At 36.9% G+C, this 72,089-nt stretch overlaps 1 long non-coding RNA gene across 1 annotated transcript; it reads right to left on the bottom strand.

Moving 5' to 3' along the window:
• Positions 1-21,483: 21,483 nt before the first annotated feature.
• LOC140509119 (uncharacterized) lies at positions 21,484-51,426 on the bottom strand. The gene is made up of 3 exons (XR_011968582.1): positions 51,346-51,426; positions 50,622-50,667; positions 21,484-22,112 (listed from the first exon to the last, which is right to left on the bottom strand). It is a non-coding gene; the product is annotated as an uncharacterized lncRNA (long non-coding RNA).
• Between the last annotated feature and the right edge of the window lie 20,663 nt (positions 51,427-72,089).

Here is a 72,089-nt window from a genome sequence, read left to right as displayed (position 1 = left end):
TGGTCCCACCTGTACTCCAAGTAATATAGTAAATAGTTTGTTTTTTTTTTTAAGATAACCGTCTAATAAACAATTATATCAGTCAATCTCTCCATTGCCACCAACAATCTTTTAGACTTCAGAAGGATCTAAAGTCCTCTCCAAGACTGCCACCTAACTGCTGTATCTTCCAATTTCCTACAGTTTGAATTTACCTTCAAAGCAGTTGAGTAGCACAGCAGACAGACTAAGCTCTGAGTCTGGAAAGTAGTCTACACTCAGGAAGGTCCAGATTCAAATTCTGCCTCAAATTTCCAGCCATATGGCCCTAGGTTAATCATTTTATCCCTCTGTTGCTCAATTATCTCATATATAAAATGAGGGGGTTAGATTACTCAGGTACAGGTTAAATTTGATGATCTTTAAGGTCCTTTAAATATGTGTTTTCTTGCCCTGACCCTCTGGGTTTTTGGTTATCTCCCAAACCTCTCCAGTAGCTAACCTAGTTATGGTTATAATAATAATAATAATAATAACTAATGTTAATATAGCTTTATATATATATAAAATCTTGGTTGATAAAAAAACTTAAATTGACACGAATTGTATAATTTTTTTAAATTAGAAAAATCAAAACTGACTGAATTGAGGCAGAAAAACCACAAACAAAATCATTATGTCAATATTACCTACTAAAGCAGCAGTGGCATCTAGTGGCAACTATCTCAAACTGTAGTCACAAATCCTAGGATTGATGTCAAAATCTCACCAGAAAATGAGACTGCTATGTACAATATCTTGAGTCTGCTTCTACCCCTGGCTGGGATTGAGATCCTCAAAAAAGCCTCTCTAAGTGTTTTGGAACTTTTGCCAACTGAGGCTTTGCAGATTTTTTTCTCTAAACGTTTTGGAAATTCTTTTTTAAATTGTTGATGTTTTATTTTTGTGTTACAGATTAATCCCACTTCGTGAGAGATCTCAAAACAAAACAGTTAAGTAAAACTAATATTACAGTGACTCCATCAGAAAGTATATGAAATAAGTCACATCTATAGCAGCCCCACCTCTTTATTTTTTAATTAACAGAATTCTGTTTTCTCCCTCTCCTAATTTCACCCCATTGAAATAAAAAACAGAAAAAAAAACCAAATTTTTGTAACATATATGCATAATCACACCCTCCATGGGAAACACACATTTGTATGTATATATGAATGTACATGTATATATGTATATATTTTTCATTCTGAACAGCAAATTTATCACTTCTTTGTAATGGATAGCATGCTTCATCATTTATCTTCCGGAATCATCAGTGCTCGTTGTATTGATCATAATTCTTACAGCAACCAGTTTTTTGTTTTTACAGTGTTATTGTTACTATGGTCTCCTGGTTAGGTTCATGTCATTCTTCACAAGCTGACAAAAACTGACAAAAATGCTGATTTTTGTAATATTAATGTTACAGTATAAATTATCTTTCTAGTTCTGCTTATTTGAAATTTCAAACATTACTATTTTCAGTAAAAGTTTGGACACTAAATTGGTGACCTCCACCTTCAGAATTACATCTCACTCCACAGCACTACTAGATTTTTTTTTTAACCTTTATCATTTAACAAATGTTTTTTAATCCTCAGAACCCATCTAATTCAGACCATAACTGAACAGGGATCTTCACTACAATAGAGTTAATAAGTGACTCTCTAGACCAGGGCTTCTTAAACTTTATCCACTAAAGACCCCTTCTTAAACTGTGGGTTGTGACCCCATATGGGTTCTAGATTCTAAACCATATTTGAAGATCTCTGGTGAGGATTCCTAAGCAATCTACTCCGTTCCATTTTGGATAGTTCAAATTATTAAGATGAGCTTTGCTTTGTTTTTTTACATTGAGCCTAAATCTGTCCCCATGCAAGTTTTACCCATTGTTTCTAGTTCTGTTTTCTGGGCCCAAGCAGGTGAAATATAATCCTTCTTCCCCATGACAGTCCCACTTGAATGCAACTATCATGTTTCCCCCTGTCTTCCCTTCTCTAGCATAAATATCCACAGTTCCTTCAATTACACAAGCCTAGTCTTAAGATCTGTCATCATTCAGAACACCCTCCTCTGAAGGCTTCCAAGCCCATCACTGCCTTTCCTAAAATGTGCTGTCCATAAATAAACCCAACAACCCTACTCACAGCCCAGCAAGAGGATCATCTCTAGCATAACATGTTGCTACAAGGTGCTAGGAAGCAGCAGAAGCTGAGGGGCCGGGACAGTGCGTAGTTTTGGATAGAAGACAACTGTTTGAAAGATGCCTACCTGCCAAGTTCTAGGCAAAGCAGTAGAGTAACAAGGAAAAAACAACATCTTTAAAAACCCATAGCTACAAACTGAAAAGTAAATTTTCTGTAGGTAGAGTGAAAAGGAAGGAATTGTTGGTCATATATTGTTCTTTTCAGTGATACCTGCATGCATTGATCATAATTATTATTTGTAGAATCATCTTCTGAAAGGATCAGTGTTTACATACAGGAATTATTCTTCACTTGTAGTCATTCATTTATAGTATTAGAGGAGGGGAGGGAGAGACAAGTGGGAAACTAAATCTGTGATTTCACTGGTTTGTGGAGCTATGTATATGGACACTGGCTGTACTGATGCAAACCATCACCTCACCTGCAATTCATAGTTTTAGAGAATTGCCTGGGGCATTGGGAGAATAAATCATTTGTCTGTGATTCAGTATCTCTCTGAAGCAGGACTTGAAGTCAGCCTTCCTGACTTGAGAGACAATCCTTCATCTTATTGGTGTTGGTGATGGTCTGTCATTTTTTAGTCATTTCTAGCTCTTTGTGACTTCATTTTGGATTTTCTTGGCAAAGATACTAGAGTGATTTGTCATTTCTTTCTTCAGTTCATTTTATAGATGAGGAAACTGAGACAAACTGGATTAAGTGACTTGCCCAAGGTCACACAGCCAGTAAGTGTCTGAGGCTTGATTTGAAGTCAGAAAGAAGAGTCTTCAGGTTTTATGCACACACACACACACACACACACACACACATCCCCTTAAAGGAGATACTGTGAAGTTTGGATTCAGTCAATGAGTCACACTTGAGGAGCTAGAGGGCCACATGTAGCCTCGAGGCTGCAGTTTCCCCACCTTTGGCTTAGGATCTGCAAGTTCCTGTTTGTCTTATTGGCCAAAATCTAAAGCAAGTTTTTTCTTCAATATTTCTCAATAATTTCTCAGGAATCACAAGAACCAATTGAAAAGTTAAACAATTCATTCTGTTTCTCTGAAATTTTTTCTATAACAAATTTACCTTGATGGATTCTCTGTGTCTAATGATACTGACAAACCAAGATATTTCCATAGATCATATTTCCTCCCATTTTGTGAAGCCTTAATTTACAAGAAATCTATATCGAAAGCTTTTGAAATTATAATTATCTTATTAGCTAGAATGCACACCCATGTGATGTTTGCTTCCATTTCTCCTCATTCTTGCTTCCATTTAAAGTCTTTCTTCATGGCCCAATTTAGATGGAAACAAACGCTTATATTCAAACCATACTAAAAGCTGGCATTCAAAGTGGGAGAAATCTATTTGGTATAACCTATATAATTTATACATGATTGTAGATATTATACAAGTCTAAAAATTAGAAACTTTCCAAAGTAGGACTACTTACTAGGTTGCAGACAGAAATTTAGGTGCTCTTTGATTGTAGCTAGCATTACTTTGAAAAATGTTAATTTTTCATTTATCTCCTCATCTGGCCCAATTTGGGTATAAATATTATAATTTTTTCAGGATCCTTATCCTTTCCACTACATCCCCATCTCAATTATTTGCTGTGGTTTTCTTCTAAACTAGGTGTGGCCCAATCCAGTCCAAACCAACCAACTTTTGTACACAAAAGACTATAAAAAGTGCTAAGGATCCAAAACACAAAACAACACAAAACTAATCCTTGCCCTCAAGAAACTCTACTTGAGGAATACAATATATAAATATATTAGGATAATTTAAGGAGAGAGGAATGGGCACTAACAACTGAAGGGAACAAGAAAGACTTCCCATGGGAAACAAGTGAGCCAAACAAAATCTAAGGGGAAGCTAGTGACTCAAAGAGACAGCAGTGAGGAGAGAGTAAGTATATTCCAGGTACTAGGAGCAACTTGTACAAAGAAACTGAGGCAGGAGATGGAATGGATAGTTCAAGAAAGAACAAGTAGGGAACTTTGACTGGAAGTTAGAGTGTATGGAGGGGAGCAACATGCAGTAAGTAAGTTTGAACAGGCTGGCTCAAGCCAGAGCATGTAGGGCTTTAAATGCCAAGCTAAAAACAACAACAAAGAGTCCGTATATTGCCCAAAGGAAATGGGGAACCATAAATATCTCCTGGGCAAGGGAATGACATGGTCAGACTATGTTTTTACAAGATTACTTTAGCAATATAATGGGTTAGAGAAAAGAGAGTCTCCAAAGAGTGGAAGAAAGGAATCCAAATAAGAGCTATGTCAATATTGCAAGGAGAATTGATAAGGACCTAAAGTAGAATGGTAGCCATAATTATAAATAAAAGGGAATGGATGTGAGAGAAATTGTGGAAATAGGATCCACAAAACCTAGAATCTTATTAGATATGACAGGAGCTGGAGGGTAAAGAATAGGGAACAGGAAAAGGAAAGGAAAGGAAGAGGCAAAGAGATAAGAATGACTTTAAGGTTACAAACCTAGACGAATGGCAGAGTGGTGGTACTCTTCAAAAGAAATAGGGAAGTTTAGAAGAGAGGTGGATTTTAGGAGGAAACATGAAGAACTGTATTTTAGACATTTTGAGCTTGAGATGCCAATGAGACATACAGGTCAGCTAGGTGACACAGTGGACAGAGTGGTGTCAGAAAGACGTGAGTTCAAATTCTGCCTCAGACTAACTGTGTGATCCTGGGCAAGTCATTTAACCCTATTTGCCTCAGTTTCCTCATTTGTAAAATGAGCTAGAGAAGGAAATGGCAAACCACTCCAGTATTTTTGCCAAGAAAACCCCAAATGGGCTTACAAACAGGTGGACACAGACGAAAATGATTAAACAACAACAAAAAAAATGAGACATATGATTCTGAATGTCTAATAGGTATATGTTGGAAAAGAGAAATGAAGAAGCATTTATACAGCACCTACTGTGTGCCAAGCATTGTGGTAAGCACTGTTAACAAATATTTCATTTAAGCCCCACAACAACTCTGTGAGGGAGATCATATTATCTCCATTTCACATTTAAGTAAACTGAGGCAAACAGTGATTAAGTGACTTGCCCAGAGAACCATAGGTAGCAAGTGACTGAGGTCAGAATTCAACAAAGTCTTCCTGATTCCAAGTCAGTGCCCTATCCACTGCATCCTCTATTGCCTATGTGACAGTAGCTCAAAAACGAAACTCAGGCCAGATATAGAGATATGAAAGTTATCTACATAAAGATTATAATTAAATCCTTGAGAGTTTATGAGATCACCAATATAGTGGTCATAATCATCCAAGGCTCCCCAAACCTTCATATGTTTCATATGAGATCCTTGAAGAAAAGGCTAAGAATAAAATGTCACTATAAAAAATATTGGTTAAAGGTAATCATGAGGCCTAAAACAATACCAAAGAAATATGGATGTGCTAACTAGTAGCAATAAATTATTAAATTTTTTAGAAATATAAATTAAGTATTAAATTTTTTAGAAATATTACTGTAGCCCTTTGTTACTAACACTAGTTAATTCTGCCTACAGCTCTTAGTCAAATTGATGACCTTTGATTTACAAGATACATATCACTTCTTAGATGTCCTTTGGCATAGGCAACATAAGCAATCACACAGTGCCTCTGGCTTATTGGCATTTTTCGTTTAAAATACCTTCTTCCTTTCCATCAAGCAATATGTGACAGAGTGCAGCAAAATATAGCCCTAGGTCTGACTACTTGATCAGCAAACTGAACCCATAAGGGGTCCTATAAGCTATAGGACTATAAGCTATTAAGTAACTAAAAAGAGGACAAAGCAAATTTGGACAAAGTCTCTGGAGAGATAGAATTTGCCTGACTGCTTCCAGTCATTTCTCCAAGTAAAAAGTAGACATTCAAGGGGCCAATCATTTAACCAATTCAGCTTAAAGTTGTTGGGTTTCTTAATTAAATTAAATACTTGCTGCTTTGGAGATTCAATCCATTTGCATCTGTTTTTAATGCTCTCTTTTGGTTGCCTTGATAAGGAAGCACAGTGTTGAATAAGTTAATGAAGAATTATGGCAATACGCTTGTCTCTGATAGAAATGTGTGCATTTGTTAGATGGCCAAATGTTCTGGCAGCACTCACTGTACATCTGAACAAGTTAGTTCTAAGGAGTCAGCCTGAACCTTAACCCTCTCCTTTAATCCCCCACTTCCTCAGGGAAAACAAAATCATAGAGAGGAGTTAGTCACTTCAAAGAAGGAGGGCACCAGTTTGTCAAGGACATGAACATCCATCTCAGAAGTGTTTGTAAGGAAGTAAAGAGATCACTCTAGATCTGGGGCTGTTCAACTTGTAAAATCTCATAAGGAATTCTTCTGATCAGATATTCAGGTATTTCTCAGCTTATGGTATTTATCTCCATTCAGTGTAATTCAATTAAAGTCAAAACATTTATTACATGCCAATTATGTGCAAAGTATGGTGCTAAGTGAGAGAACGCAGATATAACAACAACAAAAATACAGGTCTCTTCTTTCAAGGAGTTTACATTCTTCTAGGGAAGATATGTCACATAAACAGGTAAGTAAATATGAATGAGACAGCAGAAATAAGGAAAAGTCCGATTGTCAGGAAGAACTTGAGATGAAACTTAACAAGAGCCAGGGAGGTACAGAAAGGAATACAAACGGAGCTATTTGCTATTACCTTGTTAAACTGATATGGATACAGATATATAGTTATAGATGCTACCTGACTGTAACAACTTCTGGCAAGGCAATGGCTGACCATGTAGACCATGGGATTTGTAGTCCTTCTTAGCTTGAGAAGAGAAGAAACTAATGGAGATCAGATTTTACATGGGAGGTTGGAGGTTTTTCATGTTGAGAATATAGACAGAAGTTTTTAAGAGAACAAGAAGACAGAAGAAATAGTGGTTGCACCATGGTAGCAGAATGATTATGGTGGCCTGGATCTGTGAGATTTGCAGTTTCCTTCAGAACCATGAGAAATGACTTCCAAGTGGATAAGAGGAAGGGGGGTGGCACTGGGTTTTTATCACTGGCTCTTCCTAGTCCATTAGTAGGAACACTGAGGGAAAATCAGACACATTGAATGGATGTCTCCAACCTTTTCCTGCTTTCTTTCTCTTAATTATGTTTGGATTTTTATGTTTTTAAAGAATACATTTGCCAGATTTTATTTCTCATACACCTATGGTCTATCTTGTCCCTATGTTACCTTGTCTCCCTCTGTCGGCAGAATAAACTTGTGGGGGTGTGCTAAGAACCCCCCAGAAGAGAGGGACCTTTCCCAGCACAAGACTAGGAAATCAACTTCCAGTCCAATGTTAGAAAATTAAGCTCTCTAATTGGGGTCATAGCATGAGCCATTTCAGAAGCACAAGCAGAATTACCATGAATATGAGGCATATTTTAAAATGTACTCCATAGACGTGAGGCTAATATATGCAACATAGATGATTGATAGCTAGATAATAGATAATCTTTCAAAAACTTCCTGTATATGGCAATTCATTTGCTTTATACTCTTCTTTGCCTGTTGTCCTCTGTATCATAAAATTGAATTCGCAATATAAGAGAGAGAGACAGAGACAGAGAGACAGAGAGACAGAGACAGAGACAGAGAGACAGAGGAGATAGAACTGGCAAGATGGGGAGGGGGAGGAGTACAGCTGACTAAGCAGGTGATTGGAAGGTTAGTGCCTCAGTTCCAAGATATCCTTCAGTTTCTTGACTACCATCTAGGACCAAAGATTCATCATCTACCTTCCACTGCCTGCATCACTCCCTTTCCACCTCTTGCTCAGGAATTATAATCAGTTGAACATCACTATTAGTATTGTTGCCTCATGGACAATCTTTTGTCTTATTGCTCCACTTGGAATTCCTGAGCAGAAGCTCCTCTCCCTAGACACAAAGCACACCACTTCAGTACTCTCCATCTCAGCCTCATCCTTCCTGTGTTCCAAAGGACTCTACTGTATTCTTCCATTGTTTCCTCTGACACGCCCTTTCTATTGTGAACAAACTGTCCTTCATAAAGACATGTGTCTTCCTCCTGGGAAATTATTTTGTAACTATTTGATTTTGATTTCCTACATACATGCTGTTTCCAGACAATAACTCTTCTTCGACATCAGGGACTATTCATTGTGTGTGTCCCCAGCACCCAGCAGAATTCCCAGCACATGGTCGATGCTTTGTATATATGCTTGTTGAAATTAACTGAACTGAACTGAAATGAAAAAACAGAAGTGAGGAGGGAAAGTACTCTGGGTATGAAAACAAAAGCGTAGAAGCTGAAAATGGAGAAGCTTATATAGGAATACCAGGTAAGCCATTTTTGTTGGCCTAACGAGTGTATGAGGTGGAGTAATGTGATGTCAAGCATAGGTTAGATCCAAATTGGAAAAGGCTTTAAATGCTATTGAAGTTGGTGAATGACTGAATGAGGAAATTTAGTCACTCCTTTTTTAAATTTGAAACCACTGAGTACCTTGCCCCTTTTGAAAGCAATATTTTTAGAGCAGAAATATTGTCATTAGTGCAAATTAAAATGAACTAGTCCAACTCCATTTTCAAGATGTGATGAGCTTGCCAGACCCTTGGGAGGGATTTTATTTTCCCCTTTGTACAGCATTCCCCAGTTAATTTGGCATGTTAGGAGTATTTTGCATCATGGAAGAATGGTAAGAACACTGACTTGAAGTCAGAATATATCAGTTCAAACCCCGGCGCTGCTACTTATATCCCTGCGACCTTGGGCAAATCAGTTAGCCTCTCTGGGCTTCAGTTTCTTTGTGGGTAAAATGAAAGGGTTAGGCTACATGACCTCTGAGGTCCCCTTCATTCTATAAATCTATGATATCCTGATCTTATGATCCCTCCAAAACATATAGGATTTTCCCAGTTGAAAAATGGTCAAAGGATATGAGCAGGCAGTTTTCAGAAGAAGAAATCCAAACTATCAATAGTCATATTTTTAAAATATGCAAATCATTAATCATTACAGGAATGCAAATTAAAGGAAAATATATTTTACTTCAGACCCATCAGATTGGCAAAGATAACAAAAATGAAAAAATGACAGATATTGGAGGTACATGGGAAAACAGGCAATTTACTATATTATTGGTGGATCTGTAAATTGATTTGACCATTCTGGAAAGAAATTTGGAACTATTCCCAAAAATTTACTAAGTAATACTACTATAAAGTCTATGCATACCCTGTATCACCCTCCCAAAGACATCAAAGAAAGAGAAAATGGGTCATTTTGTACAAAATTATTTGTAGCAGTTCTTTCTATGGTGGCAAGCAAATGTAAACTAAGGAGGTAGGGCAACAACTGGAGAGTGTATATGAATGCAATATAATACTGTTACTCTATAAGAAATGATGAAAATGACTTGAGAAGATTGGTGTGATTCAGAATGAAATTATCAGAACAATTTATACAGTAACAACAGTAGTGCTAAAACAAAAATAAAAAATCTTTGAAATACATAAGAACTCTGATCAAAACAATGACCAGTCATGATTCCGGAAGACCATAATGAAACATGCCACCCACTTCCTGTCAGAGAGAATCATCTCTCAGACTCAGAGTTCAGATGGAGAAATATACTTTTTAGGACATGGCTAATATAGGAATTCATTTTACTTAAATATGCATATTCATTACATGGATTTTTATAGGATAAAAGGTCAGAAGAGTGAGAAAATACCTATTTGCTATAAAAATTGAATTAAAAATAAGACACAGATTTTCAATGGTGCAAATAATAATAGCTGACATTTGTATAGCACTTTACAAACATTGTCTCCTTTGATTGTCACAACCACAAAACATGGCAAGTACTATAGGTATTATTATCCTTGTTTTACAGATAAGGAAACTGAGGCTCAGAGAAATCCAGTGGCTTGCCTGTGGTCATGCAACTAGTAAGCTTAGAGGTAAAATTTGAACTGGGGTCTCTTTGGGCTCCAGATCCAGCATCCCTTCTTAGTATCACTCTGTCACTTCATTCCTCAAATCCAGAATTTCCACGTCCACTGTCACAACTTCTAGTTCTGAAAAATAATTTCTACTTAAGGGGAATGTGTTGTGAAACACTTCACATTTTCCACTTCTCATCACCAGGTGAATACTGGATTACATTTAAGTCTGGGAATTCTTTGAATCCTGCCTGAAGGAGGTTATCAAAGTTGTAGGTCAATGGCCTAATGGAATGTGACAAATATATCTTAATAGCTATAGACTACCTGTAACTAAAGGTTAATCTTTCCTCAGATGCCTATAATTAATAGTTACCTAAAACAGGAAGACTATCAAAAACAAGAGATTAAAATATTTGGAGGAAATCACTACATTAATAACCATACAAGATTAAAAATCACTGTTAGGTTATGCCATATGAGATTATGTTATAAACATAATATATTTGAAATGTTATTCCGCAGAAAAAAATTCATAAAGCTTTAAAGATTGTTTCTGATGAATATCACAACTTCCTTATGAAGTAGCTACTATTAATCATTGTTCTTATTTACCGGGGAAACAGACCAGACAGTTCAGATTACTACTCTGCAGGCACAGTCTCTGGTGGGGCTATGTAGTTTTTCATAAGATGAGACAGTGAAAAATTTTAGTTCTTTGTGTATTTCGTCTCTTTTTTTTCTCTTCTCTGACTGACGTATAGACATTTCCAGGTACAAATCTAGAAGCACTATAAATGCCCCAGTTCAGCAACTCAACCCTCCTAGTCCTTGTATGTATTCATTTAAAGTTGTTCTGGAGCTGTGTGTGTGTGGTTTCATAATCTGTATTGCTATAAATCTTATTTATTGTTCTATCTAGAAACTGCTAACCATTTGAAAACAATGAAGAAGGGTTATATTTTTTTCTATAATTTTCTATGACCCCTCTCACAAAGCTCTGGTCCCAGTGGTGACTGAATTATTGTGAGTGCCTGAAATTTCATGGATTTAATGGATTTGGAACTTCTACTCATTTTTAAATGACTTTTATAATGGGATAAAGGGGAGAATGCCCAATTCACCCCATGTCATAAGAGCTGCCATTTTGACAATGGAGCTTTGATTAAGTTTGATTTTGGGGTCCAATCTATTTATTTACTTAGGACATAATTTCATATGCACATGCTTTGTCAATTATATATCTACAAGTCAATTCCTATTTATCTGAAGATAGCCTATTCATGTTTTGCTATATGTTTGCCTTGAGTAGCTAGAACCTCCACAGAATCCCCGTTCCAGTGCTCTACTGTGGCATGGAAGTAACCATGGGTTCTCTTATATTCCCCTGACACTCACCTTCTGATTACATCCCTTTGATAGAGATGTCCCTGGTGGCTGGATCTCAAAGTGTGACAGACTTCTCCTACTCTGGGCAATTCATATTCACCACAAAAGTCTCTTTCCCAAGTAACTTTTGGGGAACAGAACTGGCTCCAATTAGATGTTAGACTAGTTCCCTGAGGCTTAGCAGAGTCCCACATAGCCACTGTCCTACTGCAGTTTCCTCTGTTCAGGTTTTGGACTGAGCTCTTTTGTGTTACAGAGTTCAACTGAGATCCTCTCCCAACTAAGACAATCGCACATTGTGGGAAAGGGGAAATAAGGAAGGGAGAAAATATAGTTGAGCAAAAACCCCTGAGTCATCATCTATTGCCCCACTTTCCCATCTATATTTGGGGAGGAAGGGGGAAGGATTGCTGAGTATGTTTGTAAGTGGTTAAGGATTAGCCTTCTCTGATGTTAGTTTGAGTTATGACCTCAATGGGGCTCTTAGTGTCCTACACAATCAGCTGAAATTGTTTATCTCTTGTGTATATTTCCTATTGCTGAGAGATTTAAGAGAGTACAAAGATTAGAAAAAATATCTAGTCCTTCATCTTTTTTATCATGCGACCCTGATGGTAGATTCTTAAAGACTTTGCCAGTGAAATACAAATACTGGAAGGTTCTACCATGCTGAAGAAAACAAACGGACCACTCAGGCCAGAGAGATCCCAGATGGAAAGTTCTTAACTATGGAATTGATGTAACAAACAAAAAGTACAAAATAGGCTTCATTTTTATGTGGCTTTTTCTGCATTGGCAGTAATGCATCCAGAAGGGTGTCAATGTGTTCAGCACAAACTCTCTTTGCTAATGATCCCTCTAGCTGCCTTCCCTAACAAGGTTTAACTGAGATAAAGCAATTACCACAAGAGGGAGAACAAAATAGCCCAGAAAGTATTTTGGTCAGCAAACATCGACCTCCTTGCCAAGCAAAGAGGCATGGTAACCAACGAACATACCAGTTAACAACAGAAATGTATTTGCTAAACAATATAGAAGAAGAATATTAGAAAATTACAATTGGCATTGCCATATGCACACAAAACAGTGAAACAGTAAAAGGGAAAATCAGTCTACAGAAAGCTTGACATGACACTCAACTAAAGTAAATCATACCAAATGTATTTATAGATGAAATGAAAGGAGAGCAATAAACCTGAGAGTGAAACAAATCAGTCAGCATTGCTACAGAAAGGTTTTTTCATCATCACTAGAAACAGAACCAACACATTTGGAATAACTTCAATCCTCAATGTGCTACATGAGAAAAATAAAAATGGCAGTGAAGAAGATGGAATGAGCAACAGAATCAGACTAAGTATACACCGAAGAAGTATTGACAACAATGCACTTACTCATACTGAGTTTTTGATTTTCAAAGTAACTGGAGTACCAAATAATTAGGGGAAAAATATACAGTAGTATAACAGAAAAAAGAGTCAACTGAGAAGACCTCAATTAACTACTACCTGCCCACATGATTACTTTCTCATCTTTATGAAAAAAATTAAGAATGACCTTCAAATATTATGAAATATATACTTGATGAAATTTGAGAAGGGAATGGTCTTTCACAAATGACATTCTGCATGCAAAGTGTTACATGAACCTGGAATAGCATTCCCCATGAATTGTGAGGTCTTCTACATATTTCTCTGTGCATGACATGGAGTTAATTTCATAAGACCCCAGAATACAACAGAACTTGCTCAAGAACATCTATCAGAACTCAAAAGAGATAGATTTAAAAATCCACAGAGTAAAAATGAATAGATGAAGCGTGACTATTGAGATGGCCCATCAGTACCTAGATCTTGTACAAGTACTAAGGAACTCAACCCAGAATTAAAGAAGAAGATCTGAAAAACTGTGCAGCATTTAGGGGCATTCCATACTGCTTCCTGGTTCAGTGAAGAGTCAAAAACTTTTTAGTATTACCATTCTTCCTATATGGGCCATAAAGCACAGAACACCACAATCCCCAAAGACTCAAAGTTACAGGTAATTTAAAAAATCAATGGAGTGCTTCCTGGTGGGTACAAATGGTCTGCAGGATATTACAAACGACAGTGTGTTCAAGTGGTACAAAAGATATCAGGCAAGTATATATGATTGAAAAAAAGAAGTGAGAAAGTAATATAATGAATAGTGTGTAGTCCAAGTGTTACATTAGTACAAAGCTTTAAGAGGGGTCAACCACCTGAAACTTCACCCCAGAGCACTGAGATATAGAAAGTATAAGGTTTTAGCACATGTCCTCATTTAGCAGCGTGGAAACTCTTAGCAACCAACTAAAGAGCCTAGAACCTAGTTAACAAGAAAAATTTATTGAAATAAGAATCTCATTAATAATATCCATCTGTGAGTCATAGTAGCAGTTCACCACCACTACCTCCTTTGCTCTCATCTGAATGCGTCCCAATTTTTTCTTGTATTTTTTTTCCCATAATAAATTACAAAATTAGCTTGAGGGCATATGAAGTGCTGCTTTCCCCAGGCACTAAAATAGCTCTTTATGGGTTTTTTTATCCATAAAATCTGACAAACTCTAGATCAGGAGGTTCTTGCCTGAACTTTTTTAATATATATTTTAATAATTCTATTTCAATATAGTTAGTTTGTTTTGTAATCCCATTATTTTATTTAATGATTTAAAAACATTATTCTGATGAGTTCATAGGCTTCTAAAAATTGCCAAAATGGTCTATGACACAAAGAAGGTTAAGAACTTCTGCTCTATGAAGGATTTGTAAGAGGACAGGGAAGAGAGATAACATCCAGGATGTGAAGGAATAAATGCACTTAAATCTATATTGTGGAAGAAAGTATGTACATGCATGAGGTCATAGATCCATGGATGATATTAGAGCAAATCAACACCATAAATCCTTGTAACATCCAGCCTATCTTGCACATTTAAGAGGTCTATTACATCAGCGTATAAAAAGGTGAAGTTTTTGTATTTAAATACTTGTTTAAAGTGTCTACAATTTTCATCATCTTCATAGCTCATATGTACATAGCACTTTAACACCTATAAAACACTTTATGTCAATTATTTTATTTGATTCTCAGAACAATTATGTAAGACAAGTGGTACAATTATTCCCACTTTTCAGGCAAACAGAGGCTGAGCACTTAAATGTGTGCCCCAGGGATACATCGCATCTAAGGCAGCTCTTTTACACCACATTACCTTTCAGGGTCATAAACACTAATCAAATGGTTGTGCCCCAGCTAAGGACTGACTTTAACAAATTAAAAAGAGAATAATTCCTTAGCAAGATCTACAGTGATGAACAGAAATGTAAGCATATTTTGAAGGACTAACAGAAAAATAAAATAGACAGACCTGAAAATATTCCATCGTTTATAAGTGAAGTTAAACATCTTTTCCTGTCCAGTACTTTATATGTTCTTACCAAAGGAAAAGATAAAGTATTTCTGTAACAAAAGACTGACACTCTATAATACCATTAGAATTATGTCTTGGCTGAGAGTGAGACACTTGAATCTTCTACAATTACTTACCAAGAATTTCCATCATATGGCTATTTCTGCTACAAGGTGTCTACATGCTAGCTTTCAACTCTGCTACAGAGATAATAAACAGCCAATATAACTGCTTCCTCACCACAGGAAGAAAATGACTGAGCTGCTGGTATTTTCTCAGATAGGATGAATATTTAAGACAGCTGTGCTGAACAGAATGCCTAATAAGTCTGTAACTGTTGACCTTATGAAGTGTACCCATTGGCCACAGTAGAACTATTTTCTATTTCAGCAGGAAATATTGACGCAAGAATAAATTCACTTTGTGACACTAGCTATTCTTACAACTTTTGAGGAAAAACTGATCCCACAGTATTTTAACTCTCCTTTTTATGCTGTGATTTCATCAAATATAATGTTCTATCAAATCTTCCTGATAGCCTAGTGCTATTTTTACGTGACTCTGATTTTTAAAGTGATACTAGTTATAAATTGCGAGAAAAAACTATGGTAGCAACAGAAAATAGAGGTTTAAGAACTTAAAATGCCATGAACATTTTTTTCCTTAGAGGAAAACTTTCTTAATTTCTTATAATCAGCCAGAGAGCAGGATGCCTACAAATACTCAAAGGCATAATTCTGCTTCTGCTATTTGCAAAATAGTACAAATGCAAGGGAAGGCAATGATTTCAGTAATATACGCCTGGCCCTTGATGTAGATTTTTGCCTATTTCCAGTATCTATTCCATTATCTCTGTGTGTGTGTGTGTGTGTGTGTGTGCGTGTGTGTCTTTGTCCTTCATTGCCAAAGAAGACCATCCTATCAGAAAAATGATGACATGACTTGCACTTGACTTTTGTTTTTGAGTGAGGAAAGGCTGTGCAAGGTCACCAGCCTCACTTCTCCTCCAGAGCCATCTGGATCCAGTGACCAGATATTCATCAGGATGACTGGAGATGACCCAGGATGAGGCAATTAGGGTTAAGTGACTTGCCCAAGGTCACACAGCTAACGAGTATCAAGTGTCTGAGGTGAGATTTGAACTCAGGCCCTCATGACTCCGGCACTGGTGCTCTATCCACTGCACTACCTAGCTGCCCCATCATCTCTATGACCCATCCCCTGAACCACTAGTGCATGAATATTTGTTCAAGTCCACAAAATCTTCCTGCCTGAACATGACCCCTAATATCTCGAGATTGAACAAAAGAGAATCTGATAAGAGGATAAAGTGCTCAGAGAAGTCACCATCTGAAATATAGCTTCTGAACTAAACCAGCACTCATTCCAGAACTCTTTGCCATATTTTCATTACAATGAACCCAATAATGCTCAGGGCCTACTATGAAATAATATGCCCACAGATTTCTCTAGAATGAGAACTCATAGATTATTGGGGGCCACACAGTGACAACAGCTACCCCCAGTGACTGATGAGAATAGGAGAGGTGCTACAACATAGGAGACAGGCAAGTACTGTCACAGTTTTCAAAAAGAAAAGAAAATCTGCAAATTATAGTTGAGTAAGCTTGTGTTAATTCCTGGTGAAATTCTATAATGTATTGTTAAAGGAGTGGTTTCTGAATTATTAGAAATGGTAGAAGTGATCACAAAATACCAGTATGAATTAAGAACAAATATTAGATTTACTTTATTTCTATTTTTAACAATTACTAGATTTCAGCAAGACCCTTGAAAAAGTCTCTCATTATATCCTGGTGACCAAAATGTTGTGAAAAGAATTGGATTATAGATTTGGAATTGCTGAATGATAAAATGGGAGTGGTAGGGGTCTCTAGTGGAGTACTATAGGACTCTGTCCTTTGAACTGCTCTATTCCACATTTTTATCAAAGACTTCTGATGAAGAGGAAAATGGCAATTGAATGGAGTTCAAAGGACAAAAAAGGCTGAGAATGTTCATGGAAAGATGGGAATTACCAATGTCAGGGGGTGGGGGAAAATATGAGAGATTGCCAGAGCAATGTACTGGAAAAGACAGTACGAAATAAATCATAGGTACAAATGGGATTACAGCCTTCCCAAGTAATATGAATGTTTCTTCTTTTGTGAACAGAGCAAGGAAAAAAAGATGATAAGGTTGCTGAGAAGGTATGAGAAGTGGAAGATTGTAGCTGACCTATGGCCTCAGTCTCTTCAATGAAGTAGAATGCTAGGTTATCAATCAAACAAACATTTCTTAATCACCTGCTATGTACTGGGAGCTATGGTAGGAGACATTCCCTCTCCTCATGGAGTTTATATTGCACTGGCAGAATACAACATTTACACATAGAAATATAGAATATATGCAAAATTAACATGCAGTGGCTAGGTGTAGAACAAACAACTGGAAGAATCAGGAGGTAGAAGTTGAACTTAGCCTTGAGGGGACCTAGGAATTCCAAGAAGAATTCCAAGAGGACAAGAGAGAACATTCTAACAAAGAGCAGATTATACAAGAGTTTGGAGGAAGATGGTGGAATGTTATGGATGGAGGACAGCAAGGTCAGTTTGTCGAGACAGGAAAGGAAAATGATGTGTAGTCTACCTGGAAATATAGACTAGAACGGGATTGTGAAGGGGATAGATGCAAGAGATATTGGTCATATGGAATTGATAAGATTTGCCAAATGATTGGATATGGAGGGTGAGAGAAAATGAGGAATTAAGAATGACTCATAGGCTACAAATCCAGCTGACTAGAAGAATGGTGGAGCTAGAGAAGTTAGGAGAAGGGCCATGTTTCGGGGGAAAAGATCATCAATCCTGTTTTGAACATGTTGAGTTTTTTGTACTTATGGAAAAATCCAGGAGGATATGTGAAGCAAGCAATTGGAGATGTGGGATTCAAGGGCAGGAGAGAGTTAAGAGCTGTATCTGTAGACCTGGGAGTCATGTGCATAGAGATGATAGTTTAATCCAGGGGATCAGATAGGATCATTAAGAGTGTATGTAGACAGAAAGGAGGGGGTTAGGACAAAATCCCACAACAAAGTCCTATGATACATCTGCAGATAAGAAGTAGGATATAAATAATGAATATGCAAAAGAAAACAAAAAAGGATTGGTCTAAAGGTAGGAAGAGAAATATAATACAAATATAACCACGAAAACCCAAGGAAAGAATATCCAAAAGGAAGAATGGTCAGTAGAGTCAAAGTCAAAAAGGATGAGTACTGAGAAAGGTGGTTGGATTTAGCAAGGTCATTGGTGACCTTGAAGGAGGGAGATTCAGTTAAGTGTTGAGGATGGAAGGAAATCATATTGCAAAGGGTTGAAAATAAGTGAAAGGGTAAGAAAGTAAAGCTAAGGAATGTGGATATCTAGCTATGAAAGAAAGAAGAGTTATAGCTTGATAACAAGAGCATAATGTAGGTGTAAGCAGTAATAATAAGGTTGGTGGTGAGAGAAGAGAAGACAAGGTTTTAAATAACTCCTACAAAGAATAAGATAAGCAATTGATCACAGCAGAGTAGAAGGATTATTAAGAAATTAACAGTCCTGCTGAGTTTATGTACCATGAATTTGCAATGGGTTGAATCAGTTAAATTTCATGACTCTTCACCAACATTTATCAGCTATTGGCGCTACGGTAGAAAAATCAGTAGGCAGAATTCACTGAGGGATGAACATTAACAGGTCAAAAATAGCTCAAATTCAGGGATACTGGGAATTCTGGTATGCTAGAGAATGAAATAATAGAGTGATCATCTACCAAATCAATCAGTATAAACGATTATACTAAATTTCTGAGGTCTCCCTACTTCTAACATTCTATGATTCTAATATTTTAATCTTGAACCATCTAGTCTCAGGTGCAGGAGACAGAGCACTAGACATAGAGTCAGGAAGACCAGAGTTCAAATTTGACCTTAGACACTTACCATGTGAACTTGAGCAAGTTACTTAGCCTTAGCTGTCTCAGTTTCCTCAACCATAAAATAGAGATTCCAAGGTTGTAGTGAGGATCGAATGAGAATATTTGTAGAGCAGTTAGCACAGTGCCTAGTACTGGTAGGCATTTTAAAAATACTTATTTATTCACCTTCCTTCCTTCATTTCTTTATTCTTTATTTTTATAGTAATAGTCCGACATGATAGTCTGACTGGTCTGCCATAAATAAGAAATACTCTCCGATCCCTTGGGAAAGATTTATTTTATTCTTTTCTCCTTTCCAATGATCAAGGTCCTATTTTACATCAACTCTCCCCGCCCCCCAAAATAGCTAATAGTATTGCAATACCTTTCACCATTTTGGTAAGTCAATGGGATGAACAAAACTATTCTTTCTAGTATATTGGAGTAATTTATTTTGTTTACCATTCTTTAACTTCTCTTTAACTCTTTCCCTCAACACTTTAGTCTGGATTTTCAGACATAGGTCACACATCATTTGCTCTAGGTATCTTAGTCTAGCTGATTTTCCCCAAAACAGAAGAAAATAAAGCATTAAAAGTTCCTTCCTTTTCACAGTCATTCATCAGCTGATGGTTTGGCACATACAAAATGGGAAAGAACATACAGTTTCTTTATCTGACCTTCGTTGCTTTTTTCTATTTTAAGTTGGAGAAAATTTTAGGAGTTTGGCGGAGGGAAGGGGTTAGAATCCATTCAGCATGCCATAAATTCAGCAAGACACAAAACCACAAAGGCAGGCTTCTAAAATCTGTGGAGCTTATATACAACTAAGTTTATCTCTTCTCCTATCCCTAGGTTTTTAGGTTAGCAATAAACTGTATTAAATTAGAATGGCAATAATATTTATTAATTTATTTTTTCTAGCCATGACAGAGATGTGAATGGAATGAAATATAGAGTAAAGTGGAAACAATGTATGGGGGAAAAACAAGTAAAATCCCTGAGGTACTTATTTAGTACACTGAAGAAGCAATTTATCAGGAATAAGGTGACTTCTTGGCACAGGCCAAATCTCAGGTGCCTTGTAGAGAGGACAGATGGGATCTATGGTCACTTTAATTAGTACCCTAAATCATGGCATTCACCATTCTTCAAAGGATTCCTAAGTTTGTCCATTGGTACTACCATCATTAGCACAGATGGCAATCCCTATATACCTTAGTAGATTGTCTTTATTAAGTTGCTGCAGCACAAAAGAAGAGGGAGTTGTACCAGAGACTGACATTGCCATTCAGCGATTGCAGTGATGGAAGAACAGATATCGCTGGAGAACAGCAAAAGTGTATTAGCCCTTGTGGATAGCAAATAGCTGGTGACTCCAACAAAGCAGTAGAATGACTACCCTACTTGCAGACTCTAAACCACCCAGAATTCAAATTTCTATAGGGATTTTTAAACAAAAAAGGGCTGGTCAATATGTATGTTGAAGTCCCTTAATATAAGGTCATGGGTTGGGGAAGAAAGGACGATTGTGAATTACTGGGCTCAGAGTAGTCATGAAAAGTAATAGAGGAGAAGATTAAGAAATGAGAGTAGAGGGACAGAAAACCAACTTTGCTTACTTTATAATTTGCAAAATATTTACTGTGGAAGTAATTGATGTGCTACAAAAAAATTAAGCTTAGTCTTAAAGAACCCTAATACCATATTTCATTTGTTTTCTCTTTCTAAAAAAGAGTTGAAGACACTTTCCCAGGATATTCCCATTTACCCTCATAGTATCTCTGTTATAGCAAGTCAAGAATTTGATGTAAAATGGTACAAAGGGATTAAATTTATCCAAGCTCATATTTGGTTAATGGTTGTTTCTGGGATTGGAACCCACCCAAATCTTTTTATTTCTATCCAAGTGTTTGCTTTTCTGCTAGACCAGTGATTACAAACTTTTTGGCCTTCAGGACTTCTTGGACTCGCATAACTATGGAAAATCATAATGTACCACAATACCACAAGAAAAACCGAGTAGGAAGGGTGAAGTAACCTTAATGAAAGCCTATTCACATCCCCACAAGTAATTTCTTGAGTTCTTCTCTGACCTCTTTCAATCTGGCCACATTGGCATCATACTGTTGTATAGAATGAAAGCAGACTCATAGCATGAGGAGATGAGGAGTCAAAGTCAGTTATTTGAATCTCTGAGGATCAAAGTCAGAACATGCAAACAATGCATCAAATACAACTTCCTCCAGTGTCAAAATCTTTAAATCCAATTCCATTTTGGACTTCTTTTTTAATTATGAGACCTATCATTATTATTTCAGATAGCTTGAGTCCAATTTCTAGTAACTGATGGGCAAATGACAAAAAAAGAAAAAGAAAAAAAAGAAAAAGAAAATCAGACATAGAAAAGCTCCTAAAGTGAAGATTTATATCTGAAACTTATCTAACATCTCAGCATATTTCCCATTGGTTAGAAATTGCACCAATGATAGACAATGTTTTTTCAAAATTACTTAATATTGAATGTTTGGGGTTTTGTTATTTCTAATTTTATTTTACCTACATTCAGATAAAAACAGTTTTTTGTCCAGATATCCTATGATAATACTTATCCTTTGTTTTATTTTAGTTCATAGTTTATCCTTACGGATGTCCTATAAAGGGATATGGGATCTTGAAGGCTGTGCCAGAACACCGCAAGTTCTGACAGGTTCTGTTAACATGAAAAGCCTTTGACTCTGAGTCTGAGGACAGGTTGTTGATGATCTGTTGTCTGAGGACCAGCTTAAGTGTGGAGGGGCTCATCACCAGAAGATTGGCCCTGAGGGGATAAATGTTTTGGCCAGGCAATTCATGAAAACTGTCTAGTAAGACATAGAGAGATTCCAATCTGCATCACTGAAGAATATTATTTTGAGCAGCAGAACTCATTTTTACAAATGAATATAAATGAATATTATCATAATAATACAGTTTGTCCCCTGAAGGAATTCAGCAAGAGGGTGGACCATGTCTTCCATCTGCCTCAAAGCAACACCTTCCATCTGCACCAGCACAAGGCAATTTCCACCTCCTGCTACCAGCCAATCTCCTAATTATGATGTGGCACAAAAAGGAGCAAACTTTCTTTTGACCTCCGGCCTCCCATCTCCTGCTGTTTCTGTCCCCTGGGGAAAGAGGAAGAGGAAAGTCAGTGGTGCATAGGATTTATTTCTCCTGCTTTGCAGGTTCAACTCTCTCTTGCTGTGATCTCCAGTCTTCCAAGGGAAGAGGATTGTTGAAGTGGGGTCTCCCCCATTTAACCATGTTCCAGCCTCTTTTGAGAAGGGGAAGAGTGTCTTCCACTAAGTAATTAACATTCTTACATCCCTCTACTTGCTCAAATAATCCCATTCCAGTGTGTCTCCTTTAAAACATTTCCCTTCTGTCATCTGCCCTTTATCACTTATTTTCCATCTTCCCCTATTACTTCATTCCCTTTTATCTACAAATATGCCCATGTCTACCCCATACTGAGAAAAAACTTTACTTGATTCTTCCATCCCCACTAACTATTGTCCTACATCTCTTCTGCCTCTTATGACTAAACTCCCTGCAAAGGCCATCTAAAACAGGTGCTTCCACTTTCTCTCCTCTCAGTCTCTTCTAAACTCCTTACAGTCAGATTTCTGACCTCATTGTTGCACCTAAACCACTCCCTCTAAAGTTACCAGTGATCTCTTGCTTACCAAATCCAATGCCTTTTCTCAATCCTCCTTCTCCTTAACCTCTCTGCACCCTTTAACACTGCTGATCACTCTTTTCCTTGATACTTTCTTCTGCCTAGGTTTTCAGGACACTTTTCTATCCTAATTCTCCTCCTACCTAACAGTTCCCTCTCAGTCTACTTTGGTGGATATATAACTTGTTTATACATGTTTGTTTGCTTTTTGTCTCCCTCATTAGATTGTTAGTTCCCTGAGGACAGGATTGTCTTTTGCCTCTTTTTTGTATTCCCAGTATTTAGCACAGTACCTGGTACTAACTGCTTAATAAATGTTTGGTGATTGACTACTTATCAGTACACACCTACAAATAGCCAAGTAAGCTGTGATTTTAACAGTACGGTGAACTGTTACAGCGGAAACTTCACCCACTTCTGCAGATCACAATCTGACTAAATCAGAGAGTTGCCTGTGGCACATGAAAGTGAAATGACTTTCTCAGGGTTTTGTAGCTATTGTCAGAGGTGAGATTTGTTTCCATGTCTTCCTCTCTCCAAACAGTACTATCTACATCATGCCATCCATTATCAAAGTATTTAGCCAATGAATTATATTAAATCACTTCTTCAGAAAATTATATTAAAATGGTTTTGCCTTAGAATTCCACTGGATTTGTACTGAAATTTTTTTTTCAGTGCTAAAAAAACAAAACACAAATGAATAGTGTTTTATGGATTTATAACAAAATCGTCATGAGATTTTACTTCCTTTCCTTCAAGTTCTCAAAGGTAAAATTTTATTTTGTTTTGCTTTTTAAAGTCAGGCTTATTGTTTTCAAATTGCCCAAATGCTTTTCTACCTACTCTGAGCAGATTTTAGGTGACTGACATCCAAAGTCACTGAAAGAATTTCTTTCTTTACCAAACTGTCAGTTTTGTTGTTAGTATGTGTAGACCCAGTCTCTAAGAAACACTTCTTTCATGAGTTAGTTTACTTTATAGACAAAAATGCAGTTGATGACAGCCTAGGATACTGCAACCCAAGAGCCTTGGGAATAGCAATGCTTCTATCCCAGTTCCTTCAGTCATCCTTCTGGGAAACAACTCCTGTGTAGAAGCAGTCCAGCAACTGTTCCTGCAAATGTTACTGTCACAGCGACTTAAGATCTAGAAAAAAATGTTCTTTCTATTATCATTCTTGGTGCTATCAAGTGGTTCAACATCAGAAACTGATATTTTATTGGTGGAAAAGACATTAAAGAAGAGACATTAACATCTGCTCTGCTCCTGCACCTTAAGGACCATGGAATTTTTCCATCTGACATTGCTAAAATCTTCTATATGCGTTGTCTCCCCTTTTAGACTGTGAGCTTCCTGAGAGCAGGGTCTGTCTTGATTTTTCTTTTATAACCACAGCACTTAGGATGGTGTTTTGCATGTAGTAAGCACTTAATACATATTTTATTAATTCTTTTGATTCATTTTTTTCTTTTGCTAAATAATACTTGAACCTCAAAAAGTCATATATTTAGAGCCACGAAGTACCTCTTTTCGGGAATTAAGAAAGATAGCTTCAGTTTGGAGAACGATCTGTGTTCTACTCTAAATGAGCAAATCTGTGTCATGGAGCTAGAATCTACAGGCAAAAAGGAGAAGTAGATCCTCAACGGTCAATGACTCACACTATTCTTTCGAGATTTGTAATCCTTAGCCCATCCAAGGAAAATGGGTGAGAGAGTAAACAAGAGCTTGTGTAAAATATTAATCAAGTGATACAAGCAGCATACTAGAGCACTGATAATAAATATGTTATGGTAACATTCAACCACAGTGTCAAGACAGAAGGTTTGAGGCCCTTGAGTAGTGATGTCCCTCCTTTCCAAGGCTCACCTTTCTGCCTGAGGTGCTCTTTATTCCATTTCTTCTTTAGGTTCTAATTCCATTAATTATCCTCCTTTTTTATCTTCAACTCTTCCCTCTCAATCAGCCCCACCTATATAAATATGTGCATCAATTTAACAAAATAAAAGAATAAAATTCAAAACCAGCAGCAGAACTCTCCTTGTCAAGGTACCCACTTATTAAAGGCCACATTTCTCTAACCCTTTCAGTCTGAGCATCTTTAAATATTAAATCTATTCAAAGAGAAAAAATTAAGTCTGGTTGCCTATTTAAAACTTTTTGGCTGAGTAATCAGGCGAGAGATCTCTCAAGAACAAGCTTTAGTGCAAGGTTTCTATTTTAAATGACTTTCTTGGACTGTATTTCAATTCTTTCACGTCAGGGCCCAGGAGAACTCTGGTTGTACAGAAATGCACTGCTTTATTTTTCATTTTTTAAAAAGGTTAATGTTCAGTCAAAGATATGGGAGCAAGGTTGGGCCTATTTGAATTTTATTCAAACTGTTTCTTTCATCTTCAATATCAATTCCCATTTTTAATTACCTAAGCTCAGTTCAAGAGTTAAAATCCCTTGGACTATAGAATTTAAATGGCCAGAAAGATGTCCAAATCACGACTGTAACACTTGGAACCCTATTTAAATTTCCTCCAGAGATATATTTGTAAATTTAACTCAACAACAACAAATCATAGGACCTGATAGAAAAAAAGATGATTGATTAATGGAGGGGGGTGAAGAGAAAAAATTTTTTTCTCACTATTCACAACAAAAATCAGAGAAAATATTCAGAGAATCTACCTGTAGCTTCCAAGAGCTCAAAAATGAGTAAAAATCAGTAAGAAATGTGGAATTTTAAAATTATCTTTAGGTTAACAAAAAATATTTTATTTCCATCCACTGAATTATTTATTAAGCACCTATGTGTCAGACACTGTTTTAAGTGCTGGGGATACAAAACAAGGCAAAAGAAAGATGCCACTTTTAAGGAGTTTATTATAGTCTAATGAAGGAGACAACACGCCAACAACTGTGTATAGATAAGAATACAGGAAAAACTGAAGAGAATGAACAGAGAGATCGTTGTGTTGATCAATCATTTCTGAGGTTTCATGTTCCCATTTGGGATTTTCTTGGCAAAGATAGCGGAGTAGTGTGCCATTTCCTTCACCAGATCATTTTACAGATGAGGAAAATGAGGCAAATAGGGTTAAGTGATTTACCCAGGATCACATACCTAGCAAGTATCTGAGGCTAGATTTGAACTCAGGAAGAGGAGTCTTCTTAACTCCAAGCCAGGCACTCCATCCACTGCACCACATAGATGCTCAACAGAGAGAAGGCTCTGATTATTAGAAATCACAAGTAATTTTCCTTTCGGACTAACTTTTTGAGCATGGAAATGGGAGCATTAACAGAGATCCTCTTTCATTTCTAAATTTTCTAAATATCTTAAGTCTGGCAAGGTTAATTTTGGAACCAAAATATAATGTCACATTCTTGGATGTCAAGTTTAGATTTTGGAACTTCTTATGATTCCACAAAGTTTTAGGTTATTATACATACATACATATACATAGATATATATTACTTTAATCTCTCTTTTACCAATTCCATAGCCACCTTTTGTAATAGAATACAAAACCTCCACTATATAAAATTAAAATGCCCTTTTTAAAGTTAAGGATTTCAACCTCTCTTATGATCTTAAAAAGCAATTAGGGGATTCACTGTTTGTTACTATAGAATTTCAGAGTTGGAAGAACCTCAGAGGTATCTACTCTACTCAGTCTTGAACAAGAGCACCCTCTACTATGTCCCTGACAAATTATTATCTGGTCTCTGCTTGGAAACACCTATGATCAGGGATCCTCTGACATCCCTAAGCAACCCATGTCACTGACAATGTCAACCGTCATTGCTAGGAAGCCTTTCCATTATCAAGCATAAATTTGATCCTCCAAAACTTCCATCTATTACTTTAAGTTCTCTCATCTAAAAACAAGCAAAACAAATCTAATCATTCTTATGTGCAGTAGTCCTTTAAATATTTGAAGACAGCCATCATATTCCTCCCTACAACCAAGCTGTCTCCCATTCTGTCTAAATAACCCCAGTTCCTTCACCAAATCCTTAAATGACATGATCTCTAGTTCCCTCACCAAGCTGAATGCTCTCCTCTGTTCTCAATCTTTGTTGTCCATGTTCTTCCTAAAATGTAGTACCCAGAGTTGAATACATTATTCTCCATATGGCTTCACAAGGGCAAAGTACACCAAGACTATCATCTTCCTTTTTCTAAACACCATGTTTCATTTAATAATGGAGTCTAAAATTATTAGCCTTTTCAACCACTGTATTACATCATTTGATTCAAATAGAGCTTAAAATTCATGAAAAACCCTAACTCTTTTTCACCCAATTTTCTAGCTCGTCATATTTATACTGTTGATGATCTCTTTAATCTAAATGTAGAATGTTACATTTACCCCAATTAAATTTCATCATAGTAGTTGTGGCTTTCTGGACCCAAGGAGAAGAAAAAAAGTCTAATACCTATTTCAACAATCCTTCAAATATTTGAAAATAGCCATTATCCCTTTCTGTTTCCCCAAGTCTTCATTCTAACCTATCAAACTCTCTGTGGATATCAACTAAGTATCCCCCAATAGGGGAGTCTCGCTTCTGAACTTTCTGTCATCCATAAATTGACAAGCACTGCTTCATCCAAATTAACAAAAATATTGGACAGCAAAGGATTAATCTGTGGAACACTCCATTTAAGAGTTGTTGAAAGTCTGCATATAGTTTGATTATAAGACATAGGACTCAGGGAGATGGAGAGGAACAGAAATGATACTTTGGACAACAAAAACCAAATCAGCCAACTGGTCAGTGAGCACATTGCCAACAAGTGGCAGGCACTGTGGCTAAACTCTGGGAACACAAAAACAAAGGTCCCTGTCTTTATGGAGCTTACCTGTTAACGTGAGTAAATAAATATTAGGACCTATCAAGCCATCCTAGGCAGCAAATATCTTCCCTCCCTTTTCATCTCAGTGACACCTTTGCAAGAACATTCTACACATGAATTGATGAAACACCAGAAGAGAAAAAGCAGACTTTTGTAGATTATTTTTCTACATCTGACTAGATCCTGCTATATTTCTTGTGGATTTTTTTGAAAAAGCATTTACGAACAAAATATATCTTTGAAGACCCTTCTTAGAGACGTCTCCCACACACATATCAAAATAATATGTGACAATAATAGTGTGATTGTGGATGTAATTGTTCAGTGACCCATTAAGAATGCACATCAATCAAGGAATAAAACAGGGAGATATACCTTCCAACATCTTCACCAATGTTGTAGAACAGGTCCTAGACAAAGTACAAATAAATATAGATGGATAGGTTCTCTGTTTTCAGATAACATTGTACTGATTAAATAAGCTCCTACAAAGTGTCCTCAGTGTAACGTACAGCAATGCCAGCGATTGGTCTAGTCAGATATTCTGATTCACATATGAAACATTACATATGAAAAAGATATATTGCCCAGTAATGATAGGCAGGCAGCCCACTGAATTAAGTCTGTCAGCATTTATATCTTGTCTAGGTATTGCAAATGGACAATGACCCAAGCCCATATTTGAATAGAAGGGGGAGCTCAGACTAAATCATATCTGAGAAACTGAGAAATGCTTGCAGTGCTCCTATATACCAAAAGCCCATCCCTTTCACACTAATATTCTCTCATTTACTCTCTATAAATATGTCACAAAACACTATAATTCTAGAAGAATTTAAATGATAAATTACCCAGAAGTCAGTGAAAGATGTATGGTAGGCATATCTAAGTGGTAGTTACCAGTGAAGCGATATAGATGAATATTGAGATTCCAAGGCAAGTAGGTGAAGAAATGGAACAGGTTCAGTAGCAATAATGAGAGATAACAAACCTAAGTGCTACACTGGGACCTATAGGATATTAAAGAAGTCAGAGAAAGCTCTCCCCCATATAAATTTATATGGATAACTTATGGAAAGATATAGACAAGAATTACACATGATGAGAAGACGGGGGGGGGAGGGGATTGTGATCTGTATCAATGGAGGAATGAAATCAGGAATCCACCAAAGTGCCAAAAGTTAGGGGCCATCTGTTAATTTATTACTATGAGATATCCCATAGTCCTCATCAATTAAAGTATAGTTCATCATAGAAGTTGCATGGGATGGTTTGATAGACCAGTGAAATTTTATGTTGACTTTTCCTCTATAAAAGACATATTAGGATTCTGACATTGACATTTCATCAACATTCTACTCTTCTTGGGAGCACAGCAGATCCTAAGTGAGCAGGATGGGCATAGGTTATTAGGGACTCAATTTTTCCCAAAGATAGAGTAAATTATATCACCTATTATCAATAAGGCAGCCAGTCAATAATTTTTTATTGTCTTCTATGTGCTAGACACCATGCTAAGCAATAAGGACACAAAGAAAGGCAAGAAAAAAATAATCCTGTTCTCAAGGAGCTAATGACCATCAAGGATTTTTGGTAAATAAAATCAAATAATTAGGGTATTTTTATTCAAAATAATCTTTTGATGGAATTGAGGCCATTTTGATGAGTCATCTGGGATTTTTGTGGTGAGCTCTCTTGAAATTTCAGAAACATCTCCCCAGCCTTTTTAGTACAGCTAGGTTGTTTGATCATGAAGATTGCCATAATTGAAATAGCAGGCAATCCTAAAGCTAGAAACATCCAAGGTCATTATTCTCCACTGGGCACAAGACTCCATGTTAAAATGGTTTTAACTAGCGGCAAATATGCCATTGTAATTTGTCCCTCCAGTCAGAGGAAAAGAATTCAGGTTGAAGGTTTAGATTCTCCTTCAGGGGTTGGTTACATCATTGCTGGTGTGGTTATGAATAAATGATCTTAATGTAGTCACAGCTTACATACTTTACAAGTTTATCCCAAGCATCAGGGGCCCCTCACAAGTGGCTCTAAGCTCACCTGTATCCAGGTCCATCCTGAAGATCTGAATCCAGGAGGGATCAGGATCTCCTTGACTGATAAATACCCAATCTGGATTTCTCCAGAATTGTGTCTAAAATAAATAAAACACCGAAGTGCTTAGATAAGACTCATGTCTAGAGCCCCAAATATGAGTGTCAGGGTCCTCAAATTCATAACAGGCATTTACCATACAATATGGATATCAGATATGGGAATACAAAGACAAAAATAATACAGTCACTGACCTCAAGCAGGTCACAGTACTTTTTCTATACATTTCAAAGTAAAATATTTTTGTATTAATGATTTCTTGGGACAATCACAACTCCCTTCCTTTAAAACTATGATCAAGATGTGCATTTAATTTCATGAGAATCTTCAAATTTATAAGAAATATTAATACTTGCATATGTACCTATAGACAAGTTAATAAAAAAATACCAGTAAGTAAAAGAGAGAAAGGATAAGCTTGAGTCAAAAAAGAATTTATACGAATCCTGGATTTTCTCAACCCAGACAAATCAGACTTTTATTGTAAATCATCCAAAGTAACAGAACATTTGGATGGGTTGATGAACACACCGAGCTGACAAATTTATTGACATGAGTGGAACAGCTGAAATAGTAAGGTGAGGACACACTGTGATTTCCAGGGGAAAAGTTTACACTTCATTGATGATGAAATGTCAAGGATAATTTAACAACTTACTGTGGTTTCATACTAAGGTCAATTTTTTTTAAAAAAAAGAGAAAAAGACAAAGCAACAAAGTCAATGTTAGCTTAAAAATCCAAAAATAAAAAGCAAATGTACACAAAATTAAGAGGAAGATGAGGAAAATAAATTATTTCTGCAAAGAAAGAAACCATTATGTTTTAAAGTCAATGAAAGGTCACAACTGAAATGCTTTTACAAGAAATAATTGCTGTCACAGCCCTGGGAGAGATGATTTTAAATGTTTGCTCTCTTTGTGAATCAGCAGGAAGATCAATGCACCTGTATCACCTCCTCTAGAAATCACTGAATTTTAAAAATAATAATAATAACTACTATAAACTAACTCGAGCACATACAGGGTGTGAGGTTAATTCATTATGAATTCTATTCATTATATTCATATTTCTATGGGTTTCAGGGTATAAATGGGTCTAAATAGTAAACCTGCAGTGGGAAATCACCTACAAATCTAATTATCTAACCGTGCCTATATTATCCCTTGCAAATGGAACATGCTATCATATTCTCAATCCATATTTTCTACCGTCTAAAGACTGACTTCTCTTTTGGACATTTTGCAAGATAAGGCATAATTTCTGATAACAAACTTTGGGTGTGGGTAGAAAGTTACCTTGACTCAAGTGCTTTTGAGTCCAATTGTCCTTTGATTTACTTAAACTCCTTTAACATGTAGGTACTATGCAGATGTTCCTATTTAAAAGAGATAGACTAATACAAGATAATATTTGTAAAGCACTTTGAAAACCTTAAAACAATACATAAATATTAGCTATTATTATTACATTAGAATTGGAGAAAAGAGCTCTTATTGTCATGTGACTATATTTCTGCAGGATATATGTTCTTCATTTTTTATCAAAATAGTGTGTCTCAGAGCCATAACCAGGCAAGGAAATTGGCACTATACTCCAGGGTAGTGAATTTAGATGGTGCTAACAACATTTGCAGTCCTTTGACAAGCTACAAAGAGCATATATTCACACCTAGGTAGCAAGAATGATTGGTTAAAATAAGAAACAATTAGATGGTGGTCTGCAGTAACTTCTAGGCAGGTTCCCCAACTGAGTACTATCTCTGGATCTCTACATATGCCTCATTTCCCTTTTTCCTAGGTAGAATTTATGGTGCTTTCTCAGGTATAAAAATTTCTAGCTAAAGATCAAGGGTATAAATGAAAGATAGTGTGGAGTGGTAGATAAAGGGTGAATCTTGGAGTGAGAAAGATTTGAGCTGAAGTCCTGCTTTGGACACATAATAGCTGTGTGCCCTTGTATCTGCCTCAATTTCCTCATCTTTAAAATGGAGATAATAATAACTCCCAGGGTTGTTGTGAAGAACCAATGAGAATATTTGTAAAGCACTTAGCACAGCGCCTCACACACAATAGGCATTATATAAATGCTAGTTATCACAATCATCAATATTATTATTACTATATGATCTTGGGAAAGTCACTTAACCTCTCAGTGCTTCCAAGTGTAATGGTAATAGAATAGGAAGATCTTCCCTGCCCATTAATAGGCCTAACACATGGAGTCTGTGATCACAAGGTCACATGAAGCTCAGTGTGGGAGGAGCTTGCCCAAGTTGGAGAAAGAGAGCGAGCATGAGCAGAGAGTGAGAAGGAAGCTGTGAGTGGGCAGAGGGAGGACTTGGTCTAGGGGAACTTGTTTTTGTGGGGAAGCCTGACAGAAAGGTTTAAGATTTCAGTGCTCCCTGCATTAGTGATAAGTACCCTGTTAAATCTTACCTCTTGGTATTCTAATGATGTCCCAAACAAATATTTTTGTTTTACCTTTGAGGAAGAGAGTTTATTATATTTTGCAAATTTACCCTGGAAATATGCATGCATATTCATAGCAGCTGCTATGAGTATACCATTGGTGCTATACCAAGCTACTCTCTAAGATTATAAGTTACAGATGAATTGACAATATGTATTGTTGGAGGGTATTTTCATACCAGGGAGCTACCCTCACCAATGAAATCATAATCCCAGACCCCCCCAAAAAAGGTATATATATGCTCATGCATTTTATGTTATAACAGAATCCAGACTGACAGATTGCACCACGTACCAAACAGAAATTTGGATACTCTTAATTCTTACTTGTATCAAAAGAGAGAAAAACATGCATGGTTTGCTTTTCCCTGCCTTTTAAAATGCATCAGAAACCCTCAAGAAAGTACATCCTGAAAATTCTGAGCAGTAGCACAATGATTTTATTTATATACAGTCACTGGAAGTTTTAGAATAAAATCTGCCTCTGGTAGGCTTTCTTCTATATCTGAAACATTCTCCATCTTTGCCTCTTCGTTTCCTACTCTCCTTTAAATCCATCTTCAATGTCAGCTCCTCCATAATGCTTTCCAGATGCCCCTCTCCACTGCTACCAACCTTCTCTTCATCCTTACCACACCTCATATAACACTATTTTAAAACTCTTTCCCCTTATTATAGAATAGCATTTGTTATAGTTATCTCTGTGTCTAATCTCCCTTCCCATACTATAAGCTTCAGGAGCGTAAGAGTCCTCTCCACCGTTACAAATGGTAGACATTTACAAAATATTTATTGAATTTGTTAAATTTGAATTTAAATTCTTTCAAATTATACTGTAGGAATTTTGCTCCCATTATCAGCAACTCCCTTTGAGAAGACAAGATTAAAGTAAGATTAATTAACCCCCTTATTATGTCTCCAATGCTGTCCTTCTGGCTGCCCAGATCAAGAGTGAAATTGCTAGTGCTAGAAAAGCTCCGGGGGTTCCCGTGTCCCCTCCCCAACATACTCATGTGACATTATTTAATTGCTGGTACTGATTATTGGTGGTAGTTTTTCTGAGAAAAACTATTATTTAGTTGGTAATATTAATAAAAATAAAAGTGTAGCCAAACCTCTTAGGAAGTAAGTACTGATTTCTTTGATATAGTTGTTCAGTTGGTTGTTGTCATGATTCAGTTAGCTTTCCCCTGCATCAATACTTGGGGAGTCCTTGCTTCCTACACTAATGCAAAATTAAGTTACAATTCAGTTAAAGTAAAATGCATATGAGAATTCTATTCTATCAGAAAAAGAACCCCAAGTCAATGCTAAGCACTTAAATGATCAATCTGAATGCATTGATGTATCCACCTTCAGAGTTAAATTAGAATTTAGCCCTTGCAAAAACTAGATTCTCTCATCAACTAATTTATCCAAATCTCTAAGGCAAGGATTTTGCTCTCATCAATGTGAATATTCCATTCAATAACTGTTATCTCAACCTATCCATGCTTGTCCATTTTGTGCAGTTTTCATCAACGTCCTGTAAACAAAACAAAGGACGTTTGAAGATGGATTTGGAAGGATGAAACAGGTAAATTAAAAATGGAAAATATCTGTAAACATTTTTAGAATAATCTCATTACCACCAGGGACAGTAAAGCCACATCTTAGTCCCAGATGTCATTGGAGAAAAAGAAGATAAGAAAAGCAACTGGGCTAGACCAAGTATACAGAAAAGAAGGACTATTCTTGAAATAACACAAATTTGAGGGCATTGAAGGGCTCAGTCCTCAAGGAGGAGAGATATCAAAAGTATAAGGGGAAAAAAATCTGGCATAAGTAGGATTTGTGACAGAGAGATCAATAATTACCAACACATATGACTATTTTTTTAAGTATGATCTATACATGGATTGAGAGCATCCTTAATAATGTTATGAGAAGAAACTAGGCAGGTTTTTAAAAGTGATATCCACAGTTAAACACATCTTCTTACTCATACAACTGAGTGAAAGATATAGAGAAGAGATGCCAAACACTTCGCCTGAGGGGGCTTCAACATAGCCAGCAGCACTCTCATGGGGAGGGACCGACTAGATTAAAATCTAATTGGGAAATATTTAACCAAAATAAATAAAAATATAATAGAACAAAGATAATGGCAATAAGTTGTTTTCTGAATCAATGTGCAGCCTGCAGTGATCCTTTTCTACTGTTTGGTGGCCCCTATTTCTGAGTGTGATACCATGGAGGTAGAGAATATAAGATTCCATTATGTTTGGTGTTTGTTGATAGACAACCTACAACTATATTTATAATAGCTAGCAACTATATAGCACCTAGTAAGTGTCAAACACCATTAAGTGATTTATAAATATTACCTTATTAGATCTTCATAACAACCCTGGGAAATAGGTGTTATTTTTGTTCCAGTTTTACAGATGAGAAAACTGAGGCAAACAAAGGTTAAGTGATTTGCTCAGCATCATGTAGCTTGTAAATCACTAAGGCCACATTTGAACTCTGGTCTTCCTGATTCCAGGCCGAACTCTCTATCCACTGTACCGTCTAGCTGCTCCATAAGGTTGCCTAATTTCTAAAAGTCAAAGATCATATCTAGTATTCCAAAATTCATAGATGTACCATTAATAAACCTTTATTGAGCATAGTGTATAATGAGTGCACATAGTAACACTACACACACATATATACATACATATACATATATGCATATATATAAAATTATTTATACACACACATATGTATGTATATATACATATATATGTAAAATCTCAATGAAGTTTCATAAAAATCATTGAAGTTTATAAAAAATAGTAGGTACTTTTGTAAGCCTTCACAAACACTCTGATTATACTACCCTCCTCTCCTAATCTCAACTCTTTAGTTAAACAATTCAATTTTTCATTATCCTCTAATCTCAAATCCTTTGCCCCTTTGTGGTATCACTAATTACACCATATCAAATCCTAACACTGGATTATTTTCGTCATCTGCCTCTTCCAATCCCAATAATACTGCTTGATGTCACACAACTGTGTTGACTGATTCCACTTCAAATTTGTTATCTAATCTCATCTGGACCCCTCACTACCACAAAACAATCCTCTTATTCTTCTCTAAGTGATTCTCTATCTATTTTCCACAATAGCTACATAATCTTTGTGGTGGATCAATGGAATAGGTTAGGTGCACAAGACACAATAGTCAATGACTGATTGTCTTCTGGAACCCAAGATGGCAGTAAGTCCCTCTCATTCTCCGTTACTGACCTTGAAAAACTCAGGAAATACAGTCCCTGGAAAAATCCAGTGGAGCCAGCAGAAAGACAGGATGCTGCAGTTTTTTAGCTCATGAGGTTAGGGGGATTAACAAGGAAAGTCCCTCTTGCTATGGCTGAAGAGGATCAATACAGAATGGGAGGTATCCCAGCAAATCAGCAGCAAGCTCTACCAATGCAAACCAGCAGGAGATCCTGAGCCCCAGGGTGATGGAGCCTGAAAGTGCCAATGCCAGGACCCCTACATGCCTTCACTCAACCAGGAGAACCAGCAGACAACAGCACAGAGAACCACCACTTGTGCAGCAGCTGAGCCTACCTGTGCTCTAGCTTAGCACGCAGGGAGGAGGCAAAGTCCAGCACCCAGACCAGCCCCAACCCCACACCTCACCCCATGAGTTTCATAGCAAGCCAGGGGAAACACAGAAAAACCTCACCTGGCTTCAGCACACACTAGCCACCACCACCAGTTCCACCTCAGCACCAGGCAAACTGTAGTCTCTACAGCCTCAAGCTGCCAGAACCTGAGGTCCCAGTACACAAAGTCAGTAATCAGGTCCCAAGCTCCCAGCACAAGAAGCGTGGGACAGTGTCCTGTACCCTAGAAGCAGAGATCAACTTTAAAAGTCAGAAAAAAGGCAAACACCATGAACAAAAAGCAACACAGAAAAACAAAGACCATAGATTCTTACTATGGGGACAGGGAAGATCAAAACACAACTTCAGAAGGGGACAGCATTGTAACTATACCCACATCTGAAACCTCAAAGGGGAATATGAACTGGTCTCAAGCCCAAAAAGCCTTCCTAGAAGAGCTCAAGAAGGATTTTAAAAGTCAAATTAGAGAGGTAGAAGAAAAATTGAACAATTCCTTTAAAAATACATTTGACAAAATGGAAAAAAAAAGTACACTGAAGAAGAGTCAATGACTATAGTAATCCACTGTTGTGATAAACCCAAAGACTCCAGCTTCTGGGATAAGAACTCACTATTTGACAAAAACTGCTTGGAAAACTGGAAAACAGTAAGACAGGAATTAGGCATAGACTGATATAACATATACCAAGATAAGGTCAAAATGGGTACGTAATTAGATACAAGGGGTAATGCTACAAGCAAATTAGGAAAGCAAAGAATAGTTTACCATTCTCTATGAAGAATGGAAGAATTTATGACCAAACAAAAGACAGACAACATTATGAAATGCAAAATGGATGATTTGGTTAAATTAAACTAAAAAGGTTTTGAATGAACAAAGCCAATACAGCCAAGATTAGATGGGAAGCAGAAAGATGGGAAACAATTTTTATAGACAGTGTCTTTGATAAAGGTCTCATTTCTAAAATACATAGAGAACTATGTCAAATTTATAAGAATACAAGTCATTCTCCAATTGATAAATGGTCAAAGGAGGCAGTTTTCAGAGGAAGAAATTAAAGCTATCTATAGTCATCCGAAAAAAATGCTCTAAATCACTATTGATTAGAGAAATGCAAATTAAAACAACTCTCAGGTACCACATTATATCCATCAGATTGGTTAACATGGCAAAACAGGAAAATGATAAATGTTGGAGAAGATATGGGAAAATTGGAACACAAATGCATTGTTGGTGGACTTGTGAACTGATTCAACCATTCTGGAGAGCAATTTAGAACTATGATCAAAGGGCTAAAAAAACTGAGTGATAAAAAAGGAGAGTGAGAGAGTTGCATTTACCAAGCACTCTGTGGTTTTGCCAGAAATGATAAAGAAAAGTGAGTTTCTTCAAGTATTTCAGCAGGCAACAGGGAATCCTTGATATTTAAGAACAGAGAAGCCAGGAATATTCCTCACTTATGGATACTTGGAATAAACACAACGAATTTGTTATCCCCATCATTCCAAAAGAAGCTCAAGGATAACTTGATTGTGCCAAAGCAGCCAGAGCATCATCAGCAACAAACATTTTCCTCGTCTCATCTTCTGAGAGAAATGATGGCTAAGAATACCAATGACTAATTTTGTTTCTCATAAAGAAAATCACCAAGTCTCTGACATCTCCACACGTTGGCATATTTTACTATGTGGAATATCAGCTAGAAGCCTGTCATAACTGTCCACATGTTAATTTATCTTTCTTGGGCAGGAAAATAGCTGAAACAAGTTTTCCTGAAAATTATTTCATACTTAAGGGACCCTGAAGCTAATCGAGAAAACTGTCTTCTTCAATTTGTTTTCCCAAATGCCCATTCTAAGTAATTAGTAACTAAACATCTCAATCTCTCAAACTCTCTGAATTTGTCTTATTTCAGATTGTTTATCATGTCTAGAGAAGAGTAGATGGGAAATGTTTTCTAATTGATTTGTTCATGTATTCAAGGAAGACCAAATTGATGACCTTGCTGTTACTTAGCGTTACCAATTAAACAGTCTTACCATAACATTCTTTCATAAAGTCATTATGCCCACAGGCACTTAATTTAAGATAAGACTAGATCAGCCAATGCTACTCAGAGTAAGCACAGACACACATTAACAATAACTGTGAAGTCTGAAATAGAAGTTGTACATCTAAAATCTAAGGAATGAGGGCAATAAACCAGCAATCCTACTGATCATGAGTAACGTAAGGGAAGTGATAGTGACTAGCAAAGCATCACCTCCACTCAGAGTTTATGAAGACTGAGGAATAGTGTGATGAAACAGGCACCTATAGATGCAGTGTTAAATCTTCATTGTGAACTTTTTCACCGCAGAAATCGACAAAAGCTACAAACCAGGGTTTGATTTATTGTTTTGTTGATTCTTTAGACTTAAGAAAGTAATGAAGAAAATTAACTTAAAAGTGTATATGTGTGTATGTTGCTTTTGGGGGTTTTTAGAGCTGGTTCTTAAAATTTACAACACACCCCTAAGATTAGAGAGCAGTAATTGTCATCTCAATTTTAGCATTTGCAGAGGGATCAATGCCGCAAGCTAAGAGGTTTGCTTGAAATAAGTCACTTTTTTGGAAGTGTGGCAGGGAGAAGGAGGTATAAGTAGTTTAGTGCCATTCCTCTTAAGCCCTGCTCCAAATTAGCTAAACATCATCAGTTACAGAATCACAGAACTTGAGGTGAGGTGAGAATGTGAAAGGGACCTCAGCAGCCATCTAGTCCAGCTCATGCAAGAAAAAATTTCCCACTCTTATATGATAATAATAAAAGTTAACATTTATATATTACTTACCATGAGCAAGACACTGTACTAAGCACTTTACAAATATCATCTCATTTGATCCTCACAACAATCCTGGGAAGTAGGTGCTATAATTATCCTCATTTTACAGATGAGGAAACTGAGGCAAACAGAAGTTAAATGACTTGCTCAGAGTCACACAGCTCATAAATGTCTGAGGTTGGACTTGAACTGAGGTATTCCTGACTCTAAGCTCAGCCCTCTAGTCACCGTGCCACCTACGTACCCCTGACAACGTGCCTGATGAATGATCATCCAGGCTCAGTATGAAGGAAAGAGAATCTACGACCTCTCAAGGTAACACATTCCACTTTTAGAATGGTGTAATAGGGGTTTTGTTGTTTTCTTTTCTTTTCTTTTTCTGAAATCAAACTTTTTCATAACTTCTACCCATTGCTGTAGGTTCTGCCTTCTAGGGCCACATAGAAAAAAGCAAATCCTTCCTCCAAATATCAGCCTTTCCTTTAGATACTTGAACAAAACTTTCAGGTTCCCTCTCAGTTTTCTCATATAGGTAGTACAGTGGATGGAGCACTGGGCCTGGAGTCAGGAAGACCTGAGTTCAAATTTTACCTCAGCCACTTACTACCTTAGAACTCAGTTTCCTCAACTGTAAAATGGGAATAATAATAGCACCTACCTCCCAGAATTGTTAAAAATTGAATGAAATTATATTTGTAAAGTGCTTAGCATAGTGCCTGGCACGCAGAAGGTGCTTAATAATTGTTTTTCCCTTCCTTCCATCCTCTCCCTTTTTCAAGCTAAAAATATAAATAGCATCTGCGTTGAGACAGTAGGACTAGTCCTGCTTTCATTTCAGTCCCTGAAGCCCTCAGCCAGAGTAGCAGCCTTTGTGGAGATGAGAGAATTGGTAGCTTCCTCTGCAGGTGTTACATATCCCATGTTCTCAGCAGTACAGCTACTAAATAGCCAGGAAAGTTCTCACCACCAAAATCCTTGGAACTGTCAGATAGTCAAAAATCAGAAACAGATAAGAGTCCAGAAGATTTTTTTTCAAAAAGAAAAGCAAGCAGTATGAAATAGTGATTTGTAATTTCACAAGAATCTCCTTCTATGTAATTTTGTATGTATGAAAATGCTCTTTTTTGGTGTTTAAATTTATAATTTTTTTTTCCGAAACATATATGGTTTGATCGGTGGCAATGACATTGAAGAAGATGTACTACCGTCCTCTTCATGGCTGCTCCCTACATACCATTGGGCCTTTCCATCTGACTTGCAGCAGAAATCTCCTATATCTCTCATCTTCCTCTATGAGAATGGGAGCTCCTTGAGAGTAGGGACTCTTGCTTTGTTTATTTGCATCACCAGAGCTTGGAACAGTACTTTTGCACATAGTAATTGCTTAATAAATGCTTCGCAATTCATTCACTTAGGTTACTTCTGGTAGTGTCTTTTGGAACCACTTGAATCAACAGAAATGGGTAGTTTTTATTCATTCTAATAAATCTTTGGCTGTTCTCTGTATTGGATGCATGCCCCTAGGACACAATGGACTTCTCTACTGTCATTTTCAGGTTGACAAACAGCAGCCTCTGCTCCTGTAGGCAGGCAATCACTGACCACTATTCCCATTTTCCTTCTCTGTCTCCTTCTAGATGATCTCTCACAGTATGACTTCTATGATTTTTCTATATCATTCTTTGGGGGATAGACAGCTTCTTCCTCCTCAGAGCATCCTGTTCTCTCCTCTAGGAAAAGTCTTAAATATGTTTTTTTTTTAATCTTTATTGATATATTTTGCTTTTGACCTCATCAGCATTTCTCTCAGTAAACTTCACTTTCCCACCTCTACAAGAGTCATATTTTTCAAAGGAAAGGGAAACAAAACCTAGTAATATATCAAAAAAGTCTAAAAATATATGCATAATATCACGTCTGAGGACCTTCTTCCTCTTCAAAGGAACAGAGCAGAGGTGCCATCTCTTTCTTTTCTTTTGGGCCATTTTTATTCTATATAATAATTTTGCAATATTGAATTTGATTGTTTTGAGCTTGTTCTTTGCATTTATATTGCTTTAGTCATCATGTGTAGTGTTTTTTTGGCTCTGCTTACTTCACTCTGCATCACATCATATATATCTTTCTATGCTTGTAATGGCAAACAAAGTAGGATATTTTGCTGTTTTTGTTTTAGTAATCAAGGGCCTCTGATTATATCTTACCTTTATCTACCAAAAATTTTTACTGGGAGTAAAGTAGAGAAACAAGATACTTTAACAAGAAACAGTATAAGTATTTGTATTGCTAATTATTTTAATGTGATTGAATAAGATCTTCCCCACCCATTAATAGGTCTGCCCATTAAGGGAAGCTTGATTAGGAAAGATTTGTGGGAAGACCCATACCTTTTGTTAAGTTCTAATGAGGTATTGGTTCTCAAGGATTATGATGCCCTCTGGTTCTAAAAAATTCTTAGGGTGAGGTTTTTACTTTGGGGCTTAGTTTGTGAAAGAAGGTTTGTGTGCCAGATGAGATTCCAGGAAGCCGCTAAGCAGTCCCCGGGCTTTGAAAACCCAGATGTTGGTGCATCCCTCTCTGGTAACTATGGTCAGACAGTTGCACTTGTCTGTTAAACTGTGATATATGTATTGCTTATGGTCAGACAGTTGAAAGCCTGTCTATTGGTCTTTATTTCTCTTCTTGCATTTTTCTCTATTGGTGAATGATAGATGTGCTTGATTAAAGGAGATTGTTAAGCCTTCAAAAGTTGCCTCTTCTTTTAGAAAAGCAGATCAAAGATGACAGCAGATGTATGTTGGGATACTTCCTGTTACAATGCTCTGCATTCATCATTTCTTTTTAAAATTTATTTTATTTTTAAATTGTTAAATAAAACAAGCATTTCTATAATATAGTATAATAAAAAAAGATAATTACACATGAAACTGTAATATTTGCTATTCCCTTTAAATATATAGCAAAGTTATCATGTAGATGATAATGCCATCTTACAACACAGTAATATTCCGTTATCACCATGTAGATGTATATTCATGTTCATTTGTTTAACCATTTCCTAATCAATGGACATATTTCCAATTTCCAATTTTTTTACTGTTGTAAAAAGTGCAGCTATAAATATTTGGTGATATGGGGACTTTCTACTTATCAATGACTTCCTTGGGGTATAAGTCTAGTAATGGAATCTCTGAATCAAAAAGTATGGATATTTTAATCATTTTATTTGCATAATTCTAAATTGCTTTTTTAAATGTTTTTACCTCCACCTTAAATCTGTTTTTAAGCTCTCATTACTTAGCTGCCCTTTTTCTTCCCTTCTCCCACTCTCTAAAATCTGGACAAGGGTAAAGTCTTCTTTTCTCTGCCTCAGGTCTCTTTGTGGTTGTTACTGAAGCCTCATTTCTATGTCCTAGTCACTATGCTACTACATATTTAATACTGATATAAATGTTCATATTCTAATACCAGAAAATTCTGCTCTCTGTGGCAAATGGATCCCTAGTCTGCTATTCATTGCTGTATTGTACCATATATGTAAAACATGCAGAGGATGGTAACACACAGAGGAGGCACAATTTTTAAATTGCTCATGTTGTACAAATTCCTTTCTTTCTTCTTATTAGAACAAGTGCTCTATATGGATAATACTTGGAAAGTTTTCCTCCATGACGCTCATTCTCTAGTCTGCTCCATCTCCACATCACTTTCCTTGCCCCATTAAGAATGATTCCACTCTGAGGCTAACTCAGCAACCAGTAAGTTCCTGCCTGGCACTGCCATATCATGACAATACCCTGCTACTCTGGCTCACTCTCCAGCTCTATTCTGCTTCCACACAAGCTGCCTTGCCCCTGCACAGGTACCTTCCACTCCCCATCTTTTCTAGCCTTCTCCTATTAGAATGAAAGATTTTTGAAAGCAGAGATGATCTTGTTTTCTTGTTTTTGTATGTGCCTTACACATAGTTTTTTATATTATTGTCTCATTTCATTTGTGTTTTACTCTGTGATCCCATTTGCAGCTTTCTTGGCAAAAATGCTAGAGTGGTGTGCAATTTCCTTCTCCTGCTCTTTTTATAGATGAGAAAACTGAAGCAAACAGGGTTAAGAGACTTGCCCAGTGTCACACAGCTAGTAAGTATCTGAGATGATTTGAACTCAACTCCACCTGACACCAGAGCCAATGCTCTATCCATTGTACTTTCTTTGGCTTCATGAACCTAAGCCACCTAGCTGCCCCCTGGCATAGAGCACTAAATACATGTTCTATGCATCAATCCATCTAATCTATCTATCTATCTATCTATCTATCTATCTATCTATCTAAGAGTAGCAGTTGTTTTTAGTCAGAGGAGCTGGGCTTGATTCCAGGCTGTGATCCTAGTTGTATGACCTTGAGCAAATATCACTCCCTAGATCACAGCTTGCTCATCTGTAAAATAGGAATAATAACATTTGCTTTACCTACCTCATAGGGCTTTCTGAGGGTAAACAATGGACTATATAAATGAGCTCCTATTAATGGGTAGGGGAGAAAGAGCTGTAATTCCATTGGTATAGGAAACTCCTGATAAAGAGGCTCCCTCTACCACTGTGGGTCCCAATCAGCTCTGAAATCCGTAGTTTTAAAGTGTTGCCTGTGGCAATGAAAGATCGAATAAACCATCCAATGTCACGCAACTGCTATGTATTAGGGATAGAACTTGCACCCAGGTCTTCCTGACCCCAAGAATATCTCTCTAACAACTATATCATTATTATTTATAACATTTGTTAAATATGTATTCATAAAATTATTTATTCTAAAAATTCATTATTATATAATTGTTTTAACCTGGAGAAACTTAGCTTTCATATTGTGCTTTACACTGGTTTGTTAGGAAAATCAAACAATGCACTTTAAACATAAAAACTATCTTTATAAAACTGATAACCAAAAAGGAGAAAAAAGGGGGGGAAAAAGGGTTCAATGCACCAAGAAAGGCATAAAGAGTCAGTAAAACCAAACTCAAAATCTAGGCAAACAAAGGGTAGGCAACAAAAACTTGATAGACAGGCACCATAGCCTCATGGGATCCTGTAACATTAATGAGAGTTGCTTGATTAGGGGAGGTTTGTTTGGTAGGAAGGTCCACACCTCTTGTAATTTCTAACGAGGCACTGGGTCAGGAGTTGTAATACCCTCCAGCTCTGAAAAGTGTATATGTACTTTGAGTTGAGGTTTTGCTTTGGGGCTTACTCTTTGGAAGAAGGTTTCTGTGCCAGGTAAGACTCTGGGTAGCCCTTATGGAGCCTCCCAACTTTGAAAACCCAGATGTTGGTGCTTCTCTCTCTGGTAACTATGTATATATGTAATGTTCAGATAGCTGGATCTGTCTGTTGATCTGTGATGTATGCATTGGTTATGGTCAGACAGTTACACGCCCTGTCTATTGTCTTTATTTCTCTGCTTGTATTTTCTCTGTTGGTATATGTGATTAAAGAAGATTATTGACCCCCCCAAAAGTTGCTTTCCTTTTAGAAAAGCAGATCTAAGAACTTGTGCTAGTAAGCCATCCTGGATGTGTCAGGGTGTTTGCTGCTACAGAGCCCTGCTGATGAATCTTTCAGGATGTTGGAAACCTTCCTTAGAGGCCAATCTCTCAGCAGATTGAATCTCTCACAGACTTCATATTAGTTGAAATGTGAGACCCAAATTATTAGGACTCTATTCCCTCATTTCTCAAAGCAGATGAAATTTAAGGGCAGTCTCTAAGGTCATAAAAAAAAATAGCCAGAAGTAGGAGCATACTTAGGTGTTTTGGAGAACTACTTCTTGTTTAGAATCTATGAAAAAACACTACAATATGAACACTTATGTAGAAAATCTGCTGGATGTTGGCATTTACTATTCATTATCTCTTCGGGAAAACTAGAGATCTAATCTAAGGGAACAAACACATCTGATACATTTATGAAAACCAATATTTGATTTCACATAGGCATATTTATAGTATTAGGGTAGCTATCTGTGCAAATATTCCTGCATTATTTTTATCATGAGAGTATCATGTTAATTAAAAGTAATGATAATTTTGAAGGTAAATAATGAAAAAGATACAAAGATTGTCCTTGGTTTAAGACCTTCCTGCAGTAATGATTGATTTGTAGATAGAAGGGGCATGGCTATGGATGATTACACTTTTTATAGAGAGACAGGAAAGGTATCACTGAACCTCATTCACTGCAGATTGTTTTTCAAAGTGTTTTCCATGTGAATTATGTATATGGAGAAATCAATATTAAATGAAGTTAGAGGAACAAGGAAACCTAGTCAAATCCTAGTATTTGGGTAGGGGAAAATAATTTTATCCTAATTCTTCTGTTGCTTGGAGTAGGGGCTGTGATATTTTGATCCTCCAAGGGCAAAGAGAATTTAAGCTTAAATTCCTTCCAAACGTTAAACTAAATTATATAATAAAATCTATATTTATAATACCCCTGTTTTTCTAGGAGTTAAATTTTATTTGGGGATATATAGTGCTTTTTATTCTAATTGCTACAAATAATTATCAACAATTTATAAATTCCAACAAATTTCTCAAGTCATTCATCTACTTACAAAAGCAGTTGTATTTCTTGTTGTATGCCAGAGAGAAGACAATACTCAACAAGTTCAGGCATGTGCTCTTCTTTTATTGACCTTGTTACAAAATGTCCCACCAGCAATTCTCTTTTCACAGAGCATAATCATCAGTCAGTTTTCGTATCTCAATAAATGTATTATGTGTTGGAATTTTAGTTTGGTTTCAAAATTTATCTGTTATTGGTATTTGGCCATTAAGAGCCATAAAATAATACATCTTTCTCATCTTCCTTAACTTCTGAGGTAATTTCAAATGAATTACTTCAAAATTTCTAAAACTGCTGATTTTTTTAATATTTTATTTTGCTTCCATGCTTTTGGTCAGGCTCTCATTAAGTCTGCTTTCAGAAAGAAAAATAAAGCCATTGGATTTATATATTTTTCAACCTATAAGCAGTATTTCAATGAGTTGATTGAGACTCCAGAGAGAACTAGTAACAAAGACTTTTCCTCCTTTAGCTGAGTTTGCTGATGATTAATATTTTTATTATGGTTTGCTACATAATCCTCTAACAAAGAACCATGTTATTTCTTTGGGAAAAGACTGAAGAGTTAATCGTCTGGCTGCCCTTTAGTTATTGCTCAGCTATTCCTTAATTACATTATTATTCACAGATGACCTTAATGGATTTGATTTACTATTAAAAGTGGTATAATAAGAAAACCTCAAAATGCTCAGAGATAAAACACAGATGGATTTTTATAAAAGCACAATGATAATTCGGGATAAACAGCACACAGAAAAATTTAAATGAAACTAGTACGTCTATGTAAAGAATACACTAAACAATCCATTGTGGTCATATCCAGGCCATTACTGTCTGCTGAGTGGGACATAGGTTGCTAGGAAACTCCTCAGTCTAAATTCGAAGTACTGATCTTTTTCCCAAACTCTAGTCCCAAGTCAATAGATAACCTATCTGTTCCATCCCCTCAAATTCAATGTATCCACATAGAGATAATGATCTTCACTGTTGAGCCTATCACTCTTCCAAACCTCCCTATTTCCATTGAGTAACATACTTCTAGTAATACATTATAATAGTAATTTAAATAGGGAGATCTTTCATATTCATTAATAGGCCCATGTGACCTGCCTGGGTCACATGGAAGCCTGAGTCACATGAGTCTGTGTCACATGGAGCCTGTGGTGGGAGGAGTTTGCTGAATGGGTGGAACAGGAAGAGGAGGAGCTAGAGCAGAGTTGAGAGGAAATTAGTGAGAAAGCAGTCAGAACTTAAAAATGCATACAAGACCGTAGCTGGCTGTGAGTGTGACAAGGGCATTTTGTTTGTTTAATGGAGCTGGTTTGTGGGAAGCCTAACACAGGGAAGGCTTGGGGCTGGTGTTGCCCTTTGCATTGTTACTGTGTACAGATTTCTTTGTTACTATGATGGATTTGGCTTTCTGGTGTCTGGATAAATGTTTTGGTTCTGTCTTCCAGGTGGAGACTCTGTCTTATTTGTGATTCAGAATTGCACCAAGATATTCATGACCTCTGTGTACACTGTGAATATCACATTGTCGCTACACACATGTTTCCAACTTCAGTTATACTTACCTCTTCCTTCTCCCTTAGTTGTCACAACCAATCGGTCTTGTCAATTCTGCCTTCCTATAGCTCATCTATTTCCTTTTCTTGTCAGTCTCACAAGTACTCTACTAGTTCAGACTCTCCCCTCTTGCCTGGAATATTGCAATAGCTTTCATCTGATCTCCTTGATTCCAGTATCTCCTCTCTCAGACATGGGGCTGTCAAAATAACCATCAAAGGCACAGAACTGACCAAATGCCTGATCGTGTCTACTTCAGCCACTGTGCCTGTGGGATAAAATATAAACTTAGCCTGACATTTAAAGTACTCCACAACCTGGCTTTAGCCAACCTTTCCAGATTTCCTTCATATCACTCCCTTTAATGTAATCTACCTTCCAGCCAAATTGGCTTACTAGCTGTTGCCTAAACTCCGTAGTCCATTTCCCTTCTCTATACTCTAATAGACTATTCTCATGACTAGAATGGAACCTCTCCTGACTTCCAATTCTGAGTATTCTCTTCTTCATTCATGGTCAAGATCAAGTGCCACCACCACTTTCTGGAAGTTTTTAATTTCCTCTCACACTCCCCCAACATTTCCCCCCAGCTAGTATTTTCTTTCTTCTCAAATTGTCTGGTCTTTACTTGTCTGAGTTAATGTTGTATAGTGAGATAAATTATCATGATACTTCTTGATCAATTGATTATATATATGTATATATATATATTATATATATATATACATATATATATACATACATACACACACACACACATACACACCACAACAGTTCCTTAAAGATAGTTGGTCCTAAATAAATATTTTTTTAAATTGAATCAAATTGATACTGAGATAATTTGGCATTCAAAGCCAGTAACAATAATAAAGGGCCTAGGATGGTGCATGACATGAACAAAACAGAGACTCAAGGATAAAATCTTATACCAAAGGAACAGGAACAGAAGCACAAGTCAGATCACTCACAGGAATGGAACCCAAAAACCAAAGCCAAAATTGAATAAGGCAAAGCAAGAAGCATGTATTAAGTTCTTACTATATGCCAGGCACAGTGCTAAGTGCTGGAGAAACAAGCAAAATTAAAGACCTTGTCCTCAAGGAGCTTATATTCTAATTGTAGAAGACCACAAAAAAAGGAGTTAAAAAACAGAAAAATTGGAAGGGAAAGTACCCAATCAGAGTCATGCTAGTGATACTCAGAAAACTTCCAAGGAGATGAAGCTGACCACCTCTGGAAGGAAGCCATTGCACTTTTGGATAGCGCTAATAAAGAAGTTTTTTCCTGACTTCAATCTTAAATTTACCTTTTTGTAACTTCTACTAATTGTTCCTAGCTCTGATCTAAGGGACTAAACAGAACCACAAAGTTTGGAGTTTTTGGTTTTTTTCCCCTCCTGATTCAAAGACAAAGGTATTTATACTCCTTCACATCTTATTCTGGGGGTTAAGGGAAAAGGTTAAGTGACTTGCCCCGAGTCACACAGCTAGCTAAGTGCCAAGTTCTGCTGAGTGAGGATTTCAACTCAGTTTTTCCTGACTCCAAGTTTAGCACTCTAGACACTGTGCTAGGCAGTCTGCTACTCTAGTACATCTTACATTGTCCTCCAGTAGCTTCATGTGAGCAGGTTTTACGTTTCCTTTTTTTGGGGGGGGGGGGAGGAGAAGATTTGCAAGGGAGAAGGCAAGGAAATTGGGGTTAAGTGACTTGCCCAAGGTCATACAGCTAGCTGGTAAGTGCCAAGTGTCTGAGGTTGAATTTGAACTCAGATCCTCTTGATTCCAGAGCCTGTGCTCTATTCGCTGTGCCACCTACCTGCCCCTGGTTTAATATTTCTAACTAAATTCTAAGCCACAGTGGAACAAGGACAGTGTTTTCTGTTTCTCTTAAATCCTTCCAGAGTGATGGATGTGGAATTGTATTTAAGTTCAGAGAGAAACATCTGGGAATCAGTGGAAGGAAAATGTATTTTTTATTCCATTTTTCTCCAATGGAATTTAAAAGCCAATATTCCAGTTATTGTCATGCTTAACTAACATGAATCCATAATTCATTAGTGACCATTTTGACATCTGTGGGTGAAAAAACCCCAACAAATACCTTTGTTCCAAATACACAGAAAGCAAGATTCTAAGATTCTTGAAAAAAAAACCAAATTTAACATATGATGCATACACACCATGGTAAATACCCTGGTTGTAAAGGATACATCTGTACTCTGAATGTCTCACAATAACATGAAGGCTGTTTTTAGTTTCCCTGAATAGAGCATGTGTGGCACTGTATCAGAGGGAATTCATAAGAGAAAGAACTCATTAAAAAGATTAGAGAGTTCTCATTATCCCACTTACAAAGTCAGCAATCAAAATGAATGTAAATATAGATACCAAATATAGTCATTCTCACAGGTTGGGAGATGAAGACAATTTTTTTTTAATTGAACGGATAATTTCTGTTGAATGTCATGAACATAACATATGCATATACCTCAAGCTATATATGAGAAACTGCTTCCTATACAAATTTCAGGACTTGGTTCATAGCAGAATTTAGGTAAATTGAGAAGAAAAGGAAAATATTTCACCTTTTTAAGATCCCAAACTTTTTTAGGACCTTGGCACTCTCAGGATGCAAGTGAATACTGCTAATCATGATTGATGTTATCTGTTCATTAAAGAAGCCCCAGGACCTCAACCTGAAAGCACTTTGTGGGATATTTCTATGACGATATGTGCTTTAAAGTAATCACACTACATGTAGTTCCTTTTTAAAATATTCATCAGCCTAGACTCTGGTCCTCCCTCCCACATTAGACTAAACTAATGAGATTTTGCCTTATGTGCAGGAAGGTGGCAATTACACCGTATATTTGAGACCTGGTAGAGAGGATTTCTGTTTAAAGTAAAAAGCACAGTTAGAAAAGCAGCAATTGAACCATGCACTGAGATAGTGGCAGAGGTTTCCAAGTTGTCTGTTTAAATGGTCCAGTTGAATAAGGAACTTTTATGGGTAATTTAAATCATTAATTTCTCTATAGAGCACCATTAAGTCTTACAAGAGGCTACTACATCATGACAGGGGGAAGGGCGGGGGTGGGGGGAGGGCAGAGGGAATGAAGAGACGGATTTAGCCTTGCCATATCATGCTTAATATAACCATTTACATTGCTAGACTTTTTTCTAGCATGTATGCTTTTTTTTAGACGCAATAACTCTGTAAAGAAGTTTCTCTTTTTTGAACTAGTCCTTTACAGCTGTGAAATATTTTAGATCATATTCATCCTTTCCAATTTTGTATTGCCAAAAAATGCAATTAATATATAGGGGGAAATGAATACATGTCTTAACAAATTTCATTCATTAAGCTACTCAGCAATTTTTTTAACTTTCTCATTAAAAAGAGACTGATAAAAAAGAAAACAGTTCATAAATTCTATTTATAAATGACTCTATAACTAACTTTAAGGGGAAGTTAGACTTTTGATTATATTCATTTAAAAATTTAAATTATATTTAGCTTGCTTTGTAAGTCTCTTAAATGATAGTGGTGCAGTAGTGGATTGAGAGATGGCCTCATGGTCAACCTAGGAAAACCTAGGTTCAAAGCTGGTCTATAACATATACTACTAGTATGTGTTACAACCTACCAAATCACTCTAGGACTAACCTAGACCTAACCAAATCACCTGACCTCTCAGAATCCCCAGACAACTCTCTAAGACTAGTCGAACATTAGGATCATGGAATCATAGATTTATAACTGCAAGGAATATGAGAAGTCATCTAATCCAACCCTCTCTGTTTCTAGATGGGAAAACAGATTTGCCCAGGGCCACAAAGATTTCTGAAAGTAGCAAACCTTGAACTCACTTCTTCTGACTCCAAATCCAGTAGTCTCATGGTACCTGGATTGAGAGAAAAAAATAAAACCTTTTTCCAGGAGGAATTTCCCTTGACAATGCAATCTTGGGCTCAATACCCTCCCCCAAAAAAGGTTGTTTAAATGCTTATTTAGAACTTCTAGGTCATATGAGCAGCGCAGATTAGACATTTCTCCCATCCTCACATCTCAAACCTCTCCAAAACAAATTACGTACCAAAGACAAGCAATTACAACTATTACCATGGTCTAAAACACCAAGATTCCAAAAGAAGGTAAACTGCACTCCCCCTCCTCAAAAAAAAAAAAAAAAAAAAGGAAATGATTTTCGCTGACCTTGAGCTGACTCAGCATCCCTTTCCCTCCTCTCACACTAGAAGGCTACATTATCAAACCCAAAAACATGACACAGGCTTACATCAACACCCACCCCTACACCTCAGTCCTCTCTTCCCCTTTTTAGTACCAGAGACACTGGCTCTTGGCTTCAGATGTTTACTTGGGCCTCTACAACCAGCTTGACCTCAGCACTTTAAGAACAAAAGCTTGTCAGGGGATGCAACCTGGAAGCACCAACACTGCAAAGCTCCAAACTGCCGAGGCTGAGAAAAAAGGGTTCTGAACTGCTAGTGCCATGCCAGAGATGTAGGGATGGGACAGGTCACCAGGACAGGTGCAAACAAAGAATGGTACAGCACCCTACCAAACTCAAGAAGAAGAGCTCAGCATCCAGCTGGGGACAGTTCTAACCACCCAAAAGTCAGTTGGAGCAGAGACTAGGCTGTTGAACTGCAAAATGCCAGTGTGAGAGAAGCCTGAGGCACTGTGCTCTGGCCTTAGCCCTAAGATCATGTCTCTGGAAGCCTCCCAATTTCTCAGTAGGCCCCTGCTCTGTGAGAAAATTTTTTCTTGTTGCAGAACACATTTGCTTATCAGAACAGACATAGGGGTGCCTGACCCAAGGATTTTTGTCCCTGGCTGGCCCAATGACTCTCCCTTGGCCAGATCCCCCAGGTCCATGCCTCTGACAACTCCCTCAATGTCTGATATCAATAGAGTTATCTTACAGCCCCCCTGCATTTTCCCATCCATAGCTCCCAAAGATACCTGGACCCCTAGAGTACCTAATTAGCATCCCTGACATTTCTTTCCCTTGTCCCTTTTTCATATAAGCTCTAGTACCATCCTCACTGGCTTCCAGGTTCCCTAAGGACCCTTGCCTACTTTTGTTAAAGCACTACAATAAGCTTTTTGCCACTTGACTAAGAGAAGCCTCGAGACTATGAATTTGTTCCAGACAACTCTGCCTTGGCATTCTCAGGATTCCAGCACCCCTAAACTGTGTCAGCACCCCTAATCTCCTCACTTTGAGATCCAACTTCCAAAGAAACCACAATCAGAGGAAAGAGAGTCTGGAAGTAAGTGATAAAAAACACAAGGGGAGGAAAGACTGAAAGTACCAAAGTTTTCGGGAAGAAAACTCAAAGACCTTATATATAAACAGATAAATCAACAGGAAAAACAGTAACAACAGAAAGAAATATGGGTTTCATACCTAGTAAACAAGTTCAAGCATCAATGAATAAATACTTCAAAATAAAGGAAAATGATCCAACACTTGATGAGAGAGAGAACATGGAAGAGAGCATGGTATTTCAGTGATTTAAAAGAAAAATGAAATGTATAAGAGCAGAAGATGTGTCCTACACAGCAAAAATAACGAACAGAATAGAAAAATTTGAATCTGCAATGGCAGCTCTTACCAAAGAAACAAAAGAGAGAACAAGAGATTGGAAACGCAAACATACAGAAGTGAAGGACAACCTAGAAGAAGTAAAGCAAAAAATAATATTAAAAGAAAATATGCTCACTATACAAGAAAAATGTGTGTTCGTCCTTCATTGCCGAAGAAGACCATGTCATCAGAGAAATAATGACATGACTTGCATTGATTTTGTTTTTGAGTGAGGGAAGGCTGTGCAGGTCACCAGCCTCACTTCTCCTCCAGAGCCATCTGAATCCAGTGACCTGATATTCATCAGAATGACTGAAGATGACCCAGGGTCTCACCTCAGACTTGACACTCACTAGCTATGTGATCTTGGGCAAGTCTCCTAACCCCAATTGCAAGAAAAATATGCTCAATTTGAAGAAAGAATGCACAGAGGCAACTTAAGGATTATAGGTCTCCAGAAGAACACAACAGGACAAAAAATATTGAACACCAGAATAAAGAAAATAATAGCCTATCAGTTGGGGAATGGCTGAACATGTAATGGTATATGAATGTAACGAAATACTATTGTGGGATAAGGAACGATGGGCAGGCAGACTTCAGAGAAACCTGGAAAGACTTATATGAACTGATGCTGAGTGAGAGGAACAGAACCAGGAAGACATTATACACAATAACAGCCACAATGCGCAATGACTGACTTTGATAAACGTATCTCTTCTCAGTAATGCAAGTTTCCAAGAAAACTCCAAAGTACTCATAATGGAAAATGCAGTCCACAACCAGAAAAAGAACGATGGAATCTGAATGCAGATTGAAGCATGTTATTTACTCTCTCTTTTTTTTTTCTTTTCTTGTTTATTTCTTCTTTCTTTTGGTTTCTCCCATTGGTTCTAATTCTTCTTTACAACATGATTAATGTGAAAATAGGTTCAATATGAATATATATGTAGAACCTATATACATTCAGGGTTGGGAGAAGGAAGAGATGGGGAGAAAATTTGGAATTCAAAATCTTATGTAAGTGAATGTTGAAAACTAAAAATAATTTTTTTAAAAAGATGATAATAGAAGAGAACTACCCAGATCTTCTAAACATAGAAAATGAAGCACCAATTCAAAGAATTCACAGATCACCTTCATGAAAAAAAACAAAACTCAAACCTTCATACACCAAGACAGACAGTGGTTAAATTTAACAATTCAATTTAGAAACAAGTTCCACAAACCAGCATGAAAAATAATTCAAATACAAAGGAAAGGACATTCAAATAATGCAAGACTATTCCATACCACACTAGAAAACAGGGGAGGATGGAATAATATATTCCAAAGAGCAAAAGAGCTCAAGATGAAGCTCAGGGTGATCTAGCCTGTAAATCTGAGCTTAGCAATATAGGATATAAGGACATTCAATTTAAAAAGAGTTTGAAATATTTTTTACAAAGAAAATCAAAACTGAAGTGATTATTTGCCACTAGAACAGCCCAAACAGCAGAAATTTAGGAAAAAGATAGACACACTAATGTGTTATTGGTAGAACTTTGAAATGCTACAACCATTTTGGAAAAGAATTAAAATGATTTAAATAAAGTGAATAAAACATCCATATCCTCTGACCCAGAGACTCTGTGATTGGTTATATACTCTAAGGAAGCCACTGACAAGAAACATATATTACAAAATATTTGTAGCAGCACTTTGTTGTGATAGCTAAGAACTGGAAATAAAGTAGGTGCCCATCAAATGGGGAATGGCTAAACAAATTGTGGCAAAGGAATGTAATGGAATATTACTGTACTGTAAGAAATGGTGCATGTGATGAATACATAGAAATATCATATACAAACTAACTCAAAGTGAAGTAAACAGGATCAAGAAAACATTGTCATTATGACAGTGGAAGAACAGAAATACATCAAAAAATCAAAAGAAAATGTAACCAAATTACAAAGATCAAATGGGAATCAAATTAAGAGATGAGGGAAGATACATCTTCATGGAGATAGGAGGTCCACATGTTGTATGTGTTTTTAGACTTTTTCAACATATCAATCAGTTGTGTTGACTTTTTTTTCTCTCCAAAAAATATTGTTTGTCATATGGGACAGCTCTCTAGAAGGAGATAGAGGAAAGGATATAGGAGATATTATGATGATGTAAGAAAGAGAAAATAGCAATTGAAAACTTATTTTTTTTAAATGTTTATTTATGAACTGACAATATTAGCATCATCCAAGGTCAAAACAATGAGATTCAGACAGTTCCTTACATCTCTTTTATACTGCGTTTTTCAGAGTGCTGTCAATACTTCAAAAGAAGGGACACCATCCACCAGCTCAGACTCCCAACTTCTTCACACTTTATGAGCAGCAGCTCATAAAGCAGATATGACCAAAACTACTCATCATATGGTTAGCCAAACTTCAGGCATTGGGCCTTTTCACCTTTAGTAAGGCTGGTCCTCTAATGTAGGACGCAGTCAATTTGCGGTGCCATACTTAAAGCATTTCCAACATGGTAGAATCTACTAGAGCTTGCATGTGATTTGAAAAACTTTTAATAACCTAAGATTATATGATTTTAATAACGTACAAACCACAATGAGGCATCCTGTAGTAGGATTTCAGCGGAGGCCTCTTGAATTTAACATCACTCCAAGAGAGACAAGGAATATATTTTTGTTGATCTGCCCTCCCTCCTCCAGGTCCATTTAACATCCTAAATCTTATCTATGGCAGAATTCAACAGATCGTTGGCAAACAATAGATTATATTCATATAACCAGTTAATTCCCTTGATTTCAAAATAGCCTTGATTTCCAAAGTATTTCCTTTTTTGCAGTTAGTTCTGAATCGATATTGCAGTGTTTCTTCTATCCCTAGTCCTCCAGTTCAGAGGGCTTCAGGGGTTTCTACTTTGCAAAGAGCTTCCTGTTGAATTTGCCTCTCTCCCTCCTCTTGTTCCCCTTGTTTCTCACAGAACACAAACATAGCCTGTCCTTTAGATGCTTCTGCTGCTGTTATTCCTTATTATTTAAAAAGCATACCATAGAGTATGAGTCTTTGGTTTTTTGTTTTAATTCCAAACACAGTATAATGTATATAAAAAAATTCCCTTGGTTTTTTTTTTAGTTCTCATTACTCATCATTTGTTAATTAGCCATAGAGACTTGTCACTTTATTATTCTTGACATTTTTATTTCCCGTATTTATGGTTTGGAGACACGAACATGATAGACTCATCAGAGATGTTACTATTCTACAGTGCTGTTTCTTAATCTGTCTTTGTTGTCCCTTTGGCTTTAAAAGACCTAAGGTTCTCCCAGATTCTGGCTGAGTTCTTTCATTACTTGTCAGTTATTTCCAGTGGCCATAATGAACATTTGTGACTTATCTACTGGAGTTTTCTGGAAGAAGATGAAGAAAAAATATTTTTGAATTTTTTTTAAATTCTAGAATTGTTTCTTTAAACTTTTAGAATTAGTAGTATCCTACCAGTTATTTTAAATTTTATTTAGTATTAATTACATCCTCTGTAATGACTATGAACTCTATATTTTCATAGTCTCAGATATATACATGTGTGTATATTTTATATATATATACATACATATATTCATATATATATGTATATGTATTCATACATATATATATTAAATAGAGAGACATATGTAAAGTGGGGAGAGGGAGAGGAAGAGGGAAAAAGTTGTGATTTCCAAATAAAAATCTCTTGAACCCAAGTATAAGACTGCAAATTTCATCTTATTAGATTTGACTTAGGGGATAGAAACTTCATACAATGTCAGGTTTTAAATGCTCCAGTTGATTTTGCTACTCTAGTCCCTTTTTATCTATCTTTTTTCTTTTTTATAGCAAATGGGGAAGGACAGAAGGAAACAAGTTATTATTTAGTACTTATTACATGCAGGCCACTGTACTAAGAGCTTTATAATTATTATCTCATCTAATCTTTACAATAACTCTGGGAAGTAGGTGCCATTAATATCTCCATTTTGCAGTTGAGATATTGAAACAGAAATAAAATGACTTGCCCAGGGTCACATATTCACAAGTATCTGAGGATAGATTTGAACTCAGGACTCCAGGTCCAGTGATCTATCCACTACTCCACTTAGGAGGGGTAGAGAGGACACATTGGGAAATATAGAGATGATGTTAGGGAAAAAAACACTATTTGACTCAATAATTTAGACTATCAAGATCTGTTTAGACTCTGACTCTCTCATCCATCATGTCTGCTATCCTTCCAGCTCTGCTTTCATCTAAGTCCGCTATCACTCAGACCACAGGTCTCCTTTCTTTCCAAATGGAAGTCAAAAGACACTTTGTTGAAACCCAGATATTATATCCCTATCATTTCCTTAATCTTCAAGGTTAGTAGCTTTGCCAATAAATGAAATGAGGCTTCTCTGGAGTATTTCATTCTTAATGAAGCCATGCTGGTTCAACAGTCCTTTCCAGTTGTGTTTCACAATCCTTTTTTTTTCAATATTCAAGCATTTTCTGCTCCCTCCCACCCTTCTCCAATGCAAAAGAACAAAGGAAAAAAATATGAACTTCTGTATCGTATTAGCAATGAAGCAAAATAAATTCACATGTTGATCATGTCCAAAAATGTGTTTCTTATTCTACATATTAGGCCATCATTCCTCTCTCATGAGGTTGGTAGTATCCTTTATAAGTCTCCTATAATCATAGCTGACCATAACTCTTAAGTTTTTCAGAATTGTTTGTTATATGATATAATAATATAATATTAATATATTCATATTATTAATTAATAATTGATTGATTATTATTAATTAATTAATATCATTAATTAATATATTAATTAATAATATATTATATTATTATATATTATAATAATAATATAATATTAATTCTTCTCCTCACTTATCTCTGCATCAGTTCAAGCAAGCCTTCCAAGGTTTTTTGAAGCAGTCTTTCTCTTCATTTCTTACAACACAATAGAATTCCATCATTCATAAAATACAACTTGTTCAGCCATTCCTTCCATTCTTTACCACCACAAAGGGATCTCAGGCTACAAATGTTTTCATATATATAGAACTTTCCTCTTTCTTTGGTCTCTTTGGGATATAGGTCTAAGAGTGATATTGCTGGACATGCATGCATTTATTTAGTAATTTGGGTAGTATATTTCTAAATTGTTTTCCAGAATGGTCAGAGGCTCCAGGGGTGAGGAACCTGTAGCCTCGAGGCCACATGTGGCCCTTTAAGTCCTCAAGTGCAACCCTTTGATTGAATCCAACTTCAGTAAAGTCTGCACTTGAGGACCTAGAGAGCCACACGTGGCTTTGAGGCAGCAGGTTCCCCACCCCTGGTTGAACAATTCACAGTGCCACCAACAATACATAAATGTGCCTGTTTCCCTATAGCCCCTCCAGAATTTGTAATTTTCTTTTATTTTCAGCTTTGCCAATGTGACAAGTATGAGATTTTGTAATTCTGGGAGAACACAAAGATTTTGAGGATCTGGAAGCCAGAAGATGAATAACAAGGAGCATAGAAATGAGTGAAGATATCTAGACAAATTTCACCATTTTTTCCTACAAGAATATTTTTAAATATACTAACGAGACTCACACATTTTAAAACATAGATACCAATGTGTTCGAAGTGAGAGCATTTATACTTGGGGGAAGGCAAGGAAGGAGAGAAGCTGTCAATTGTCATAGAGATAAAAGCACATTGCCTCCGGAACATAAGCATTGTGGCAGGGAGGAAAATTGAACTTAGCCTGAATATTCAACTGTCCTTCCAGCTCTAGGGCTCCCATTTAGTAAGCCACAGCAAGCTTATTTCTCACAGCTTTTAGCATAAACTAGGTAAACATAATAAAGTGCTAAGATAAATCCAGGTTTTCTCTATTTTATTCTATTACCCCAGAGCCCATGATGGAAAGGAGGGTCTACAGAAACACCTTGGCATAGACAGAAGTATTTCTGACCTACATCTATGTCTACTGAAGAGTAGTTTTCAAGGATAATCTTGCTTGATCTATAGATAAAGTTGTGCTGCAACTTTTGGGTGTTTGAGATTTCTTTTTTTTTTCAGAAAAAAACAAGAGGAAGACACTGAATGTTTGGGAAAAGGAAATGTATGACCTTCAGTGGAAGAAAGTGCTGGCTCTCATGGGTCTTGATTTATCAGTCAGTCCTTTCAGTGTCTGTTAAGACACTGAAAATGTTTCCTTGAAAGATGCCCTGATCCCTCTCCTTTCCCTCCCCAGTCCCTGCTTATCCCAGCCTCCTACCAGTTTAACCCCTGGCCTCCATCACTGCGTCCTGGATTTCCCTGCTGTACATCTAATCATGGTATTAATCTCTTACTTTAGTGGAGTAAAGTAGTAGTGGAAGAATCAGTTAAGAACTCTGACCTTGGGCTAAATAGATCATAAACCCATTTAAAGGATAATATCTAACTAGCCCCAGGCCATGTTTTTCATCTAGAAAATCCAGACATTTGAGATATCTTGCCATGAGCCCTGCAAACACCTGCACTATTCACCCCACCCATACCCAATCTTTTCCATCTCTTTCTCTAGGAACAAATCATTAACATCATTGCTTCTGAAATGATCATAATATCTACACATCATTCCTAAGAATTACCCCACTCTAACCCAAACAAAAACTCCCTTCACTCGCTATCATTATCCTACATGTATTTCCTCCTCCATCAGGATACAAGTTCTTCAAAGGCAAGAATTTTCTCCCTATTGTCTGAATTCTCAGCATCTGGCAGACAGAAGGCACTGAATAACTGCTTTTTTATTCCTTGATACTCCATACCCTCCAGGAGAAATATTTTATAGAATTGGGGAACCTATGGCCTTGAAGCCAGCTATGGCTCCCTAGGTCCTTAGGTACGGCCTTTTGACTGAGTCTAAGTTTTACAGAACAAATCCTTTTATTAAGGTGATTTGTTCTGTGAAGTTCAGATTCAGTCAAAAGGCTACACTTGAGGACTTAGAAGGCTCTATGTGCCCTCAGAGCCGCAGGTTTCCCACCCTTTCTAGAACATATAGTATGATACCTTTGAAGATTTTATAACATATCCATAGTCTATGTGCTTAAAATATAGCTAATGTATCTTTTAAGCTCTGTGTTTTCACAATTAGGCAGAGAAAAAATATATTCTCATTTTCTGGCTTTTATACAGCTTGTACAATTGATCTCTCAATCTCCCTAGATTCCTGATTTGAAATGTTTCCTAAAATAACTTTCCATCAAAAATGACTTCTTTTGCAGTATTATGCCACCTGCAATACTTCAAGTTTGGGATTGTTTTTAGAATGTTAAGAACTAAAGCCAAGAGGTTATTAAACATGAAGATGCCAACTGTTTTCCTTCTTTGTTGTTTTTCCTCTTGAAGCTGTAAACAGACACATTATCCCTGGAAATCTCACTATTGTCAGTCAGCTCCTCTCATTCCATGCTTCGTACCATATGCTTCTCTGGTAAGTTGATTCAATCAATCTAAAGGGCAACAGCTATTTCTTCTCCTTCTGCTCCAAATCTCTGTATCCTATAATTTTATAAGATAATCCAAGAACTAGCCACCATAGCATTTTAAAAAATAACCTAATGAAAATATATTGAGGAAAATATATGAGAGCTTATCTGTACTTACACAGTCACTTTTTCAAAAGATGTGTGATTTCCTCAGTGAGGTTATTGTCTCCCCACCGAGAGCACAACCCCTCCATACCTCAGACTGTCTCTAAAGTTCCCATGGCCAAAAATATCAATCACCTCATGACCAACTCTCTAGTGACAAACTTTTCAAAACTTACATAAAATGGTTCTCAAATAGTTGTCTGCTGCTAGGGCTATGCTTTAATATTCTCAAGTCCAATAGGACCCATTAGATATTGAACGGAATGGATATGGCCTTCAGGAACTCAGTTTCACCTCCATGCCACAATAGGCCATCAGAACAGAGACACAGGATAAAGGAGAGGGTGAGGAAACAAACCCTTAAATTAAAATAAATCTTATGTCATCCTGTTATCTAATGTAGACCACAGATAAAAATGTTAAAAGCCAAAAGAACAAACACACATACAGATCTAGAACATCTAACTCACTCATACTGGCCATCATAAATCTCTGCTGTTTCTCACCAAATAAGTTTACTGGGACAATAACAATGGATTTATTTTTAAAATGATAAGACCAAGGGGGAAGGAGTGAGGGAAACAAAATATTTCAAAAACCAATGAACCAAGGAGTTTTCCAATTTTCTGAAAAATATTCTTTGCATGAAAACTTTTCAAAACTTGGAAATAATGGTCGCTCCCTAAAGATTTAACTATTTAATGAAGCACCTTCAAAAACCTGGCTGTCTATCTATATGATATGTGCAAAATAAGAGTTGGGTTTAAACCAAGTTTAATCCGATGTCCTAAGAATGCCTGATTAAATTCCCATGACCAGAACTAACTTGAAACAGAATATTTATATGGCAATCCAACATAGGAATGGTTTATGTCATATGAAACATCTACAAAATATCTTTTAACCTCCACTCAGACAATTGCAATTGCAAGTTTTTAAACCTGGGCCCCAGGAACCTGCCTGACATTTAATTAATCTCCACATCACTCTAGTTATTTGCAGCAATGTGACACAAAAACTTTCAAATTTATTTGTATAAAAGTTAGATCAACTTTTTTGCCTCTAGAAAAGAGATAGCAGTTTTAGTAAGGGAATAAAATGAAATGAACTTAACAAATACTGAGAGTTGAGAAACTGAGGTTAATTAATCCCTGCAAAGAGCAATATCAACTTTGAACAGTAAAAAGAAAGCTGAAATGGGATAAAAACATACAGGCTAAATTTTAAGTGTTTGACTGAGCTACACAGAATTAAAGGAAAATGGATATTTATCTAATCCTTAAAATAATTCAGAACATTCCCCTGAGTTATGCAGATAACTGTGGTTGACTATGCAGCTTTGGAAACAAATATTTTATGTTAAAAAGCAACAACAAAATGCCATCAATTTTAAGATATTTCCTTTCATCACCTTGCAATCACTTGGAATAGCTACATTAACCATCAACTGGGAAAGACAGAAATAAAACGACAACACATCTGAAATTATATTTGATATGCAATCTCCCAGCAACCTTCACATTCCCTCTTTTCACTAACTCCCATCAAATGTGCTGAAATATTAATATTTATATAATTCTTTGAATTTTTTAGACACAGAATCCAGTGCTATTTGAGTCTGTGCCTCTCTAGATCAGAGTATTCTCAGGTGATAAAAGAAATGATGCCTGGGAGTTGTAAAATTTTACAGCACTTAAGAACACACATGGTGACTTTTGCTAAAAGCAAGTCAGTTTCAAATTGTTAAGCATTGCACTTGTATTATATAAACCTACATATGTATTTAAAATAATCACTGGGAGAAAAGTAGAATATAGTGATGAAAAAAGTTCCATGCCAAGATGAGAAATATAATATACGGAAATATAATGAAAAAAGTAAAAAGTTAAAGCAATACACTTATCTGGAACAACTGAGCAACTTGAAAAACTGAGTCCCACAGAAGTATGTGATGTGATTGTACATATGCATCTATCTATAATCATGTACCCTATATTAAAATCCTTCTCTGATGCCTCATCCTAGCACGGAGGTAACTTTGACTTTTGACATCTATACCTAAGCCACACAATTATAGAATTTCATATTTGGAAGTCCCCTCAGAAGCTATCTAGGACAACCCATACCTGAAAAAGGATCTATTCTACAGTACGCCCCAAAGCTGATGTGTCATTTGTTGATGGCCAACACAAGCTCATTCAGCCTTTACTTCATGACATCCAGGAAGGAGGAATTCACAAAGTAGCTCATTCCACTGTTGAATCACGTTGATAGTGGTTTTCTATTCCATTGAAGCTCCTTTTCCATTTTTTAAAAGAACCCACCATTCATTCTCCCAGACAACTGAGAGAATGGAGAAGCATTCCCTGGGAATCTTTACCTTTTCTTCTAGGAAGAAGACCAACTTGAACTTGGAATATAAATAGCAGTTACTTATTAACAGTAGCTATTATGCCATAAAGACAAATTCTATGCAGGTAACTGCTCTGCATTCTCAATGGAAATGAAATCTTCAGTCCTCTGTCTTGCTATTAGGTCTCCTGGCCAGCTACTTGTGGGCAGAGCCGTAACAATCAATTCTATCACCTAAAGCAAAAAATGTCAGCATGGTGTTGGAGAGAGAAGGGTCAAAGGAGAGTTTAAAATATAATCACTTCTGTATATGGTTAAGGTAATAAGCAGACAGAAGTCATAGGTATTGAATTGAGGGACTGAGAGGAAGGGGTTCAAAGGAGTCAGGGACTGGATTGAAGAAGAATGCTGTGTGCCAAGTACTGAAATTATTAGGAAGGAAGGAGAAAATCTTGGAAGTCCATCAATAAAAGCAACAAGAATCTGGACAAGATGGAGCTAATTTTAAAGAAGTAGAGGCAACTGCCAATTGGCAGAAGGGGGGGTCTGTAAAGTGGCAGTAGAGAGGGAGAAGTATGCCAACATCTCCTCTTGGCCCTATGATTTTTGGGATTTGAAAAAAAAGTAAGTCTTGCAGAAGGTGCCAAGAGATGTGGTGTGATTTCATTAGTATGAGGAACACCTGGCAAGGAAATCCTCTTTACCAGAGCAGAATAGCACCTGCTCTCCAAGTAATAGTCTTGGAGAGTTAGCTGGGGGCAGAGAAGTGAAATGACTTCTGAAGGGCCACGTAGCCAGCACATGTCAGTGTTACGACTTGAAGCCAAATCTCTGAGGCTAGCTGTCTGTCCACTATACCTCCTCACTCTGGACACACATGGCATATATGTGTTTGCTGATGTAATTTAGAGATTACATAGTGATTTGAATCTCAGCTTTGATTTAGAGCATTTCTCAATTTCTCACATTGAGGCGTGATATGACCCAGGAGATGCTGAAGGATCCAAGATATGGGATACCAGATGACTTTCTCTTCTAGAGCAGCACAACTCTTTTTGCTAGCATTGTCCTGGCCCAGTCACCATATCCTCTATTTCAGACCAATGACTAGGATGACTGTTTCCTTCCCAATCCAGCCAGATTACTTCTCCCTTCTTTCTCATCCACTTTAGCAGTAGCACTGATACTTTCATGTATAAGGGAGGAAAGATTACACAGTTCTGTAGGAATGGTCACAATCTCAAGAGTTTTAAAATCCCTGATTTGTGACTTTTCATTGATGCCAAATGGCCTAGGAATTTCATTAGGAAGCTGCATTTTAGAGTGCTAATGTGAAAGAAAATGTTTATCCATTGTTAGAGGACAAGATAGACACTTTTGTATCAACACAATTCCCTTGCCTACAGGATCCTAATCAAATTTAAGGCAAATAATGTATGTCTTCATTTTAAATTTTCCATTTTTTTAAAAAATGTGACTTGCTATGATTTTTTTTTTTTTTGTGCAAGGGGAAAGAGGATGGTTTGTTAGTCACTGTGCCTAAAATGCAAATCTCAATAACCCTATGAGGGCTCAGAGGAAGTAAAACCACTTGAATAAAGACAAGAGTAAATATTATGTATATATCACAAGCCAGTTATAAGAATAAATACTGCTCTCTGGTCTCCAGAATTCTGAACATGAAGAAATGTTTCTTAGGTGTGCACCCTTTGAATTACTGTGTGTTGGAGAATGACATGGAGTCATACCCTAGAATCCCAGATTATTCAGTGGACAAGGGATCTTATCATTCCACGCTACGTCTATTATCTTGCCTGGTTTCAACTCTCGGGAACAAGATGTCCTATGCTAGTATTCCCCTGGTCTCTCCTCTCCCTGCACTTCCCTTCCCCCAGTTTTCCTGGCTCCTCTTGTGCATTGTTTCCCTTCATTAAATTAGAAATTCCTTGAGGGCAGAGACTTTCTTTTAATTAATTTTGTCCCTAGCACTTAGCACAGTGGCTGGCACATAGTAAGCGTTTAACAAATATTTGTTGTATTGGGGGGGTGGGAAGGACCTTAGGCATTTAACAGCCAATCATCTCAGTTTACAGATAAGAACACTGAGGTGCAGAGAGGGGACCTAACTTGCCCAGGCCATATAACTGGTTAAATCAGAACTGGGACGCCAACCCAGATTCTTAGTCCAGTGGTCTTTTCGCTGGATCTGCATCATTAGCAGATCAATTACTAGATCTCATCTGAGTCTTTCTACTTCCTTCACCCCTATCATCTCATGAAATATTTATCATACGTACCCTTCAAAAAATCTTCCAAAAAATATACTGAAGAGAACTGTCATTCTTTATCACAATCATTCTTGTTCTGCAAACTTGCCAACACTAAATTCCCTCATCTAATAAACAGCTAGCTAAATAGTTGGATGGTCTTCCACCCAACAAGCTTTTTACATAAATATCGCAACTGAAGAAAAATCCAGATGTGTGAATTCTATGCACAAAACACTTTGTCTTCCATTCTGCCTTCTTCTACTGCCCTCAGGGGCTTAACTTCAAGGACAAATAACATTTCTGTCATAAAAACCTAAAAAGTAGTTTCTCAGTAAAGGGTTTATTCATACATAAAGCTACAGATCACTTGATTTTCACTGGCCACCTCAAAAATATTTTTTACTGGTATGGGAAAGGTCAGTTTCAAAAGGCATAGGAGAGCGAATAGAGAAAATGAGCTGACTTTGTTTAGCATTTGTCAATGATAACTGCTGCTGACTGAGTAAAAAGGATAAAAGGATCCTCTGTGTTGCAACTTTGTTCTCTAAAAAAAAATCATGAAAAGTTTGCTTTTCTTAATAGTGTACAGTGGTCTTGGTATTTGGGAGCTGAAAGGAGATTCTACTAGACTAACCCAAGATAAAGAAATCAAGGTCCAAAGAGGAAACAACATACCCAAAGTATAGTTTTGTGCCATTTTGGATGATTCCATTTCATCAAATATGACCTTGATATCCCTAGTGAATATGTACATGTATTGTGGAAAGGGGAAGAACGTATGTCTTTAGAAGTAGAGAAGATGGTACCCCTCTGTATGGCCAAGCAAAGTGGGATCGTTTGATCTTTTTGTTTTACTAAAAGTGCCTCTGAATAATGTGGTTAAGGAGGATATTTCCCACCCATCATCCATAAAAGTCCCTAGGAAAGTCCACACCTTTTGTTAATGAGGCACTTGTTCTCAAGGGATGTGATGTCCTCTGGCTCTAAAAAGCATATAAAGACTCTGTTTTATTCTGGGACTTGGAAGTGTTTGTTTGGCCAGAAGAGGACTCTGGGAAGCTGCTAAGGAGCCCCCAGCTTTGAAAACCCAGATGCTGGTGCTTCCCTCTCTGGTAACTATGGTCAGACAGTTGGACCTGTCCACTGAATTGTGATGTATGTATTGATTATGGTCAGGTAGAGAAAGCCATGTCTGTTGATCTTTGATTTCTCTGTATTTTCTTTGAAGTTCAGGTTGCTGACTCCTCTGAATGATCACTTACTAAAATGTTGCAGTGGGGATTAAGATTGATGAGAAGATCTGAATTCAAATTCTACCTCTATCCAAACATGTGTGTATTATATATGTATGCATGTACATGTGTATATGCATATATGTATATGCATGTAGATATGTGTGTTTTGATGTTCACTTGTTTCAGTCATGTCCAACTCTTCCTGACCTCATTTGGGGTTTTCTTGGCAAAGATACTGGAGTGGTTTGCCATGTCCTTCTCCAGAAGGACTAAACTGAAGACAGCAAGGTTAAGTGATTTGGCCAGGGTCACACAGCTAGTAAGTCTCTAAGGCTGGATTTACACTCTTGAAGATGAGTCTTCCTGACTCCAGGCCAAGCACTCTATCCACTGCACCACCTAGCTGACCCATATATACATACATACACACATAGAAATACACACATATTTATATGTGTGTGCACATGTGTGTGTACATGTGTGCATGTGAATGTGTGTACACATGTGTATGCATGAATGTGTATACATATATGTATACATAATTGTATTTCAATAAATTTATTTCATTTGTAATCTTATATTTTATTTTAGCTATTTAGAAACCTTATACTAAAAAGAGGTCTGGTTTCACCAGACTTCCAAAAGGAGTCCATGATACAAAAAAGGATCATAACCCCAATGCCAAGGTGCTTCCTAATTCTAAAAATCTGTGACTATATAACTAATCTTTAATGTCCAATCTTGTTGTAAATGCTATGAGCCTGGGCCCAAAAGATTCTTAAGTTCCTAAATTTTTAGTGACTGATTTTGACCTGCCTACTTTGTGGTTGACCACTCTTTGGAGAATACTATCAAACTTTCACTTACATAAAGGGAGAAAAGACCGTCAACAAGGTCAGACGATTCTTGTTGAACTGATCAGGAAAACTAAATCTGCAGCAGGCATCCAGGTACAGAATGTTTACACACCCAGCTGTCACAACCTGTACCCACAAAGCTAAAGATTTTGTAAGAAGAAGGGAAGAGATTATAAATCAGTGGCAAGAAAAGGCAAAGTAGACAGCAGGCAGAAAGAATAGTCTCCTTAACTCACAGTACTTATTCCTAAAAAACCTGAGGGAAATCTGGGCTCAAAGAATCCTTGAGTTCCTATTTGAAGGTGATAGGCCAGGCTAGGCTACTCCTACCATTTGATCAGGAAATACTGCCACACCTGTTCTTTCATTGCCAGGTCTTCACAACAGCGTTGTTGACCAGCTTGCCACAGACATGCACAATTAAATCATTCTTTAATAGCCATTAGCTCAGCAAAAACAATTGTTACCAAGGTTAATTTCCTTAGTAACCTTTCAATTTACTCAAGACATGTCACCCAAGACATAGCAATAATTATTTCATTTGTAGATGTTTCTGACAGGGCTCCATAAAGAACTATCTTCTGGCTTGTGTGATGACTAATGATAGAACAGGTCAAAGGGAGACCTTTCCCTTTGGAAGTGCTCCATGTCCTGGAGAACCACAGTTTAGATGTTACTGATCCTCATGTCAAGATAACTGTTAGAACTTCCAAATGTCCAGAGACATTTTCAGTCCAGGAGCAAGATACCATGCCACTTGCTGTTATGTAAGAGAATTAAGAAAATGCACAATGCTGATAAATGTAACAAGTGCCATTGAATAGTGCCATCAGGGAAGACACTTTTTAAAATCTACATCCATCTCAGGCATTCATTATAGAAAACTTGAATGACTAACAGTTTTGATTTTTAAATGTTTGCTTTACAAATCATTAAACAAAAGCACTTCTGGTCATAAACGTATCTTTTTCATATATCCAAGATGGCATCTATTTCTACTAACACTCAGAAAGGAAAGCATATTCTAACTTCCGTGTTCACTACAGTCACAGAGAGAAGTTCAAGATTATGGCTCCAATAGCCATTATCATTTTGTATTTCACATCAGTTTTATGAATTCAATCTAATATGGATAAATGCATAAGTGCGGACGTATTACAATTGAGGAAAAAGAAGGAAAAGAGAAGGAAGGAAATTAAATAGAAACTTTCCCTGGAAGAAAAAAACAACTTTTAAACCAGCTCTTAACAGTAAGTCATTTGGCCTTTCTATGCTTCAGTTTCCTCATCTATAATATGGGGACAAAAATAGCACCTATCTCCCAGTATTGAGCTGATTTGTACAAAGCATTTTGTAAACCTAAAAGGCAGCTTTGAAATATAAGCTATTTGTTATTATTTTTCTTATTTTCATTTGGAGTTCAAATAGAAATGGACATGAAACAGGTTGCTAGCCTACCGTCACTCCTCTATACTTGATATTGTACAGACTGTTGCACAGCTAGATGAAAGGATTTGTTTTTGTAACTGAATGTAAGTATTGGGATATAAATTCATCTCCTGTAAGTTCACTAAAAACATCTCTAGATCAACTCTAGTAGCAGAAAGGATGATGGGAATGATGTGTACCTTACCTTATCCTTACAGAGTTTTGATTTCTTTTGGATTGGGAACCTGTAATGGCAAGCAAAGTGTAATCTTTTGCTATTTTTGTTTTAGTATAACCAAGTGCCTCCAATTGAATAATGTGATTAAGGAAGATCTTCCCCATGAGTTAATGGACCTGAGAAGATCTGTAGGAAGGCCCACACCTTTTGTTAAAGAGGCATTGGTTCTCAAGAGTTGTGATGCCCTCTGGCTCTAAATACTCTGAGGGTAAGGTTTTACTTTGGGGCTTACTGACTGGAAGTGTTTTGTTTGGTCAGAGGAGACTCTGGGAAGAAGCTAAGGAGCCCCCAGACTCCCTTTAAAAACCCAAATATTGGTGCTTCCCTCTCTGGTAACTATGTATGTATGGTCAGGCAGTTGTATCTCTCTGTTGATCTGTGATGTATGTATTGCTTACTGTCAGACAGTTTGGAAGCTCTGTCTGTTGATTTACATTTCTCTGAAGTTCCAGGTGCTGACTTATTCCCCTGAACTGAGTGAATGATACATGTGATTGATTAAAGTGATTGTTGACCCCTCAAAAGTTGCCTTTTCTTTTATAAATGCAGATCTAAGAACCTGTGATAGCAGGCTCCCCTGGGTATGTCAGGATCCTTGCTATTACAGAACCTACTGTACATTTTGAAATTTTTCATTCCATATAGTTAGGAGATTATGAGAATTTGGTATGATAGCATCTGTTAAAACATTGTTCTTAAATTTTTATGGCTCAATGATATATCTGTAAAATTGTGAGCAACAGTTTTGTTTGTAATGATATCTGTGCCATTAGTGCATAACCTCTGTTGTTTTTTATTTTTGCTTTTTCTTTGTTTTCACAGTGACCAGTACAGTTCCTGACACAAAAAGAGCTTCATAAGTGCTTGCTGATCAATTTATTGATTTTTCAAGGATATTTTAGTATCTGTATTTGTAAAGCAGGGATTTGCTGTCGGTTATGAAGATAGTGGACTTCTACAGGCCACCTACTTGTGTCTTTCTAGGTATATATTTGCTGCTAAATTTTTGCAATATGTTGCACAGGAACTCCTTTTTCCTTGCATAATAGTCATTGATCAGCAAGTCCAGGATCTGTAAAGATAACCTTTCTCTAATTTCTAGTGGCCATGACCTAGTCTTGCACTGCTAATATAAACCTATCCATTCTTTAAGTATGGAATCCTCCATCTATGGCGTTAGCCATTTATTTGATGCTTCTTTGTCAACTTGTTATTTATTGGCTAAGCTCAAGTGGATATTGCCCATGGAGGACTTTCTCGTTCCACTCTTGTTTCTTAGCTATTTCATAGGCTACATCCAGAGATAAATAACTTCCCTTTACACTTGACAAATCCAATAGCATAAGTACCTATGTTAGCCTTTACTATTGCCCTATACAGGGACATTTCTGTTCCAGGTGTATTTCTGCAAACTTTATTCTGTTTATCACATCCTTTGAAAAATGTCTATCAATGTTCTTCCTCTTTTTTTTGGCTGAGGAAGTGTTAGTCTTTCTATAGTTATTTTAGTATAATGAACTATACTTTCTTTTATTCTTACTGTCCCAGCTAAGGAGGCAAGAATGTTGGTTGTTATAAAAAGTAAATTCTTGGATGGAAGACACTTCATGCATATCATGTGTTGAGGCCCAGTAATAGTTTTCTCTTTATTATTACTGTTCCCACTAAGAACATCTAGATATTTGTATCTTCCTCCTTTTTATAGTCACAATAAACATTCTTAGTTAATCATGGTTGGAGGAGAATTAAAGTTCACTTAGCCCAACCCCCTGATTTTACTAGTGACAAAAACAAAGCTCAGAGACGTGGAAATGTTTCCTTAATGTCAAATGGGTAGGATGTAGCAAAGCTAGAATTCAAACCCAGGTGCTTTTTTCCACTACACTATAGTAGGAAGCTCAAAATGGTTGCTCTAAATCAATGGTTCTAAAGTATGGTCCATGAACCCCTGGGGCATCCCAAGATTCTTTGGGTTTTTTTACCTTAAAATGATGAGATTTTAATTGTTTGGATTTGCTTCCCTATCTTAGAGTCCTAGAGACCTACTATGAATGGTCTCAAATATACTCCATGATTCTTTTTTTAATATTTTATTTTTTTAATTACATGTAAAAAATATTAATATTTCTTTTTAAGTTTTAAGTTCCAAATTCTAACCCTCCATCTCTCCCTTCCCTCCTGTACATTAAGAAGGCAACCAATTTGATATATAGTATACAAGTGCAGTCATGTAAAACTGTGACATCAATCAAATTAGGATCTTTTGCTATTTTACTAAAAGTGCCTCTGATTGAATAATGTGATTAAGGAGCATCTTTCCCACCAATTGGTGGGCCTGCCCATTGTGGGAAGCTTGATTAAGGGAGTTGTTTTGTAGGAGGGTCCCAAGTACCATTTTTTTTTTCTGTTGGGGCACTGGATCAAAGGGTTATGCCCTCTAGCTCTAAAAAAGGTATAAATACTCTGAGGCTGAGGTTTTGCTTTGGGGCTTAGTTGTTGTAAGAAGGTTTGAGTGCCCGATGAGGACTCTGGGAAGCCACTTGAAGGAGCCCCAGGGCTTTGAAAACTCAGATGTCAGTGCTTCCCTCTCTGGCAACTGTTGTCAGACAGTTAGGCTGTCTGTTAAATTATGGTCAGGCAGAGGAAGCCATGTCCGTTGATTTTAGGGCTTACTGACTGGAAGTGTTTGTTTGGCCACACAAGGACTCTGGGAAGCCACTAAAGGAGCACCCACCCCCACCCCTTAGTTTTGAAAACCTGGATGTCTGTGCTTCCCTCTCTGATAACTATGGTCAGACAGTTGGGGTCCAACTGTCTGTTGAATTCAGGAAGAGGAAACCATGTCTGTTGATCTTTTGATTTCTCTGTATTTTATTTGACCTTCAGGGTGCTGACTCCTCTAAACTAGATGGATGATGTATGTGCTTGGTTAAAGTGATTGTTAAGCCCTTGAAAGTTGCTTTCCTTTTATGAATATAGATCTAAGAACCTATGACAGCAGCCTCCCCCGTGTATGTTGAGGTGCTTACTTTTACAAAAACATATTTCCATATTTGTCATGTTATGAAAGAAAACACACACCAAAAATAAAAGAAAGAAAGGCTTTAAAAGTATGCTTCAATCTGCATTCAGACTCCATCAGATCTTTCTTTGGAGGTAGATAAAATTTTCATCATGAGACCAGAATTGTGTCAGATCGTTGCATTACTGAGAATAGCTGTCATTCACAGTTGTTCATTGCACAATATTGCTATTTCCATGTAAAATGTTCTCCTGATTCCGCTCACTACACTTTGGATCAGTTCATGTAAGTCTTCCTAGGTTTTTCAGAAAGCATCCTGCTTCTCATTTCTTATAATATAATAGTATTCCATCACAATCATAAATCACTTGTTCAGCTATTCCCCAGCTGATGGGCATTCCCTCAATTTTCAATTTTTTGCCACCAAAAAAGAGTGGTTATAAATATTCTCATACATATAAGCCATTTTCCTTTTATATTTCTTTAAGATACAGATCCAAAAGTATATGCACAGTTTTATAGCTTTTTGAACATAATTCCAAATTACCCCCCAGAATGGTTGCATCAGTTCACAATTCCACCAAGTGTGCATTAATGCCCCGATTTTCCCACATCTCCTGCAACATTTGTCATTTTGGGGGTCA

Source organism: Notamacropus eugenii, chromosome 5, assembly GCF_028372415.1.
Source record: "Notamacropus eugenii isolate mMacEug1 chromosome 5, mMacEug1.pri_v2, whole genome shotgun sequence".
Taxonomy (NCBI): Eukaryota; Metazoa; Chordata; class Mammalia; order Diprotodontia; family Macropodidae; genus Notamacropus; species Notamacropus eugenii.
Note: the sequence above shows the minus strand (reverse complement) of the source record. Positions and strands in the feature narration are given on the sequence as shown.